Below are 72,089 nucleotides of genomic sequence, written 5' to 3'. Positions count from 1 at the left end.
CAGTGATGCGGAGAATTCTGGAAGCCAGTTTGAACATTTTCAATGGCAAGAGCCGCAGCGAAAGCCTTCTGGGTTTATTGTATGTTTAATGTGAGAAGGATCTGGGTTTGGTGTTCTGAGCGGGTGGCAGAGGTCCTCAGTATCCCTTCTATCCTGGTACTTACGGACCCAGTGTAATCGCTCTTGCCCTCAGTTGCCTTGGCCTCACCTTTTCCTTTCTGTTTTATAAGATTTTAAAGTTATACAAAATATAAACACTTAAAAGAACAAGATCTAGTTTTTATTCCTCAGAGGAGAGTGGTGAATGCCAGCATGAGTTTATTTTGGGGTTGTTACCATTCATATCACTTTTTTTTTTTTCCTCAGACAAGGGGGTCTATTGAGTCAAACTAATAACTAGGTTAGCATTTCCCTTCCTTGATCTGCCAATAAAACAAAAGAGGTGTGGGAAAAAATTCACACAACATTGTAGGTTTTTTAAGATAAGATCTTAGAGATCCTTATCCTTATAACTCAGGAGATGTTAGTGCCAGGAATATCTTCATTTATATTGCCCTTAGGCATACATTCCTATAATAGACAATTTCAGATTTTGGAAAAATTGTGCTTGTCCCAAAACATATGAAAGATAAATGAATCAGCCTGTGGTCTCACTCCTGGGGATTGGATTTGTCATAAGACAGGATTTATATTGCACCATCTTCAGCTTCAGTTACAGTTTACATCAGAAACATCAACATCCATGCCTAGCATATTTTGTGACATTTTCACTAACCTCCCAATTGAGACTAGGCTGAGTTGTCAACTGTCCATTTGGATGGCTTTTAAGGATTAGAAGATAATTTTTATCAACCTGCTTCCAAAGCACTTTAATGAGGACATGAAAGCCAAGCCCACCCAAGCCTTAGAGAACGGGACCTCTTGTGTCTCCCACAGGGCTGATATAGAGCTGAAAATTATAAGATGTCAATAAACGCCAAATTGAATTGAATCAAGATTGCCAAAGGAGATGAGGTATAAGAGAGAAGTCAAAGCAACAAATGAGAAGCAGCTTGTCACAGAAATAAAGACAGAAACCAAACTATTCTTTAAATAGGAGATACAGAGTATGCCAATCAAAAGTCTATCCTGAGCCCATTTGGACAAGTTATTTTCTTGCTGATCTCATTACCTCTCTCCCTGCCTATTGGTGCTGGTGACTTTGATGGACTACCTAACTCCAACCCATCCTTTAAGACCTGCCTGAAAATCACCTCCCCTGAGAAGGCTTTCTTGATCTCCCCAGACAACTCACAAAGTGAATTGCTTCCTTCCCTGTGGAGTTCGAACCCACCCAGCGCTTGTCCTTAACTTTGTTCCACCACTTATCTCCTTATATGTTTATGGTCTGTTTACATTATCTGTCTCTTCCCTCCTCCTTCCCTCCAAAACCAGACTGTAACCTTCTTGAAGATGTTACATTGTTTTTCCTGTTATCTCTATCATCTCTGTATCCAGTCCTGAACCCGTTCCCTCACCACAGGAAATGCTCAGTAAATGTTTAGTGAACAATGACCAGGGTAGCTTCCATTTGTGGTTTTCATTAGAAACATCAAAATGCAAAAGGAGCTTCTTGAAGGCCTGCTTGAACCCCAGGAAATTTACAGCTATTTCTCAACAGGCAAGAAGGAAAGCACGTTCGACACAGAAGCAGTGCCCTACATAAATAGCATTCCGACATAAATGTGTAAGCCACAGCCTCGTACCCTTCATGGTTTATATCCTTCTAGAACAAATGCAATCAACAGACATTTGTGATAGGCAAGTTCTTTCAAAAGATCCACCGTCCCTGCTTCACAACAGGAGCCCACGTGGAATTACTTTCTATTCCGCTTTCTCAAGGGCCCGCTCTAATCTGGTTTCAAAATAACCACTACAGAGAGGGTCCCATTAATTCCCTAAAATGGCTGTCTCCTGGATTAGTAGACTTCTAGGGATCTCTTGTACAAATAAACAGTTTGTGACACTGAACCAAGGCTGGACTGCTTTGGTATTTCTGTGTGCAGCTTAACTGAAACATAGCTGGACTCGGAACATGTTTATACAAACTAACTAATCCTTCTAGATCATCATGACCTGCAATTACCCTGCTATTCCCAGCATGTACTCAGCTTGTGCCAAATTAGGCAGTAGTTTCATAATGAAAGAAAGAGTTTCCATTAAAGAGACAGGTCGGACCCCTGCACTGCTTTCCTGTTCACTCTAGTGTCTCATGTCTCTGCATATCCAGCACTCCTAAGGAAACAACATTAAGGGCACCAACCTCCACAGGGCTGCTGTACAGAACGTGAAAGGAAGCTTCTCTGTGTTACCAGTTGGATCAGAGATCAAAACCCTGAGTTCGAGGCCTGCCTCACCGTCTGGTAGCAGCCATTTTGTTCAAATAGGACCTTATGGCCTAAGTGTTTCACTCCACTCATGATAACTCCACTTACTAAATAGTTCGCTTACATACATACTAATTCCTACGGGCTGGCAGAGTCAGACTTTGAGCTCACAGAATATCTTAAAATATTTTACATTTGGTATATGATGAAACCTCAACTATATTTTTCCTCAAATATCTCCTATAATTAGCCTGAAGATTCTAGGGGGATATTAATCCATGTGTTTCTAATTCATTTACACCCATACCATTAAAATCCTGGATTATAAGAGCTAGCTGATGTTCAAGAAACCAGTTAAACTTTTAAATAATCTTTGTAAAGTCTTTCTTCTTAACAACAGGAAGATGTGTTTGCCAAAAGAAAATGAACTGAAACACTAGAAAATCTGGGTTTGATTCAAAACTAACCCGGGAGGTTTAAAAGGGCTGTAAACTTGGTGAGTGAAACGAGTTTAGTTTCCATATACTACATATCCACATGCCGTGTTGATACTTGGTGTGCACATACTTAGCTCACACGTGCTGATGTGTAGTGTTAACATTTGGAAAGTCAGAGCCAGTTGGCAGGTTAGGTTGGAACAGGGTGCTAATGAGGTCAAGATTCCAGGCCCAGTCTTCCCGAGGATGGGGTGCCACTTCTCTTAAGCCAACCACTTGCCACTAATGAGCTCAGTGGCCTTGGGCTACTCTGATTCAATCTAATTTAACAAGTTTATTGAGGCCTACAAAGCGCTGACCCTGTACTTGGCACTGGGATACTCCCAGGGCTACCATGTAGTCCCTACGCTAAAAGAGCTCATGGGCTACCAGGTGAAACAAGTAAGTCAACGTACTGCGGCAGCAGTGTGATACCGGAAATAAGTAGGACTTAAAATCCTTGGAGGTCAAGGAAGCCTTCATGGAAAAGGCTTTCCCTTACCTTTAAAGCTCAGCACAAGCATTATACTTTTCTGTGCAGATTTCCTGAGGCAAACGTAGGTGCTCTTTTTTCTACAGTCCCAATGTCCTTGGAATAGACCTCTGTTAGGGACACTCAGGAATACTTGTTGAATAGATGGCGGAGATTACACAGGATTATAGACAGAATTTGAAAAAAAGAAGAGCATACCAGATAAAGGAATGGGGGCAGGGGGAGATTGGTAGGAAGAGTTGATGGATGGAAGAATAACAGGGAATGAGGTAGAAAAATAGGATGCTGCTCTTAAAAAGTTTGCATGCCCTACAGAGAAGCTTTGATTTCATTTTGTAGCCTTTGGGGACTTATTAAGGGTTTTAAGAAGAACTGGACTTGTGTTTTAGCAAGACCAATTTGTTAGGCTGCTTGGATGGAAAAGAAATGAGCCCAGAGGCACTGGGAGCAATTGGGAAACTATTGCTACTCTCTAGGCAGGAGCCAAGGATGGTCTGAACTTAAGCTGTAGTGGGGAGGATGATGAGGAGATGGTGGATCCCAGAGATGGCTAGAAGGCAAAATCAGTAAGACATGAAGAATGACTGGGTGTGGGGTCAGCAAAGGAAGGAGTCCTGCCTGATCCTAGCCTTCTCCTTGGGGAAATTTGATGGATAGTGGTGTCACCAGTTAGCATGAGCAATGTGGGAAGATGTCTAGGACTGAGTAGGGGAAAATGTAAGAAGTTCAGTTTCAGAAGTACTGAATTTCAGTTGTTTATAGATATTGGTAGGGAAAATGTCCTTTGTCCAATAAAAGATAAGCTATTTCTTCAGGAGCCTGGGGAATGGAGATATAGATATAAGACGAGATAAAGATGGAGATAGAGATGGAGACAGGTATTCAGGTAGAGCAGGTAGAGTGAGAAAATAGGAATGAAACAGAAAAACACTCAGGGATCCTAATATTTGAGAGATGGACAGAGAAGTTTAATTCAACAAGAATTCTGAGGAAGAATGTTCCAAGAGATAGAAGGTGAACCAAGAGTGGGTGGTGTCACGGAAGACAAAAGAGAAGAGAGGGAGTGGCTGGTCCTGTCAAATGCCCCAGAAAGATCAAGAAAGGAAGAAGCTGAGAAGAGTCCATGGACTTTGGCATCGGGAGATAATTAACCACTTTACTGAGAATGGGTGTCACAAGCAAAGACCTGTTTTCAGGCAAATGCGTGAATAGATGTGAGGTGTGAATGGTGCCTATTGATGAAAAGCTTGAGAACAAAAGAAAGGAGAGCACTGAGGTAAAAGCTAGGGGCAATGCTGGGAGGGCTCCCCTTCATGTGGTATGGGCCAGATTTAGAAATGTGAAAGGCTGAAGGTAAGAATGAAGGTAAGGTACAATGTCCCCAAGGAGGAGGGAACATGAACGAGGGGGGACTGGCCTAACCAGGGGGCCTAACACCTCAGCCACCATGAAAAATTCTTACTCAGCTTTTGGAGTATTTATGATGTTTTCATGGTGAAACCTTTTATTCCATTATTTATCTAAAAATGTTCCCATATCCCCACTTAAAAGCATCCTTAACCTTTGTTTTTAGATATGAGACCAACTCTTTATGAAATGACATTGGATTGGGAGGCATGGTTGTGGCATAGCGAGATGAGTTTGGTGGGTGGGGGGGGCAGATATAGGTTGGAGTCTCAGCTCTGCCGCTGACATCTTCCCTGGCCTCTTTGGACCTTGTTGCTTTACCTTTATCCAGCCTACTCAACAGTGGTCCTACAGGGTCAAATGAGACCAGCTCAGTGAAAGCTCTTGGTAAGCAAGTACAAGACAATGTTAGCAGTTGTATTCAGTTTCCTGACACACTACATCTGTCTTCCCCTGTGTGATTTCCAGGGCTCTCTTGTTTTAAATGAGGTAATATATGCATGTAAAGCCCTTAAAAGTTCCTTGGCATAGGTAAGGACACAACAAAAGTTAACGATTATCAAGCTCCTCCTCCACCTCCCTCTACTCCTCTGCCCCAGTGTGCCTCAACAAGCCATCCAGAGATGGTGAGGCTTCCTGTAGTGTCCACTTTACATCCTTCCAGGAGCTTCTCTCCATGCCCAAGATGAAGGCTCACAGGTATTGCATTACATTTCCTTAGACCCATCCCTTCTAAGAGGTATTACAATTAAACGTGTTTAGCTAATTCTCACTACGGCGGTGATGACTGATATTACTACTTTAAATGATTACTTCTAATAGTATTTATAGTTTAGTACAGTATAACTCTTTAGCCAAGGAATGAAACCTTAGTAATGGTGTAATATCGGGTAATATGTTAGGCAGGTCATCACACTGCAAGTTAAATGGAGTTCAGTCTTGGTATATTTTAGATAACAAACATTTTCTAAAGTAAATGAGAAGATGAGGCTGAATGTTACTTGAGGGTGTCCCATGTTAGAATTTGTATTATTCATATTCACATTTATAGTTTGTTTATACCACAGCCCTTTCTGAAAAAGACTTGAGTCACCTTACAGTAAAGTATGTATATCTAAAAAGTTTAATGAAATCAAAATATAAAATCAAAACTATACAGAGGAAAAACATAGAATGTTTTAAATACAGTAACTTTGTGTATGTGTATTTATTTATATATGTAAGTGCTACAAATTTGACTTTGGGCTTCTTGATTGCCTGGACATTAAAAGAAACAAAAACCAAAAATAAGATAATTCAATTCTGTAGTGGGAATTATAGCTGCTCACTCATGTGTACTCCTTTCTTAAAATGATATTTCACATTTTTCTTACAGCTAACCCAGCTATAAGAGTAACTTCTAGCCAATGGGCTATAAGTGGAATTGATATGTGTAATTCACAGTTTTAGTGCGATGGACATAAAGATGGGATACAGATGAAATGGCAGGAGTTGGGGCAGCTATTTAGAACTCAGAAAGGCTGCGTGTTCAGGATGGCAGAATCTCTGTACCTGGACTGCTGACGTTTAGGCTATTACTTTGCTGAAGTTACTGCAGTTTTGGATTTTTTTGTTTCATTAGTTTAGATTATATTTTACCAATACAAAAGTAGATATCTAGAAGTCGAATCCTGTAGTAAAAATAGAAACCCTGAAATAGATGACAGTGCCTTAATGGTCAGGCAACAGGCATTGAGGACAAAGATACTGAAATCTGTAAACCTGTTGACCATTGTTGTGTCATGGTAAACATTTGCTAAATCTACCATCAGTGATAGATTTGGCAACCTTAGCAAAGTCTTACAACAGACCTTAACTCAGGTGAGTGCTCATCAGCTTGCAAGCAGATCTCTGCTCAAGGCAGTTCTCTCTTACGTGCAGCCTGCAATCTAAATGGAATGAAAGTCTGGTAATTCAAAGGGCTGCAAATACAGCTGCTTTTGTACCACCAAATACATTCAAGCCTTCCTCAGAGCCTAATACAGAATGTTTCCTACTAGACGATGGGGCCACTCTCAAGGTAAAGATTGAGGCTGTTGCCTTGTCATTCAAGCCTGTTGCTTCAGATGGCCTCTGGGGAAGCTCCAGCAATATGGGAGGGAGAGGTATGTTGAACATGGAGACCAGGAAATGAAAGAACAGAATCTTCTGGCTTAAGAGGTATGGATAGATGAGATCTTTGGCAGTGGTTACTGGCATCTGGAACTGACAGGAAACAAGTAGACCGTAAGTCTACCAGGTTTTAAGGGAACTGTATTGCCAAAGAAACTACAAGACTGGCCTTCAAAAGCTATCTGAACCTTAAAGTAATCCTTAGTCTCCTAAACTTTCACCAGCAGACAATGAGCTATGCTCACTTCATATGTGGCCATGAAAGATAAAGACAAGAACATGTCCCAGTGAGCCAGGGAGGGCAATACACAGGGGAGTTGCTTCCAGCACTGGGGCTTCCAGCACAAGGGGCCCTTGCACTGCCAGGGCATGGAGTCTGCAATTCCTGTCCAGGGGTGTTTGACAGCTGCTATGGACTTGTGGCGGCTGTGTGTTTATCATTTTTCACTTTTCTAAATGGGAGTTGTTATTGTGGTTATCCACAATAAAATGGTCATAAAGCTCTGTTTACTGTGGTATTGGGATGGAAGGCAGGCCTGAAGGTAACTCGTCTCTTAATTTGTAGGTCACCAGACCATAGGAGTTAGAGCTAGACTTGATGGGGGGCATGGGAGAGACTGTAGGCTGTGCAGATTCTGGACTGTAACCTGATGGAGAATGTTGCATGTGCGAGAAGAACAACATGGACATCTGGGTGGCTGGAGGGGCAAATTCTGGCAGACTCTGTTTGTCTACCAATATCAATGCCTCCTTTCTCTCTTCTCATTTTCCCTCACAGCCAGGCATGGCCATGAGACTAATTTCTGTCCAGTGGGAGGTGAACACAAGTGGGCCAATTCTGGGTTCTCTTGTCCTTTGTCCCTTGGAGCAATCACTTTAAACCCAAAGAGGGAAGCTGTGTGCTGATGATGGCAGAGCCTCTTACCAGCTCTGGACCTCCTCTCTGTGGAGTTTTACACAAAATAATAATAAACCTCCTCCTGTATAAGCCACTGTTCTGAGATATTTTGGTTATAACAGCTAGGCTAACACACTCTACTTATTAAAAAGGAGAATGCCCACCAGTTTTGTAAGAAAAGTCTTTTTGTTGATCCTGGCTCTCAACCCAAAAAGAAATTTCTCAAGTGTAGCCTTACATTGAGTGTCTTGTAGACTCTATCCTTGACAACACTTTATAACAAACCAGAAGCAATTTGCACATGGCTATCCTCTGCTTGCTTACCTTTTTGAAGTGTTAAAGCCAAAAGCATAACTTTGGAGGGCAGCTCAGTGAAAGCAGTTCTCTAAGAGCTTCCACTAGAGTGATTCAAACATGGAGTCCCCCAGGAGAGGGGTGCAGAACAGACTTGATTCAATGATAGATCTTACCACCATTTTGGTGGCAGAATAATGAGTATTTTTCAACCTAAGTCATCTAAAACCACTTCAGGAAACTCTAGCAATGGCAACTGGGCTCTAGAGGGCATGTATTTATGTTACTTAGACGGTCTGTAGGGTAGGTGGGGGGTTGACATTCGATCAGGAAACTGGAGAAACATGGCCAATGTTCTCTAGTGTATTAAATTTTACTCTGTCCTCACTTGAGACGAAAGAGCTTCTGGCACATCAGAAGTCAGGAGTTTGCTCAGTATGGGCTCAAGCACAGGTACCAAAGCCATCTTCTGTTGCAGACTTCTCTCCACGCAGAAGCATCACACCACTCTGTGGGCCCACAAGCAACATAAGAAGGAGGCCCTATGCTTCTTCCATACTTTCAGAATAAATCTCAGTACCCAGAGCTGTGACACAAAAAGCAAAACATCTCACTTTTGAAGTACTGGTCTTTGATGCTTGGCTACCCAAAGAAACCTTCAAAAGCCAATCTTCTCTCACTGTCATGTGAAAGCAATTTTCCATCCTAGAATTCAGAGTACATTTTATAGTAAAATAACGTAAAACTTTTTATCCTTCTTCTTGATTATCTTAGAAAAGTATTGGCTTTTAAGCTGAATTATTTCAACATCAATTAAGAAAAATATACTAGAGGCTCTAGGTAGACATCTGCTCAGGGGCACAGATAAGCCTCTAGTTCTGTATCATAGCGAGATGCAGCTGATTCAGGCCTGGAATATTGTCAGAACAAATGTTACTAGGATGCCCACTTTACCCAGAAAGCATCTGCAATATCTGTGTGGATTTTCAATCAAATTGCTAAATAGTGACCTTCTGGGTATTTGAACACGTAGCCATGCTCTATGGCGTTATTTGGTTTTACACAAATACAGAGTATCTACCTCTGACACTGATTTTAGATTTGGTATACTATCAAGACACATTTTTAGTTGCACATTTAATGTCTGACCATTGGCTTCTTTGGGCCACCAGAAGCTTTGAGGAGAGAAACCTGATTCAAGGATTCATCTTAAAACCTTCTGGAGTGGCAGACTATATAAATTGGTTCCCAACCTAAATGATCCAAAACCTCTCCAGTAAATGCCAGCAGTGACGAAGAGGGTCTAGAGGGTGTGTACTTTGTGTTACTTTAGACGCCTTCAAAGTGGATGAGGGGTTGACATTCAATCGGGATACCAGAGAAATCTCATGATCATAACACCAAGGAGGCTCTTTGCTTCCTATTTGTTGCACAGGATAAGTGTATCTTAATGCTGTTCTCAAGTCACATTAACTGAAAAAAGCTAGATACAAAACTATACACATAGCATTTATGTGCATGTGCATGTGCATGTGTGTGTTTGTATTTGGAAGGTGAAATTGAGGGTAATTTTAATTTTCTTCCTAGTGAATGTTTGTATTTTTGAAAGAAGCACACTTTCCTGATATGTTCAGAAAAACACTTTAAGACATATCCCCCCTCCAATCTGCCAGAATTTTATAACAGAGGGATTGGGCTGACAACTAAACCCACTGGCTTGGCCAGTTTTAGTGCCTTTAAAAGTGTGACAATCAGACAGTAGGTGCTTTGTGATGTGAGGCAATAGAACACAAACAGCATCTTCCCATGACGCATTTTTGCCATCAGCCGCCCTCTCAAAAAAAACAAAAAACAAAAATAAATAAACCCAACTAAGGCTGAATCAATCAAGACTCAAGATCTAATTGCCAGTTAATAGGAAGTATAAGGATTAAAGAAACAAGTTGAAAGATATTACCGGGAAGCAATCTACCAAATCCAGAATATGGGATTATTCTACATGATAAAGAATGTGGTTTCTTCAACAGAAGAAAAAAATGACATTAAAAAGGAGAATAATGTTAGTTTATAAGGGATTTATGAGAGTTAATAATCAAATGCAATGTGGACCTTGTCTAGAACCTCATTCAAATAAACCAACTATAAAGAGACATTTTTGAAGAAATTGGGGAAATGTGAATATTGAGTGGAAATTGGATCTCTATTAAGAAATTAATATGAAATGTGGATTGAGAAAGAAAAAAAGTACAAGGAAAATAACTGTCAATCTACAATTGTATACCTAATTAAACTATCCTTCCACAGAAAGGGTGAAATAAAGATATTTTTGGTCACACAACCTTCCTATCCCCAACTGCATCATGGCATTAAGGTGAAGATTAAGAGTGTGAGAGAATTAAATATAGTTTCCTTTTACATTAATTGAAATGGTAATATAATTTGGCAGCTTCTGTCCTGATGTAATTCTTGCAGAGGGATTAAAATCTAAATACTACAGCAGTTATCACCAACTGCTGATGTAAACTACAGAATACACTGTCCTTGCAGTGATGACTAATGTCCAAAACACCAAAGGGAAACAGCATAGACAGACATGATAATAAAGTAATAAACAAAAGCTAAAAGCAGATTCATGTTATTTTCTTTAAGATGGAAGGAAATATAATTTTAGTAATATATCAATATAACTGAATTCCAATTGTTCCTCAATTAAGATTTTGGACTAAGAGATTCAAACTTGCCTCTGTTGGGACAATCCTAACTTGGAGCTCAGCCTTCCCCAACGTGTTGCCTGTTGAAAGGCAAAGATCCTTGGGAAGCAACTAGAAAGTTAGCTCCACAATGATAAAGATTATTGTGTTGTTCAATGATGCATCCCTAACATGGAGAGCAGAGACAGGCACATAGTAAGTGGTCAATATTTTGGGGTTGAATTTTTAAATGTGTACCACAGATAGGACATAGAAAAAGGGAGATCATGAAAGCCAGCATGGGGCTTCCAGCCATCAATTAGCAAAGAAGATATTGGAGGAGAAGCCACGGAGGGTCATTGTGTGTGTAAGCTTACTCTGAAGAGCTTTCAAGATTAAAAATACATGGGGATATGGTGGAGGGAAATGATATAAAAATAAGGGCTTTGTGTATTTGACTTGCTAGGTAGAGCCTCTAGGCTGCCATAACAGTATCTTATTCTCCCTTCCAGAGATGAGGTCAAGGACTATAGGAGAATGTACTTAGCTCACTCCATTTTCAGGATTTCTTTCTAAGAGAGTGAAGTTCATGGTCAGTGAGTACAGTGGTAAGACTCGTGTTTTGGTGGAAAAATGGAGATCCGGAGCAGTCAAAGTTGGATAATGAGTATATTGTATTTTAAGTGAATAACCCAAATAGGAACACCTGTCTCTGTGCTGCAGAAACCTATGTCTTAGGCTGCAGTGTACCCATGGTGGTAAAGGAAGGGCATATTTACATATGTGTTTTGATTAACATCATATACACATTCAACCTGCATCTGCAGACTCTTAGACCACATCTGTAGTCCATCCAAGTCTACTTACTTATACTGAGATCTGTAGATTTCATAGGGAAATCCACAGATAGGGTAGGTCTGTTCTTAAAGGGTTCCATCATACTCAACAAATTCAACTTGGGAAGCTTGGTATGAAAACTCCTAGGGGATAAGGAGAAAATCTGATTTGGGCATAAGTGAGCAGCCCAACAGTCCCATTGTTGGCTTATCCCTGATACTTCAGCAATTTTAAAGTTCTCCCAATTTGTGAATCATTTCAAAGATGTTGGAAAATAACCAGTATGGACTTGTTTAACATAAATACTCTCTTTCCTATTACTGTGAAGGATTTTGTATAAACATCATGGCCACAACAATGGCTGTAAATGCCATTAATTTTCATATGTATTTAATAGCTTAGCTTGTGCTAATTTAAAGGGGTAAAGGCCCTTTATAGCTTGGTACAATCCAACTAATCATTCTACCTTGATTCTCCCTAGCATGTGCCAAAAGGAGTTTTTATTTTAATGGGTGTGGGATGAAAAGATGAGGGAAGTGCCCTTCTGCAGTTCTTGGAATGTTTTTGTCATTAAGTTTCCATGAATGTCTTGATTGTACCATCGTGTTAATAGTCTGCTATGAATTAGGAGGAAATTTTATTTCATAACACTTGTCACCAAAGACAAGCACATCTCACCACCCATCCATAACATGTATAAACATATGAAAAATTAAATCCAGGTGTACAGTTAAACCTGAGATCCTAAAATGGAACAGGTTAGACTGGTAGAGGAAATTTTACAGGGCTTTGATATTCCTACTTTGCAAAGTGTAAATAAGAGTCTGTCACTTGACATTTCAGTAAAGAATGGATTATATATAAATTTACAAGTGTGGTCAAGCAATTTTTAATAACTAAGAATTAAGTTGGGTGAGAGGAAAACATATCCTATCGGGTATCAAGACATTACGAAGCTATGGTAATAAGATACATATAAGTGTTCAGGGACAAAATCGAATGAAGAGTTCAGAAGTATATGAAAAAATACATAGTTTGAGAATAATAGAGAAAATAAATGAGTCAGTTATGTAAGTTATGGCCCCAAGTGAAGTGGATTATCAAAAATCTAAAACTATTCATTAATATAGCTGTCCTCAATAATTCTTTACTGTATACTCAGGTGTTATGCAAGGATGAGCTTCCTGAAAATGTGTGTTTATTAGAAGCAATATTAAGAGCACCAATAACAGTAGCAGTGTATTGGGGGCCAATATAAATTCTTCTGATTAGTGACTTATACTTGGAGACTTAGAATCTTCTGAGTACCTCATGGCAATGAAAACCAATATCATTCAAGTTGTGACATTGTGAAGAACAAAAGGGGCATTATCAATAATTATGCTGAGAGAACACACATAATTCTGGACCATCCTGGGAAAATCAGGTTATGTAGTCCCCCCGATCCATGGCCATATAATGCCAGGGACTTCATATTAATTCCAAAGCCCTTGAGAGCACTATAATTTCCAAAGGTGCCCCAGGGATCCACACTTAACTTTGGGTGGAATCCATATATTCTGTTTTGGCCCAGAGAGTGTGGATTTATTTGTTCCAAAATCACATCAATCTTTTTCTTTTTTTTTTTTTCTCCATGCCCCACCATCTTTAAGTTCTTTCAGTTTGGCGTTCTGATCTATAGGAAGCAGAAACAGAATACATTTCTCAGGTAGGAGGATGAACTCTTGATCCACGTGTAGCCTTCCCAAAATGACTGGAGAGCCAAAATTTTCTGGTTAGCCTGGCCAACAAGGTAGTTTAAATTTTCTACATATGTTATGCCGTTTTATCATTTTTAGGCCCAAATGTTTCAAAGCTGGTAAGATGCCTAGAAGGATAACAAAGAAGAGAAGGTGGTGGGTGGGGAATTAACATTTCCTGAGCACCTAGAACATGCCAGGTCCTGGGTTTGATGCTTTATAAAGATTAGTTCATGTCAATCATCCCAGAAGCTCTATGAGATAGTTATTATATATTCATTTTTAAGATGGAAATATTAAGCCTCAAAGATGGTAGGTAATTTGCCTAAGATAACACAGCTAGTAAGAGCCAGCTAAAGGACCATTTGTCACCTTGTGCTTTCCCACTTTCACCTGAGTTTCTTCATTTCATTATTGGCTTCCTCCTACTCAGTGTTCCAAGGGATAACAATGAAACTGTTTTAATACACAACCATTGGAGGCACATTCAATGGAGAGGAAAATGCTACATCTCTTAGCACTGGGAAGGCAGAAACACCATCGTATGGTCATTTAACAGAAAGCAACTATTTAAAGAAAGACTCATAAAATTGAGCTTTATTTCCCAGACTACGACTGGACCTAAATGGGAGGTTCTATACCGGCTACAAACTTCTCTCCACTGTGGCTTCAGCATATGTTCTGAATTCTCAGAAATCATCATTTTTCTGTTCACTCTTTAGGGTTTCTGTCACCCTAGTGGTGAGTTCTGTGCTAGAAAACCAACACTCCCCTAGTGTCAGATGTGCTGTTTACATGTGACCACACTGGTCGCTTTGATTCTCAGTTTCCTGTGCATCTGGCTGAAGACTGGCCAGATGGAAAGTTGGGGGATGCAGTTGTGTACGGTGTCATAGCACACAGTGGTTACAGCATGTTGACTTACATCCCAAACCTTTAAACTGCATTCTAAAGATCATTTCACATTCTGTAACAACTCACCTATGTTGGATTCAGGGTGCCCCTGAGTCAGGCATATACATTCCTGTGCCTTTTTTTCTGATAGTTCATCGCCTCTGCTTCTGATAGTTGATCTCTACTTTTAGTCCACCTCTCTCCTCCTCTGTCTCTGTCTCTCAATGAGGCCAGATCTCATCAGAGGTATACTGAGCTAATACACATGTTTATGGTTAACATCTCTAGAAAATATGCTCATAGTTTATCCAAGTTTTTAGCACAATGCCTTCCCCAACAAACTGGAAAATTAAAAAGCAACTTGAGAAAAGCTTTTGAAAGACGTATAGGTTTGACTTTTTAGTGTGGGCATACTTATATTTAAATAACAGGATTATCCATTGTGCTCAGAAATTATAATAAACAGAACACTTGACAAACAAGGACGATGGAATTTTAGAATGGTATCATTGTTCATTAGAGAAAACAATGACCCTTATGATGCTGCGAGCGTAGAGAACTGCATTATCATTTATTCCAAACACAAGCACGAATATGGAACAGACGAACTAATGAGTTGAGATGTCATCCGAATTTCCATGGGTTATACTTACAGCTTAGAATTGTAGCTTTATTGAATGGTGCCAAAACATTCTTACTTTATAATAGCATTAGTGACATTTCACTTGGATAATCCTATTTGTTTTCATTCATTTTAATGAGGTATAGTTTGGGATGGTAATCTGCAGAGGAAAACTTGGGAACAGGTGACAGCATGATTTGAAATGCCTCTTGTATTGAAAGGTAGTTAAGAGCTGAATTAAATGCTTAGATGCACAGTGGTTATCCGGTACTATATATTTTACTCCAAAAACAGTGAGGCTAAAGTACCAATTTTAAGAACCTAGGACTTTATTACCTTTTAAAACTTTCCTGCATGGATGATTGGATAATAAGGACTAATTTGCTGCATTTTTGTGGCCTGTTTCCACATGTTTGCATTTCCCAATAATGCTTTCTTTATGGAAAAGAGTATGCTAGGCACAACACATTTTTTTTCCATGCAGTGATCATATGTCTATGATTCATTATATCCTTCAGTATATGCACACAGTCAATAGTGATGCAGATGGCCAACGGGTATGGATACCTGCCAGGCCTTTAGCTGTCCCGGCTTATAAAAGGGGTTTCTAACATTGAGAACTTCAATTATGTCACTTAAACCCATCAACCTTTTTCCCTTGCCTAATGCTATAAATCTTTCCAATCTCTTATTTCTATAACATCTGATGCCTGGAGTGAAAAGAACCCTTCTGACCATTTTAGTTTTCCACAGAAACTTAGAATGAGAAAATGGGGCCTCTGTACATCTTCCTTATCAATTAAAAGGAAAAGACTTTCCTCATCCCATCTCATGCAAAGGTTAATCAGCTAGTAAGTAGACTTCTCACATCTTTTGGGGCCCAGGATAAGAACTCATACTGAACGCTAGTCTTTTAGGCCCAGGGAATAAATAACAATAAGATATTCCTACCCAAAAGGCGCCATTCTCAGGTTGGCTCCAGGCACACCTTGCAAGATTCAGTCCAAGTCCAAGTGAGACAGCTGGGACATAAAGGAAAGGACTCCTATTTTATCAGTCCAGGACAAATTACACCAATGGAGAGAATTTGATACAAAGAACACAAAGAATTATTTACTAGGTATTAAATTACAGAACATGCACAAAAGAAACACTGAGTTATTACGGAAATGGAGTACAGTTCCACCAGTAGGGCTGGGGAACAAGAAGAGATGAGAATTATTAAAACCAGAAGCTTGGAGAGAGGACCCCAATGGATCCAACTCTCAAACGTCTGAGGAGGGAGCACTGCTGTAATGGTACTGGGTGTCAGACCCTAGAAAATGGGCCCTGTGGAGGGTAGATCCAGACCTCCCAGGAGGAGGGGGTAGCTGGCTGCTGCTGGTATATCTAAAGCCAGCAGCAGGGCCTGTGGGGTTGGCTCAGACCTCTAAAGGTGCTGCCAACTGAGACGAGACAGTGTCTCTGAGGGGGTGGCATGAGACAGGTTCTACAAGTTTTGGAAAAATTGCACACTGGTATCAACTCCTGCTATAGGAATGAACTGCCATGGCCTGAGTAAAGAAGTGCTGCTGGGTGATACTGGAGGGGAAAAAAACAGCCAGCAAATCTGAGCTCAGAGGTAGCAGGAAGGAAGACAAACTTTCTCCTTCTCTAGGCTTATAGTCTCCCTCTAGCCTCTCCTATAGGCAGAGCCTAATAGGGAACTAGCAGCAATAGAGAAGGACGTGTGTTTTACAGAGACCCAGCAACCCAAAGCAAAGTTTAGAAGGATGGGTTTGATGCCGGGAGGCAATAGCTTAATAATGAGAGACAGTAGCTTTATACATTAAAAAAAGTATATACTGACCAGGAGCAAGAAAACACCAAAACTTCTAAGTGGATTTCTTATGATTAATCTTACACTTGAATTTATATTTCCTCATTCCCCACCAGGTGAGCTCCTTTGGCTAAGAGCATTTATACATTTGGTAAAACTTGAGTCAAGATTTTTCTTTCTAACTTTGTTGTACTAGTGGAGTGGAATCAACTAGAGAAGTTCTTTTATAGAGGTTATCTAGATGACTTTTACTTCAGAGAGTTGTTTACCATTGTGAGGAAGGACATCTTTTAAGTCTATTTTAACTTAAGGAAGAAAAGGAAACCCTGCTTGGGAAATGATTTGCCATGAACAGAGGCAGCAGTAAAATCCCACCCTTCATGCCCTTGACTAAAATACCTGGTCATCCTTCCTGAGTGTGGAAGAGAACCTGCAAGGCACATGGGTGCTCCTTTCCAAATCTCTAGGCTTCCCTATTAGTCTTCCTGCCAAGTTTGAGTTGAGTTAGATAACAGAACAGGAATTCCCACTTGTTGGCCTTATTTTTTTAAGTTTTATTTTTTGAACATTGGAACCCAATCCATTACTCAATAGATTTTTCTTCTTAAGTATGTAAAGATTGTCAGTTACCTTCTAACAGGAAAGCAGAACAACATCTGGCTTTTGATGGTGATAGGGACTTCAGCTGCTAAAACGAATCTCTGATTCACATCAAAAACGACCAATCAGCTACCCCTTGGCTTAAAGAGTATGCCTGGCAAATCATGGGGGCTGACTTACGTAAGAGCCTCTCGCAGTAGAAAACATGAAGGCAATACAAAGTGGTATTATTTTCCAGTGATTCTCCTTGAGAAATTATTTTGCTATCTGGCAAGAGGAGAGATGTGCGAGTATTCCTAGAATCTACCTGTGTATTTATTGGCACTTCTACCGTGGAAGAAGGCTTCTTCGTGAAGGGCAGGTTTTGGTTTCTGGCCTGCAAGAGTGCTAGCAGAGGGCTCCTCAAAGGAACTAGAAAAGAATTACTTAGGTCTCATCTACAACATGAATCTGATTTTGAACCAAGTTCCTAAGAGGAAAATGGCAACAGGTGTTATAAATGATGCTCATTCAGTAAACTAATTGAAACAGAACACTGGGCAAGATTTGTTGCCATGGAAAATTTCAACCCGAGAATATCTGCAAATTAGAAAAATAACATCATCGAGTGTAAGAGTGACAATAATAAGGAGGCCAGGCCTGTGTTAACATGACAATAGGAGCACTATTTTATTTACTTTGGGATGGAGGAGTATTAGACATTGTTCATTTCAGCTCTCATAAAGCTAATTTCCTCCATAATAGAATTGGTACAAATTGCATATTTACTCTGGCATAGGCACTGGGCTCTCCCTTAAGTTTGAAGAGTTCAGATTACCAGTCACCCCCAAGAATAAACCTGGGACAAAGCTGCAGTTTCTAGCATTGAAACAGAGGTCCTCTATATTCCTGTTGTCAAGTAAAACCCCTGGAGAAGTCACAAAACACTCTAAGTCTTAGGTCACTCTTCAAGAATGGTGCAAGGTCACCCAGGTTTCATATTCAAAGAGCTACTAGTGGATCCCTCACCTAGCCTCAAGCCAGACAGAGAGGGGCTTTGTGAGACACTCTCCAGGAGTACAGAGGTGGTTTGAATGCTGTTAACAACCTGGACAGACCTAGCCAGACCAATACAGTCATAATCATTGAAGGTTCTGAGGGCCTGTCTGAGACCAAATGCATTAATAAACGAAGAAACCTGTAAGTAACCTTCCCACCAACACTAACCACACCAAAAGTGAGCCAAACCCAGGCTTCTCATAATTGGTTCTTGTTCCGACACAAGGGTGAGAAGAGCCATTTGCTGTGGCCAACGGTTACTGTCGCTCTCCTCTGTAGAAAGCCACTGTCTTCGAAGAGCTTACTAAGGGTCTCCACTAAAGAACAAAAAAACATGGGTAAGACTGGTTTCCTCTCAAGTTATGACTCAACTTTGGTCACCGCACTTCCACTTCGGCCTATTAACATTCAGTGGCCAGAATGTCACTCTTCTTAATTGGCTGCTCTAGCAAACAACAGCCTCGCTACCTCTCAGTCATATAGAAAGCCACAAGAATATTTCTTTTTGACTCTCTTCTCTCCACATCAGACCCACAAGTCAAGCTATTGCTGAAATCTATCTTCTCACAATCTACTAGAAAGTGGCCTGCCCTGACTTGCTTACCCTGCTAAAAAGAGAGGCAAGAAATAAACAGCTTAATGTGAATTGTATAAATAAAAGGCACTGGTAATTGAGCCTGCCCATGGCATACGGAAATGCAGGAAAGCATTCAGCTTCATCTTGGCCCAGGTGGTGAGAACAGTGCCTTCCTCCTCAGCACCAGGGAAAGCAATGTGAACCCAAGCAAAAGCATGTGGTGGGATCCTCATGACCACTCAGGGACTACTGGACTTGGGGAGAGGGTCAGAGAAGAAAAAAGCTATTGTTTTCTTTTTTTCATCTTTCTTGGAGATCAGAAGACAAAAGTAGGTTCTGAAGATCCACTCTTTGCAGATAATCTCTGTGCTCATGCACATGTTAAGACTTTCATAATGTTACTTGGCTTTGAAATTTTATTACTGCTATTATTGTTAATATTATTTATGATTCTATTACATCAAATACAAAATTAATACAGTAAGATTTACTGGGCCAAGTACTATAATAAGCATATTAAATATTTTCTTTGTTAAACTTCACAACTACCAGATGAATTAAATACTAATATTAACCCCAATTAAAATTTAAGAACTTGAGGCATGAAGAGGTAAACTTGTTGGAAACCATGTTGCTAAAGAATGGCAGGGCCAGGGTTCAGCCCTAGGTCCAGTGCCCCTCACTTTAGGTCAGTCTTCCCCCTCTTTAAAACAATCAACTGTTCGAATTCTCAGCAAACCCAAATGCTTAGCTTGAAGAGCCAAACAAGAGTAATTGTTACAAATGTCACTGTTTGGTTTCTCAGATGGTACAACTCAGGGTTATTAAATTTAATCCCTTGTCCTTTTGCTCCAGCAGCTTCTTTGCCCCTTGGGAAGTGTCCCTCCCATTTCTCACCCCATTTCTTCACAAGCTCTCACTCCAACACCATCCTCACCCAGTCTGGAATCTACTCAGCTTTAGGGATGTAACTCAACTTCCATCTCTTCCAAAAAGGCTTCTCCAACTACTGTAGCTCCCATCTCTGAATTCCTAGAAAAATTAATATTTATACTACTTGATATTTATGTTTTAGTTTTTACTGTTAGTTCCATTTCAGAATAATCCATCTTCAGGCGGAATTCATTCATTATTTATAATCATTGAAGACAAGGGCCGTGTATTAAAACATTTTTATATCTACACACACCAAGCTCAGGCACTCAATAAATGACCACCGAGAGCTGGATTAGAAAGCCCACTGCAGCCTGGAATTTGAAACAGGCTGGGTTGGTAGAAAAAGAAGCTACCTTGTCTTCCTAGACCTCTCAGTGAGTACAGTAGAACACATTTAAGAATAAAGTCTAAGGAGCCTTTCAGGGCAGAAAACAATTCTCTGACCCCTCAATTCCTGGCCTCCCATGTTCCAACTTCTCTCATATGCTCTGTTCAGACTCCTAAATTTTGAACTAAAAGTATGTAGAGTGTCAGACCCTGAAAAACAACACCAACTTTTACTTACCAGTTTCACTTAACTTCACACCTGTGGTTTTGAAGGTGTCAAATTTCCTCTGAAGTTTTTCTGCAAAGCTTTATTTTTCCCTCATTTTCCCACCCTGCCAGTCATCCCTGTCAACAGTGACAATCTCTTTGTCAAACAGAAGTCACCTGGACTATCAGTTTTCATTAGCATTGGGGTTGGGATAATCCTTGTTTCCTTCAAAACTGTTTTCCTTCTAGGAATTAGTGGTTCCTTTTTATTTTGGGTTTCTGAAACTTCTCTAACTAAAGCCCCCGGCCCAGATGATTTCTCACGGTTTTCTGAAAATCTTCAGCTAAAAAGATTTGGTAAAACTTCATATTCTATAATTTGAAATATGCAAAAATTTGGTATATTACTTTTTTTCTCTTCCAAACTATACATGGCATCCTGGAGACTTTAATATGCCCTAGAGAGTGGTATCTCCCCTGGAATAACTGTTCAAATTGCTTCTCATTTTCGATAAGATCTACTTCCTTACCCCTTCCATTTCCTATCCAGAGCCCATCCTTTGATGAATTGAGCTAAGTAAAAAACCTTTTGCCAACCTCAGAATCCTGTCACCTATTTTCATTCATATTGTTAAATTCACTAACCTAAAGGAAAGCCATAGATAGTAAATGTAACTCTGCAAAAGGGACCCCTTCATCCAGTTTGTGTGAGTGCTAATTTCAGGGACAAGTAAACAAATAACATCCAAACCTGTCTACCTCAGTTCTCCTACAACCATGTCTCCATTTTCAATGCACCAATTCTTTGTCCTCAAACTCAACGTTTTAAAGAGGTTTGAGTTTCAGGAAGGCGTAAGTAGCTCTTCATCGTCCCATGAAGTTGAAGTGAACCCTGAGCTTACTGCCTCCTAACACCTGCTCACTCTGCCTGGCACTGCTCACCCATTCCCTTTCTATTCCCATTTCCTACTCTTTCACTGAGAATGAGCTGTTGGGACAGAATTATCTCCACAAGAAGAGAAAGCACTAGGTAAGAAGTGACAATAATGGTACCACACGGTTAACTTAGGACAATCCAATGAAACTCTAAAAGCAGATCGCTCTTCCTTGGGGGTTCAGTCTTCACCTGACCAAAATGAACACGAAAGAACCAGGTGATTGGAGTAACCAGATGTGTGCACCAAGGTATTCTCATTGACCAAGTCCCTGGGGTATCCATGTTAAGTATAAAGACAGCAATTCATCTTAAAGCAAACTGTTAGAAGTATTATCTTTCTTATGCAAGCAAAAGTTCTGTCTTCCTTTCTAAAGCACAGTACAATCACTCCCAAGAATCAGACATGTTCAAATCCTGATTCAGTAAAACAGTAGCCATGAAATCTTGGGCAAATTATTTAGCCTCCCCAGATAGCAGTTTTCTCAAACATAAAACACAGATTTTGCCCCACCTATCCCATGGGGATGTTGTACAAATGGACTGAATTAACCTATAGAAATACTTTCTAAACTTTAAAGCTCTACATGTATATAAACTCTACATAATAGTATCATTCTATTTTTATTTTCCCATTAATAATTCTTGATTTCCTGCCATTTCTCAACTCCTTTCTCTAATATACCAATGATCCTTTTCTGGAATACTGAAAAATTTTTATTTGTAGTTTGAACTCCATTTCTAATCCCTTGCAAAACAAATCCCCCCAAAACCTAGCTCTTTCTTAAACTACTTCTGGATAAATATTCAGGCATTCTGGTCTTTCAGTTTTTTTTAAATAACTAAGGAGCTGGTTTTCTTGTGAGAATTTTTAAAAACATTCTGGGTCCATAAGAAAGAGGTTGAAATCTCTTTAAACCAGATTCAGAGAATATAGGGGCTCTCAGTAACAACTCATATTACATTGTTACAACAACATCTGCAGATCTCAAGAAACATTATAAACACTGTCACCTCAACTGTTGCTTCTATATGATTTTACCAATTTTTAGAGTTAAAATATTTAGGCTTAAGTAGTTGGCAAAAGCCATACATGAAATCCTACTATCACCTTCAAAGGCAAAAAATAAATGGAAAAATGATGATGCTTCGGCTAGAAGAGGAAGAAAGACTTTAACTTGGAAAAGGAAACTCAGAGGGACAGGACGCTGTTACTGAACTCATCACTCTCATCTGGTGACATCTGAAAAACTTAAAACTTTTACAGTATATTTTTCTCACCTTTTACTGGTATATCAGTTTAATTGAGCAACTCTTCTTGAATCAGCAAGAATATCATGTTGTCATCTCAAAATGATCATTAATTATCTCCTACAAATATTTAATACAATGATTGGACTAATGAGAGACTCACTTAAGCCTGAAATAGACAGTTTGTATGACTCAATGAAAGCATTTAATTTTTTAAAAAGAAAAAAAATCCAGATAACGTAACCAAAAGATTAATTGTTTCCTAAAACTCTTCAGTTGATGATTGTGGCATCATGTAGATACCATTTCATTTAGAACTGACCCCAGGATAAAACCATAATTCAACTCTAGCCTTAATATTTATTAGCAATGATGACTCACTGTTCCCTAGCTGATGTTAAACTTTTTAAAGGGGTGGAAACATTGTTAACCAGACCGTTAAAGAACTCACATAGAGGAGCTTTGGAATAGGCAAAGGTTCAGAAAGCGAGATGAATTTGTGGTACAATCACAAAATGCCAACTAAAAGCTTTTCTTGTAAATTGAATTGTCATTTTAAATGTAAAAGCATTGGGCTTTAATTAGGTATACAGAGCTGTCCTGAATATATGAGAATTTTAATGACAGTGTATTACCTAATAAGCCAACTACTCAAGTGAGATGTACAGGAATATCAATTCATTTTGTTATGACAGAGCACATCAAATATTATCCACAGGGAATTGTCTAGTCATGAGCAGAGAAAAGCAGGGAATTCTCATAAAACACAAATCAACAGGTAAAAACCATTTTTCTTTTTGTAAGACAAGGGAGAAACTACTCTGTAAAGTCTGGCAAGAAAAGAGAACTACTATAGGAGGAAACAGTGGTTTAAACGCTGAAATTATATAGGCAAACCCAAGAGATACTGCAGGTTCACTTCCAGACCACCACAATACAGTGGATATTGCAGTACAGTGAGTCAAACGAATTTTTTGTCTTCCCAGAACATGTAAAAGTTATGTTTACATTATACTGTAGTCTATTAAGTGTGCAATAGTGTATGTCTAAAAGATGTATATTGCTCAATTAAAAAATACTTTATTGCTAAAAATGCCAATCATCATCTTTGCTTTCAGCAAGTTGTAATCTTTTTGCTGATGAAGGGTCTTGACTTGATGTTGATGGCTGCTGACTATTCAGGGTGGTCATTGCTGAAGGTTGGGGTGGTTGTGGCAATTAAAAAAAATATATGACAACAATGAAGTTGCCACATTGATTGGCTCTTCCTTTCATGAATGATTTCTCTGTAGCAGGCAGTGTTGTTTGATAGCATTAACCCATAGTGGAACTTCTTTCAAAATTGGAGTCAAACCTCTCAAACCCTGCTGCTGCTTTATCAACTAAGTTTATGTGATATTCTAAGTACTTTGCTGTTATTTCAATAGTCTTTACAGCATCTTCACCAGGAGTAGATTGCACCTCAGGAAACCACTTTCTTTGCTCATCCATCAGAAGCAGCTCCTCATCTGCTCAAGTTTTCTCCTGAGATTGCAGCAATGCAGTCCCATCTGCAGGCACCACCTCTAATTCTAGATCTCTTGCTATTTCTACAACATCTGAAGTTACTTCCTTCACTGGAGTCTTGGACATCTCCAAGTCATCCGTGAGGGTTGGAATCAGCTTCTTCCATACTCTGTTAATGTTGATATTCTGACCTCTTCCCATGAGTCTCAAATGTAATGGCATTCAGAATGGTAAAAGTTCCTAGAAGGTTTTTCAATTTACTTTGCCCAGATCCATCAGAGGAATCACTCTCTATGGTAGCAATAGCCTTACAAAATGTATTTCTTAAATAATAAGACCTGAAAGACAAAATTACTTGATCCATGGGCTGCAGAATGGATGCTGTGTTTGTAGGCATGAAAACATTAACCCTGCTATATATCTCTATCAGAACTCTTAGGTGACTAGGTACATCGTCAATGAATGGTAATATTTTGAAAGGAATCTTTTTTTTTTTTTTTTTTTCTGAGCAGTAGGTCTCAATAGGGGCCTTAAAATATTCCATAAACCATGATGTAAACAGCTGCAATGTCACCTAAGCTTTGTTGTTCCATTTCTGAAGCATGGGTAGTATAAACTTAGCATAATTCTTAAGGCGTCTAGGAATTTTAGAATGGTAAGTGAGCATTAGCTTCAACTGAAATTCACCAGCTGCATTAGTCCCTAATAGGAGAGTCAGGCTGTCCTTTGAAGCTTTGGACTAGGCATTGACTTCTCCTCTCTAGTTATAAAAGTCCTAGATGGTATCTTATTCCAATATAAGGCTGTTTCATCTACATTGAAAATCTGCTGTTTAGTATAACCACCTTCATAAATTATCTTAGCTAGATCTTCTGGCTAACTTGCTGCAGCTTCTACATCAGAACCTGCTGCTTAACCTTGCACTTTCATGTTATGAAGATGGCTTCTTTCCCTAAACCTCATGAACCAACCTCTGCTAGCTTCAAACTTTTCTTCTGCAGCTTCCTCATCTCTCTCAGCCTTCATAGAATTGAAGAGAGTTAGGACTCTGCTCTGGATTAGGCTTTGGCATAAGGGAATGTTGTGGCTGGTTTGATCTTCTACCCAGATCACTAAAACTTTCTCCATATCAGCAATAAGGCCGTTTTACCTATTTGTGTGTTAACTGGAGTAGCATTTTTAATTTCCTTCAGGGACTTTTCCTTTGCATTCCTAATTTGGCTAAATGTTTGGCACAAGAGGTCTAGAAAATTTTGGCCTACCTCAGTTTTCAATATGCCTTCTTCACTAAGCTTAATCATTTCTAGCTTTTGATTTTAAGTGAGAGACTTTCTTTTGATCACTTAGAGGCCATTGTAGGGTAATTAATTGGTCTAATTTCAATATTGTTGTGTCTCATGGAATAGGGAGTGAGAGAAATGGGGGGATGGCCAGTGGGTGGGGCAGTCAGAACACACACATTTATGTTTGCCATCTTATATGGCCACAACTTGTGGCTCCCAGAAACAATTATAATAGTGACATCAAAAATCACTGACCCCAGATCACCATAACAAATTTAATACAAATGAAAAAGTTTGAAATATTGTGAGAATTACCAGAATGTGACACAGAGACACAAAGTTAGTAAACACTGTTGGAAAAATGGCACCAATAGACTTGCTCGATGGCACCAATAGCTTTGCCACAAACCTTCAATTTGTAAAAAACCACAGTATCTGTGAAGTACACTAAAGCAAAGCATAATAAAATGATGTATGCCTGTATGCTGATTGTACAAACCAGATTTCATCTCTCCTGGATTTCATGCATCTTGACCAAAGAAAAGAGAGGTCAATGATCCACTTTTAAAAGTAAAAATAAATGGGTGGAGTATACCTTTTATTGAAAGCATTCCTAAAGGCATGTGAATCATAGTTTATACATTTTAATTAGTTTGAATTAGAAAACATATCCTTCATGGCCAATTATTTCTGACTCAGTTGTTTACTTACTTACTATGAGAATGACCTGTGCAGTCTTGGTTGAGCCAAGATAGATATTCTGCAAAGCTCTGCCTTATAAATAAGCATTAGGGGCACCTCATGATGAAGTGTTCTTTCTGAGACAGCATAATGACATCTAGATATATAGTTCAATACAAATGAGGGCATTTTGAGTAATTATATATTACCTAAATGATCATTTAATACCTAGATAACTTAATTTTTTCTTCCTGTAAGCATTACTCATAAGGTGTTAATTCTCACATCATCTTCAAGAGAAAGGTCAGTATTATTAGTCATTGAGACTAAAGTTAACTTCACCAATTCACTCTTCAAAAATACAATGCTGAAAAAGTGAAGACACCAGAGGTCACAACAGTAGCAAGTAAGTCATTTAAGACTTCTTGGTTCTCCTTTATTTAGAGATGAGAAGGAAGAAAAAAAATGGAATAGGAAGAATCTGGAAAAGATGAAGGTCTATTTGAGACAAAACAGGATAAGAGAACATTGAAAAATGAAAATTAATAGATTTGCTTCAGTGGGAAGTAAAATCTATCAGTTCTGATGGTGTTAATCATTAACACCATCTAAAAGGATGGTTAATCTAAAAGGAAAACCTTTTAGAAGAATTCAGGATATTACTCCAACTCTAATTTCTCAAAACTAAAGAATTTTTCTTTTCTACTATTAGAAGCTTAAAATACCTGGATATGTGGGATTATTCATTTCAGAGGCTGTTCTTCCTAGAAGTCAAAACAAAGGATGAGCATCTCCACGGTGGGCTGGAACCTGCAGTGACTCGCATCCTTCTTTCCACATAGCCAAACCTGAGAATACAAAACATTCCCATCAGTATCAGAGGTTTCCCATGGCCCAGGTTGTCCACATGGGAGTGTGGGGAGAAAGGTTTAGTCTGGCTGGGATGAGTGGTAGCATTTAGGCCAGACAGATACAATGCCAGTGTTTACACAGGAAAAAATGAGAGAATGTAACACTCACTGCGTTCCCTTCATGACAGTCAACTGATCTAGGCTCTGAAGAGGCCCCATTCTGCCCCATACTAATGAGATCAGCCCATCACTTCAGAAATAGTCCCTCTCCTTTCAGTCACCACTGTGGGCATGCTCCCAAGACACCAGCATCAGAGCACAAGGTAGTTGATACATAAATGGTTCACCACACTCCCAAGCACAGGGGCTCAGAGGTGAGCCTTAGAGCCCTTCTGAGAGATGAGGCGCAGAGAGGGTAATAACTTGGTTGGGGTGGAGATTTTGTCTCTGAGATCACTTGAACACACCAACAGCAGCTTAACCTGATTGATTAATAATAAAAGCACCAAGAAAGAGTATCATGAGGCCAGCTTCCACTTGTGTTTTCTAGGACGTGCTTATTAAGTCTCATTATATACTTTTACCAATATAGGGATTACTGTATTTTTAAAAAATAGATATAATGCACATACCATAAAATGTACCCTTTAGAAGTGTGCAATTAAGCAGGTTTTAAAAGTTATGCAGCAACAACCATTATGTATTTCCACAACATTTTCATCAGCCCACAAAAAAACCTCACGCCCATTAGCAGTCACTCCCCTCAGTCCCTGGCAACCATTAATCAAATTTCTGTTACTATGGCTATGACTATCCTGGGGCTTTATATAAATAGATCACACAATATGTGGCATTTTGCAGCTTCTTTCACTTAGCATGTTTTCAAGGTTCACCTATATTGTAATATGTATCAGTAATTCATTCCTTTTTAATGCTAAATAATATTCCATAGTATGCAATTACCACATTTTGTTTATACATTCATCAGTTGTTGGACATTTGAGTTGTTTCCACTTTTTGGCTATTATGAATAATGTTATGAACATTGGTGTACAAGTTTTCATGTGAATATATGTTTTCAGTTTTCTTGGGTATATAGCTAAGAGTGGAATTGTTGGGTCCTATGGTAACTCTATGATTTAACTTTTTGAAGAAATGACAAAATCTTTACCTAAATAGCCACACAATTTTAATTTTCAGCAGCAGTATGTGAGGATTCTAATTTCTCCACATCTTCCCAACACTTGTTATTTTTCATTTCTTTGGTTATAGCTACTCTACTGAGTGTGAAGTGGTATCACATTGTGGTTTTGAATAGCATTTCCCTAATGACAAATGATGTTGAGTATTACTTTATGTGCTTATTTGGCATTTGTATTTTTTTAGGCATTCGTATTTTTTTTTTTGAGAAAGATTTATCCAGATACTTTGCCCAATTTTAAATTGGGTTATTTATTTTTAGTTATTGAATTTCAAGAGTTCTTTATATATCCTGAATAATAAACACTTGTCAGATATATGATTTTCAAATATTTTCTCCATCTCTATGGTCTGTCTTTACACTTTCTTGGTTGCATTCTTTGAAGCATAAAACTTGTTAGTTTTGATGATGTTCAATTTACCTATTCTCAGTTTGGTTGCTTGTGCTTTTGATGTTATATTTAAGAAACCACAGCCAAGGGGGGAAATTGGAGGGGGAGACAAACCATGAGAGACGATGGACTCTGAAAAACGAACTGAGGGTCCTAGAGGGGAGGGGGGTGGGATGATGGGTTAGCCTGGTGATGGGTATTAAAGAGGGCACGTTCTGCATGGAGCACTGTGTGTTATACGCAAACAATGAATCATGGAACAGTAAATCAAAAACTAATGATGTAATGTATAGTGATTAACATAACATTAAAAAAAAAAAAGAAACCACTGCCAAATCCAAGGTCATGAAGATTTACACCTATGTTTTCTTTAAGAATTTTAGCACTTACATTTAGGTATTTGATTTATTTTGAATTAATTATTGTATATGGTATGAGGTAGAGATCCAGTTTCATTCTTTTGCATGTGGGTATCCAATTGTCCAGCAACATTTGTAGAAAAGACTATTCTTCTCCCACTGAATGGTCTTGGCACCCTTGTTGAAGATCAATTGACCATAAATGTTTGGGCTTATTTCTGGAGTCTCAATTCTATTACATTGACCTATATATCTATCTTTATACTAGAAACACACTGTCTTGATTACTGTAGTTTTGTAATAGATTTAAAATGAGAAAGTGTGAATCCTTCAACTTTGTTTTTCTTTTTCAAGGTTGTTTTGGCTATTCTGAGTCCCTTGCATTTTCATATTAATTGTAGTATCAGAAATTTGTCAGTTTCTTCAAATAAGGCATTTTGATAGAGTTTTGATAGAGAATTTTGATAGAGATTGTGTTGAATCTGTAGATCAATTTGGAGAGCACTGACATCTTAACAATATTGTGTCTTCCAATCCATGAACATGGAATGTCTTTCCATTTACATAGGTCTTTTAAAATTTCTTTCAATGATATTTTATAGTTTTCAAATTATAAGTTTTGTGCTTCTTTTGTTAAATTTATCCCTAAGTATTTTATCTTTTTCATTGACTGCAAATGCAGCTATTTCCTTACTTATATCTTCAGTATATTCACTGCTACTGCATAGACATACAATCAATTTTTGAATATTGATCTTGTATCCTACAACCTTTCTAAATTAATTAATTAATTAGTGAATTTTTAAAACTTCCTATATACATGATCATGTTATCTACAAAAAGAAATAGTTTTACTGTTTTCCTAATCAGGATAGCTTTTATATCATTTTCTTGCCTAAATGCCCTGTCTAGAACCTTCAGTACAATGTTGAATACAAGGGGTGAGATTGGAAATCCTTCCCTTGGAAAAATACACAATCTTTCACCATCAAGTATAAAGTTATATGTGGGTTCTTCATAGATGTTATCAAGTTGAGGATGTTCTTTTCTATTATTAGTTGTTGAATTTTTTATCATAAGGGTATTGAATTTTGACAAGTTTTTTTTCTCATCTATTGAGATGATCATGTGGTTTTTGTCCTTTATTCTATTATATGATGTATTACATTAGTTGATTTTTGGATATTAAACCAATCTTGCATTCTTAGGATAAATCTCAATTGGTCATTGTATCAGTCTGCTTGTGCTGCCATAACAAAATACCATCAACTGGATGACTTAAACAACAGAAGTTTATTTTCTGGAAGTCCGAGCTCAGGATGCAATTATGGTCAGGTTTTGGTGACGTTTCTCTTCCTGGCTTGCAGATGACTACCTTCCCACCATGTCCTTACATGGAGAAAGAGAAAGTAACCCATCTCTTTCTTTTTGCATTTTACTGTAAACAGTCAGAAGGAATCAAGCCACTCCTTCAAAATTTTGCTTAGAAATCTCCTCAGCTAAATATCCAACTCCATCACTCTCAAGTTCTATCTTCCACAAAATACTAGAACACAGTTCAGCCAAGTTCTTTTCCATCTTATGGCAAAAAATCATCTTACCTCCAGTTTCCAAAAACATATTTCTCATTTCTAAGACCTCACCAGAATTGCCTGTAACATCCATATTTCTAGTATGTACCTCAAAACTTTGTCACTTTCTCCCCATTACCTAATTCCAAAGTCATTTCCACGTTTTCAGGTATTTGTCACTGCAGCACCTAACTCCTGGTACCAAAACTTGTCTTTGTTAGTCCAGGCTGCCATAACAAAATACCATAGACTTAATAGCTTCAACAACAGAAATTTATTTTTCATAGTTCTGGAGGCTGGAAGTCCAAGATAAGGGCTAGTGTTGAGAGGTGCCCAGGACAAAAAAAGACTCTGAATAAGGTCTAGGCTTCTATACAAGCTGTTCTTTTTTTTTTTTTTAAAGATTTTTTATTTATTTATTTGACAGAGAGAGAGAGAGAGACTACAAACAGGGGGAGTGTCAGGCAGAAGGAGAGGGAGAAGCAGGCTCCCCACTGAGCAGGGAGCCCGATGTGGGGCTTGATCCCAGGACCCTGAGATCATGACCTGAGCTGAAGGCAGATGCTTAACCAACTGAGCCACCCGCGCCCCTGTACAAGCTGTCCTGCCACTTAGGCCATATGATTCAGAAGGTCCAGTGCTACTTGAAAGTTCAGTGACAGATAGGGATGGTGTTTGGAGCCTTTGGCAGGTCATATGTGTAAACTGCAGTGCAAGCCTTTAGTATTTTTTACCAAAGCCTTACCATCCTCTTGGATAACTGCTCTCTTTTTAAGATGCAACTCTTGACCTGCTAGTTGGCCTTAGTAGAGACCTCATGTGGCCCAAGGTGCCTATGATGAACTGGGTGTTATCTGACCCACCAAGTCATAAAGTTGGGCATGTGCAGCAGAATTCCATCATCAAATGGAAATGGTATATACATTATCAGGCCTGAGCAGGCCTTGAAGGCACAAATAAGTTACATGAATAAGTGACCCAAATGCCCATGGTCCCCACTTCTGCTACATTGCCTTCTCCTTGCTTATTCCTATGTACTCATGGGGAATTCCCAATAATCAGTTGGCAGAGGAATAAAAGACTTGGGCCTGGTTTACAGATGTTCTTCACAATTCACAGGCATGATTCAAGAGCAGAGATCCATAGCTTTCTGCAAGGTCCCTGAAGGGCAGCAGTAAAAAGAAATCTTTCTAGGATAGAACTTCATCCAGCACACCCAATTACTCACTTTGCCTTGAAGGAAAAATGGCCACACGTGAAATTTTATATTGATTCATGGGTTGTGGTCAATGGTTTGGTTGGATGGTCAGGGACTTGGAAGGAACATGATTAGAAAAGCTGTGACAAGAAAATTTAGGGAGGACGTATGTGGATAGACCTCTCTGAACAGACAAAAACCATAAAGATTTTGTGTCTCATTTTGTCACTCACTGAAGAGTAACCTCAACAGAGGAGGAGGATTTTCATAATAAAATAATCAATAATTAAATAATCAAATTGAGAGATGACCCATTCTGTGGATATCAGTCAATCTCTTTCCCCAGCCACCTCTGTCATTGCTCAATGAGTTTATGAGCACCCCATGGTTGCTGGGGTGGAGGTTACACATGAGCTCAGCAACATGGGCTTTCACTTACCATGGCTAACTGGGCTATGTCAACTGCTGAGTGTCCTGAGTCCCTGCTATGGCACCACTGCCTGGGATGATTGGCCAACCATCCAGTGGGAGGTTGATTACATTGGGCCACTTCAATCAATGGAAGGGGCAACATTTTTTTCTTACTGGAAATAGATACTTACTCTGGATATGGATTTGCCTTCCCTGCTCACAGCGCTTCTGCCCAAACTACCAATTGGATATACAAAATGCCTTATCCACTGTCATAGTCTCCTACACAGTATTACTTCTGATAAAGGGACTCACTTTGCAGCAAATAAAGTACAGCAATGGGTCCATGCTCATGGAATTCACTAGTTTTAACATGTTTTTCACCATCCTGAAGTAGCTGGCTTGATAGAATGGTGGAATCGCCTTCTGACGACTCAGTTGCAGTGCCAGCTAGGTGGCTATACCTTGCACGGCTAAGGCAAAGTTCTGACCAGTATATGGTGTATATGGTGCTGTTTCACCCACACCAGACTTCATGGGTCCAGGAATCAAGGAGTGGAAATGGAGTAAGCGCCATTCACTATTAGCCCTAGTGATCCACTAGTAAGACTTTTCTTCCTGTTCCCATGAACTTATGCTCTGCTGGCCTAGAAATCTTAGTTCCAAAGATAAGAATGCTCCTACTAGGAGATGCAACAATGATTGCATTGAACTGAAAGTTAAGTCTGCTGCCTGGCCACTTTGCACTCCCCGTGCCTCTGGATCAACAAGCAAAGAAGGGAGTTACTGTGCTATCTAAAGTGATTGAGGTGCTCCTGGGTGGCTCTGTCTGTTAAGCATCTGCCTTCAACTCAGGTCATGATCCCAGGGTCCTGGGATCAAGCCCTGCCTTGGGCCGCCTGCTTAAGGGGGAACCTGCTTCTCCCTCTCCCTCTGCCACTCCCCCTGCTTGTGCTCGCTTGCTCTCTCTCTCTCTCTCTTTCTGCGTGTCAAATAAATAAATAAAATCTTTAAAAAAATAAAGTGATTGATATTGACTACCAAGGAGAAATTGGACTATTCATCCACCAAGGAGGGAAGGAAGGAACACAGGAGATCCCTTAGGATGTCTCTTAGTACTCCTATGCCCTGTGATTAAGGTCAGTGGAAAACTACAGCAACCCAAACCAGGCAGGACTACTAATGGCCCAAGATCTTTCAGGAGTAAAGGTTTGGGTGACCTCACCAGGTAAAGAATAACAACCAGTTGAGGTGCTTGCTGAAAGCAAAAGGAATACAGAATGAGTAGAGAAGAAGGTAGGTATAAATATCAGCTATGACCACATAACCAGTTATAGAAACAAGGATTGTAATTGTCATGAGTATTTCCTCATTTCTTATGAATGTGTGTGTGTGTGTATGTGCATGTGCGTATTCTTTCTTCTCTTCTTTCCTTATCATGTAACATAAGATGTATTGGCTGTATATCATAGTATTTAATTATTGTTAATTTTACACCATAGCATTTAAGTTATAGGATATCAAGGAGAGGTGTAAACATCACTCAAGGACTTTATCTCTTCTTCTGAGGAAGGGGTTATTATGTTTTCATTGTACACAGGACAACTGTATAATGTTAGGCAGAATTATGACCTTGTTATTATCTTTATTTGGAGATTAAATTTGGTTTAAGGTGATGTGTATGGGTACCAAGTTGACAGGGAGTAGACTTAGTGATGATTAATTTTGTGTGTCAGCTTGATGGAGCCACTGGGTGTCCAGATACATGGTCATTTTTCTGGGCATACTGTGAAGGTGTTTTTATATGAGATTAATATTTGAATGGTAGACTGAGTAAAACAGATTTCCCTCCCTAATGTTCATGGCCCTCATCGAATCAGTTGAAGGCCTGAATAGAACAAAAATCCTGACTCCCCCACAAATAAGTGGGAATTCCTCCTGCCTACTTGAGCTTGGACATCAGTCTTCTTTTGCATTCATTTTAAACTGAAATATCATCTCTTCTTGAGTCTTGAGCCTGCTGGCTTTTGGGCTAGAACTACACTATCAGCTCACCTGAGTCACCAGCTTGCTCACTGTATATATGCACAGAAAGGTGGGGAGGGAGGGAGTTTGGTTGTTTCTCTGTTAACCCTGACTAGACAAATACAATCATGATACAGAATCCTTTTTATATATTGCCAAATTCAATTTGCTAATATTTTGTTGAGAATTTTTGTATCTATATTTATAAGAGATATTAATCTGTAGCTTTCTTGTTATGATTTTGTCTGGTGTATAAACCTTATAAAATAAGCTGAGAAGTATTTCCTTATCTTCTATTTTTTTTTGGAAAAAATTTCAAAGAATTAGTATTAATTTTTAATTAATACTCTTTTGTTTGATAGTCTTTACCAGTGAAGCCATCTCCTCCTGGGCTTTCCTCTGTGGGATTTTTGTTTGTTTATTTGTTTCTGTTGTTACTAATACAATCTCTTCACTTGTCATAGGTCTATCTTGATTTTTTAGTTTTTCTTGAGTCAGTTTTGGTAGTTTTGTCTTTCTTGAAAGTTGCCTATTTTATCTAAGTAATTTGTTGGCATACAGTTGTTCACAGTATTTCCTTGTAATTCGTTTTATTTCTATAAGGTCAGTGGTGATGTCCCTTTTTTCATTTCTGATTTTAGTAATTTGAATCCTCTTTTTTCTTGGTTAAATTAGGTAGAGTTTTCAAAATGGATGAAAGACCTAAATGTGAGATAGGAATCCATCCAAATCCTAGAGGAAAACATAGGCAGCAGCCTCTTTGACGTTGGCCACAGCAAATTCTTGTGAGACACATCTTCAAAGGCAAGGGAAACAAAAGCATTAGTGAACTATTGAGACTTCATCAAGATAAAAACCTTTTGCACAGCCAAGGAAACAGTCAACAAAACTAAAAAGCAATCTGCAGAATGGGAGAAGATATTTGCAAATGTCTTATCAGATAAAGGGCTAGTACCCAAAATCTATAAAGAACTTATCAAACTCAACACCCAAAAAAACAAAAAATACAGTCAAGAAATGGGCAGAAGACATGAACAGAATTGCTGGAGAGGAGGTGGGTGTGGGGATGGGGTAACCGTGATGGGCATTAAGGAGGGCACTTGATGTAATGAGCACTGGGTGTTATATGCAACTGATGAATCACTAAACTCTACCTCTGAAACTAATAATACACTGTATGTTAATTAACTAAATTTAAATAAAAATCTAAACAATTAGGTAGAGTTTTGTCTATTTTGTTGATCATTTCAAAAAAAAAACCCAACTTTTGATTTTTTCTATTTTTTTAATCCTTCATTTCATTAACTGCTATTTCTTTTTGAACCAGTTTCAGTAATTTGTGTCTTTTTAGAAATTTGTTCATTTCATCTAGGCTATGTAATTTGTTGGCATAAAATTGTTTAAAGGGATGCCTGGGTGGCTCAATTGGTTAAACATCTGCCTTCGACCCAGGTCATGATCCTAGGGTTCAGGGATCGAGCCCTACATCGGGCTCCCTACTCGGCAGGGAGCCTGCTTCTCCCTCTCCCTCTGCCTGCCGCTCCCCCTGCTTGTGAGCGCACTCTTTCTCTCTTTCTCTGACAAATAAATAAATAAACAAATAAATAAATAAATAAATAAATAAATAAAATCTTTGAAAAATTGTTTATAGTATTGCCTTAGAATATATTTTATTTCATTATGTAGTAAGATCCTCTCTTTCAGTCCTGATTTTGGTCAATTGAGTCTCATCTCTTTTTTTTTCCTCAATCAATCAAGCTAAGGGCCTGCCAATTTTGCTGATCTTTTCAAAGAACCAATTTCAGGTTTCATTCATTTTTTTTCTACTGTTTTATTTTTCCTGCACCATATTTGAATTCAGTTAATGAAGTTCTTAATCTTTTGCTCTGTTTTGCTTTTCTCAGGAGTGGTAGGGAGGCTGTGAACATTACCCTATGGACTGCATCATTTGGGCTCTCTGTTACTCTGGGCTCCTGTCGGGTTCAGCATCAGAAGCTGTGGAGAAGAGGGAAAAGCTGGGGAGGATTCTTGCTCACTCACTTCTGCTTTGGAATCTTGGTTCTGGTAATTGTTGCACACCTCCGGTCAGGAGGTTCTTCTGTGGCTCCAGTTCACATTGGACTCCCAAGACACTGTTTTCTCTCTTCTTTATCTTCAGGCCTGGTGTTGGTAAATGCTGCCTATTTTTGCAAGTCTCTGGACCCTTCAACGTCCCTTGTTGCATCCTTTAATGTTGCCTACACTTGTGCCAAGTGTTATTAAATTCCCTTAAAAATCTCATCTAAAGGGGCGCCCTGGTGGCTCAGATGGTTAAGTATCTGCCTTCAGCTCAGGTCATGATCCAAGGGCCTGGGATTGAGCCCTGTACTGGGCTCCCTGCTCAGTGGGGAGCCTGCTTCTCCCTCTCCCTCTGCCATTCCCTCCACTTGTGCTCTCTGGCTCTCTATTTCTCTGTCAAATAAATAAATAAAGTCTTTTTTAAAAAAATCTCATCTAAGGGTACTTTCTATTTCTTTATGGGACTCTGACTGATACAGCCAACCCTCATTGGCTGGCAGTACATAGTATAATCTGCTACAGTATTTATCCTCTCAGCTAACAGTTTTGTTTGGAGAATTATGTATCTGTATCTGTGTCTAAATATCTATCTATATCTCATTCATCTATCTATCTATCTATCATCTAACAATAGTAATACATTATTTTTCAGGAAACATTTTAGAGAAAATAAGCTTATGCAAATCCACAATGCAATGCAACTTTAAAAGATATATGTAATTGTATGATTCTATTTATGTAGGTTATAAAAGAGGCAAAACTAATTTATGGAACTGGAACTTATAAAGTGACTATTTCTGGAGGAGAGAGGTGTAGGAATTGGGAGGAAAGATGAGGGGGTCATTTAAGATGCTGGTGATATTCCTTTTCTTGATCTTGGTGGTGCTCCCAGAGGTGAGTTCACTTTGTGATAATTATTGAGCTGGGTATTTAGTATTTGTATGGGTTTCTGCATGTGTATTATTCTCCCATTTTGAAAGAGCAAAAGTTACAAAAAAGCTAATATTTCCCATTGTATTAGACAAATGAAATTTGTTAGAAATCAGTACATTTGTTCATTACACCAAAATCAAATAAGCTGGCTTTTATGGAATAGTTGAAAGGTGTTTTCCAACCTCATTTTTGTACAAAGTTTAGACAAGCTTTTCAGTGTGTGCCAGAATAGTACAGATCAAAAATTTTTTTTTAAGATTTTATTTATTTATTCATGAGAGACAGAGAGAGAGAGAGGCAGAGGGAGAAGCAGGCTCCCAAAGAGCAGGGAGCCCAATGTGGGACTTGATTCCAGGACCCTGGGATCATGACCTGAGCCGAAGGCAGATGCTTAACCATCTGAGCCACCCAGGTGCCCCAGATCAAAAATTTAAAAACAAATTTGAGTCAGTTCTTTTTTATTATGCAAAAGACTCTTGTGACTCTTTAATTCATTTATTCTCTCATTCAATAACTATTTTTCTGAGTGTCTAGTATGGTCTATACTTTGTGCATAAGCAGGGAGGGTCAATAATGAAAAGAAAGATCCAGACCACAAAGCATTCATCTTTGAAACAAACCCAAGAAAATAAAATTCAACATGATTCTTCTTGTAAAAAGAAAAGAGACTCCGGGAGCCTGCAGGCCTTTGGAAGTACTCCACTCAACGAAGGGGAAGAATTTAGCAGCCACTCTGGAGGTAGGGGTGGGAAAGTGGGGATATGACAGGAATCATAAAATTCTGGAAAGCCACTCCTTTCTGGGAATTCTGGAAGGCCACCCTTTCTTGAAATCATTTATTTTTATAAAATACAGTTGCTAAACTCCCCCAAATGATTGGTCAAATGGTTTTTGTTATTGTTTTACAGAAATACTCATTTCATTTATTGTATTTTTTTAGTTCTACAATTTCTGTTGGATTTTTAAGTAGATTCTAGTTCTCAGCCAAAATTCTACATCTTGTAATTTAATTTCTTGCGTGTGTTTAACCATAGTTATTTAACATTTCAAGCCTGATAACCCCAATATTTCTATCTACTTTGAGTTTATTTCTATGGGCTAAGTTTGCTCTTTGTTTTTAGTTATTTGCTCATTTTTTCCTGACATGTCTGGTAATTTTATTAAAAATGGGTTTTGTATATGAAAAATTGAGACTCTGAATGATGTTGTCTTTCTCCAGAGTGAATTTAATATATTTTCCTGGCAGGCAGATCACCTTGCTGGGATTGAGACTAAGACTGCTTTATTTCTGGGTGGTTTTTTTTTTTTCTTACCTGGGTAGCCCTTTAAGAATCTCAGTGAAAGCCTGAGTATTTACCAGAACTCTTTCCCCCTTGGGGGAGAAAGGGAAGTTCTGAACTCCAACTGTTTTTTTCCCTAGTTCTTTGAGATGGCAAAAATCTCCGAGTGAACTATTAGCCTCTTAGAAGCCCCTTTCTGCCTGGAATCTTGGTCCCTCAGTTCCTCACGACTTTGATAGTCTTGAAAGCCAATTTTTCTCTTTCTAACCCACAGGGACTGCAGCAAGCTCTAGGCTGCTGCTTTCTGTTTATCCTCTATGTCTCAAGCCTCAGATCAGAGAGCTCCAAAATAGAACTACACATATATTGTCAACTGATTTTTGACAAAGGTGCAAATTCAATTCAGTGAAGAAAGAATATTTTCAACAAATGGTGTTAGAAAAATTGAATATCCCCATACAAAAACATGAACTTTGAGCCATACCTCAAAACAAACAACAAATAAAACCCAAAATGAAATCCAAAATGAATCATGGACTTATGTGTAAATCCTAAAACCATAAAACTTCTACAAGAAAACTTGAAAAAAAAATTGCAAGCTTGAATTAAGCAGAATTCTTACGTATGAAGCCATAAAAGAAAAAAATAGTAAATTGGAGTCCATTAAAATTAAGAAGTTCTATGCTTTGAAAGGCACTATTAAGAGAATAAAAATATATGCTACAGACTGGGAAAAAGTGTTTATAAATCAAATTAGCAAATGCCTGAGGGGGAAAGGATCTTGGCTTTAAAAGTGCTATTGTCTTGTAACAGATTCTTTTTAAATTTTTTCTCATTTTGTTTTTCAAATTTATTGAATAGTATTACTGATGTTCAATAAACTATTTGGAGTGTACAATTTGATAGGTTTTGACATATTTATAGACCTACGAAACCATCATTGCAACCAAGATAAAAGACATTTCCATCACCCTCAAGAATTTCTTCATTCTCCCCCTCCCCATTCCTCTTCCACCCTCTGTCCCCAAGCAATCACTGGTCTGCTGTCGCTATAGTTTATATTTTTCTAGAATTTTATAGAACTGGAAATATATAATATACTGTTTTGTGTCTGGCTTTTTTCACTGAGCATAATTATTTGAAATTCATCTATGCTGTTGTGTATATCACTAGTTCATTACTTCTTATTGATGAGTAGTATTCCATTGTATGGCTATAACACAACTTGTTTATCCACTCTTTGATGGACTTTTGGGTGGTTCCTGATTTTTGCTATTATAAATAAAGCTGTTACGAAGATTTCATTTGTGTGTGGACACATGCTTTCATTTCTGTTGGGTCAATAATACCTAGGAGAGAAATCGTTGAATGTATTACAGGTACATGTTTAACTTTTTAAGAAACTGTAAAATTGTTTTTCAGAGTGATTGTACTATTCTACATTTCCGCCAGCAATGTATGAGTTTCAGTTGCTCTACATCCTCACCAGAACTTGGATATAAACAGCCTTCTGAATTTTATTCACTCTAGTGGGTATCTACCATTATCCTATTGTAGTTTTTAGTTAGCATTTCCCCATTGATTAATGATGTTGAGTATCTTTTCATGTGCTTATTTCCTATCTGTATATCTTCTTTGATGAATTGTCTGTTCAAATCTTTTGCCCATTTAAAAAATTGGATTGTCTTCTTATTAAATTTTAAGAATTCATTGTATATTCTAGACACAGGTTTTGTCAGATATGTATTTTGCCAATATTTCCTTATAATCAGTGTCTTGTCGTTCTGTTTTTGTAACTGATTTTTTAAAAAATATTTTATTTATTTATTTGAGAGAGAGAGAGAGAGAGCATGAGCAGGGGTGGGGAGAGAGGGAGAAGCAGACTCCCTGCTCAGCAGGGAGCCTGATGTGGGGCTTGATCCCAGGACGCTGAGATCATGACCTGAGCTGAATGCAGATGCTTAACCAACTGAGCCACTTGTAACTGATTTCGAAGAGCAAATTTTAAAAAAAATTTAAGTTAAGTCTAATTTATATATTAGGTTTTTCTATTTCTTGCTTTCAGTGAAGTATTTAAGAAATCTTTGTCAACTTCAAAGTTACTGAGATTTTCTCCTGTTTTCTTACAGTTTTATAATGTTAGGTTTTACATTTAGAATTCATTTTGAGTTCTTTTTTTTTTTTTTTTTTAAGATTTTTATTTATTTGAGAGAGAGAATGAGATAGAGAGATCATGAGGGTCAGAGGGAGAAGCAGACTCCCTGCTGAGCAGGGAGCCCGATGCGGGGCTTGATCCCGGGACTCCAGGATCATGACCTGAGCCGAAGGCAGTCGCTTAACCAACTGAGCCACCCAGGCGCCCCCATTTTGAGTTCATTTTTATATATGGTATGACATAAGGGTAGAGTTCACTTTTTGCATATGACTAAGTGTTCCACCATCATTTGTTGAAAAGATTATTATTCTACATTGAACTGCCTTGGTATTTTTGTCAAAAATTAATTAATCATACATGTGTGTATTTCTTTCTAAACTCTCTATTCTTTCCCATTGATAAATATGACTCTTTTAAAGCCAATACCATATTATCCTGATTACGGTAGCTTTATAAGATCAAAATCAGCTGGTGTAAATCTGTCAATATTGGTCTTCTTTTTCAAAGTTGTTTTGGCAATTCTAAGTACTTTATGTTTCCATATAAATTTTAGAATAAACTCATAAATTAAAAAAACTTGTCAATTTCTACAAAGAAGTTTGATGGGACTTTGACTGGGGTTGCTTTGAATCCATTCACTAATTTGAAAAGAAATAACATCTTAGCAGTATTGATTTTTCCAATTCAAAAACACAACATATCTCTCTTATATTTAATTCTTCTTTAATTTTTCTCAGAATGTTCTGTAGTTTTCAAGTTGTACATACTTTTATCAAATTTATCCCTAAGTATTTTTAATAGTTTGATGCAATTGTATATGGTATTGCTTTTAAATTTTCAATTGCAGATTTTTCATTACTAGTATACATATTTATGTATATCTGTATATAAATATATTTACATATAACAATTTTTATTTCAATTTTAAATGAAATTTTAATTTAAAAAAGAACATTTTAAAATTTCAATTGCTGACCATTCATTGCTAGTATACAAATATAAAAGTATATATATTTGGATATTTGTATATAATTTGCACATATACATATATTTGCACATGTATATGTTGTATACAATATGTATTTGTATATGTATATATTGCATACACACATATCAATATTTCTAGATTGACCTCATGTGTTACAACCTTGAAAAACTTATTAGCTCTAGTAGCCTTTTTTTGTTAGATAATTTAGGATTTTCTGTATAAATGACCATGTCTTTCAAGCAGGGAATTTTGCTTCTCTCCTTCCAATCTGTATGCTTATTTTATTTCTTTTTTTGTCATAATGCAGCAAAAACACAAATTTTAAAGCCAAATTAAATATTATCAAAGAAAAGTATTGAAAAAATTAGTAAGGAAAAAGTAGCTATAAAGAAAAATCAATTATTGATAAAGGATATAAAAATATATTAATTGCAAAAAGTTCTTAATGGATTAGATATATAGTTGAGTGCTGCCGAAGTATGAGTTTGGGATCTGGAAAATCAAGATGAAGGACACACAGGACATCAGAGAAGAATAAAGAGATACAAGAACAAAGGAAAAATGGAGAAAAGAAGTTGAAGTATCAACATTCATAAAATTGAAATCCCAAAAGAAAAAAGTGAATAAAATATTTGAGGAAATAATGGTTCAAAATTCACTAAACTTAAAGAAAAATATAATACTTGAGATAACAAATTCTCATTGAATATCAACAAGTATGGAGAATTAAAAACCACACCTAAAAACACTAATAGTAACATCTAAGAACATCAAACAAAAAAATTCTAAAAGCTCCCAGAGAATAAAGGACATCACCTATCCAAGAAAGAAGAGTCAGATTAACATTAAAGTTCTCAAAAACATTCCTTGTTACAAGAATACAGCAGAGAAATATTTTCAGTGTTGAAGGAAAACAACTATAAAACTAGAATATAATAGTCAGATAAATTATTATTTACTTAGAGGAGCCAAATAAAGACTTTATTATAGTTATGAGACCCAAAATCATTTATCTCACAAAAACAGTCTGAAAACACATGTGGAAGAAATATTTCAAGGAAAAAAAAAGAATTAAAGGCAAAAGGAAATCATGTGATATGGGAAATAAGTGTGAGTAAACAACTTGTATCTCTATATGCAAGCACTAACACAGAGAGAGAGAAGGAGGGGAGAGGAGAAAGAAAACAAACAAGAAGAACAAGAACAAGAAGGAGAAGGAAAATAAATACATAATAATTAGAAGACAAATCTAAATATTTCCAAAATGATGGTTAGAAGACTGATTAGTGTACAGTAAAAAGAGGAAAATAAGAGAAAGAGGAAAAACAAAATTCAACAAAACTAAGAATTTAGGTAATAAAAACATGAAAAAAGGTAGCATAAGTCCTAATAAAACTATGATTGCAATAAATGTTAAGTGGCTTAAACTTTGCTAATCAAAAGACAAAGTATCTCAAATTGAATAAATAAATTAGAGTCAATAAAATTTCAACAATTATGTAGTGAAAAGAAAATGATACATGAAAGTGGAAAGTAAAGGGACAGGAAAAGATATATCTATTTTATACCCATCAAATTGGGACAAATGAAAAAGTCTGACAAAACCAAATGAAGGCAACAATGTAAAGCAATAAGAATTATGCACAAGGGTAAGAGTGTAGGTTAATATAAGTATTTTGGAGAGTAAATTTGCAATATCTTGTAAAGTTCCCAGGATCTAGCAATTCCACTGCTTAGTGATATTGGTCAAGGTAAATATTGCTAACTGCTTGTTATGGACTTGTGTGTCCCTCAAAATTCGTATGTTGAAGCCCTAAGTGTCAGTACCTCAGAATATGATTGTATTTGGAGAAAGGACCTTTAAGGAAGTAATTTAGCTTAACTGAGGCTGTACAGATGGCCTTAATTCAATCTGACTGATGTCCTTATAAGAAGAGGAAATTTGGACACACATACTGAGAAATCCCAGGGATACACATACTCAGAGGAAAGGCTATATAAGGACACAACAAGAAGATAACTATCTACAAGCCAAGAGAAAGAACTGAGGAGAAACCAAACTTGTGCCAACACCTTGATCTTGGACTTCTAGCCTCCCAAACTGTTGGAAAAAATTGCTGTTATTCAAGCCACCCAGTCTGTGGTATTTTGTTATGGCAGCCCTAGCAAACTAATATACTAGTATAAAAACAACCTCAAAATATTAGTAGCTAAACAGAAATTTTTTTCTGTGCTCACATAAGTCCCAATCTGGTATTAAGTGATGGCCTTCCATCTAGCAATTCCAGGTCTGAAGGTATTTCTATCTGGTAGCATATCCATCACCCAGGCTTAAGTTCTTCACTGCATCTGACCAGAGAGCAAGGGAAGGGAAAGGAGCACTGGAGGATCCCCTACGGGAAGCTTTCATGAGCCAGGACTGGAAAAATCATATATCACTTCTACACATTCTACTGGCCAGAAACCAGTCACATGGCACCCAGCTAACAACTGTAACAGACACTATGGAATGTATTCCAGCCACAGTGAATATAGAGGAAAAGGAAGCTGGAATTGTTTGGCACATAGCAGTCTCACCCACATAGATACATAACTTAGAGAAAATCTCACACATATGAACAAAGAGATGTAAAGGATGTTCAATACAGCATTGTCTGAAATCGCAAATGGCCAGAAAAACCTACACATCCAATAATACAAAACTGGATTAAAAACAGACTTCTTCAAAAACTTCAAAAGCATAAACAACAATGCAACAAGTTAATAAATTTAACTGCATTAAAACACCAATGACAAAATCAAAAGAAGAGTCATAGACTGGGAGAAGATATGTGCAAAATCTAAACTTAAGGATATATGTGATAACAAAAGAGTGTCCTATTAATTATTAAGCTAGGACAATGGGCATAAATCTGGCATATAGTCACCGCATCAAAAACCAACAAGGTATTAATCATTAGAACACCCATATAACCCCTGCAAATCAATAAGAAAATATAGGAAACCCAACAGGAAAGGTGTTGAGGGGGGAAGAACTGACAGTTCACAGAAAGAAAAACTGAGCATCTAGTGAGTATACAAAGAATTTTTCAGCTGAAATAGTAATAAGATAAGTGCAAAAGAAACAAATCCTTGCACCTATTGGATTGGCAAAAATCACAAAGTCAGGGGGCGCCTGGGTGGCTCAGTCCATTAAGAGTCTGCCTTTGGGAGAATTCGAGAGATAAGTGATACCACAAAGTGAAACAACATTAGAATAATTGGGATCACAGAAGAAGAAGAAAGAGAGAGAGGGGAAGAAGGTATATTGGAGCAAATTATAGCAGAGAACTTCCCTAATTTGGGGAAGGAAACAGGCATCAAAATCCAGGAGGCACAGAGAACCCCTCTCAAAATCAGTAAAAATAGGTCAACACCCCAACATCTAAATAGTAAAACTCACAAGTCTCAGAGACAAAGAGAAAATCCTGAAAGCAGCTCGGGACAAGAGGTCTGTAACCTACACAGTAGAAACATTAGATTGGCAGCAGACCTATCCACAGAGACCTGGCAGGCCAGAAAGGACTGGCAGGATATATTCAGAGCACTAAATGAGAAAAATATGCAGCCAATACTATATCCAGCTAGGCTGTCACTGAAATAGAAGGAGAGATAAAAAGCTTCCAGGACAAACAAAAACTAAAAGAATTTGCAAACACCAAACCAGCCCTACAAGAAATATTGAAAGGGGTCCTCTAAGCAAAGAGAGAGCCTAAAAGTAACATAGACCAGAAAGGAAGAGAGACAATATACAGTAACAGTCACCTGACAGGCAATACAATGGTACTAAATTCATATATTTCAATGGTTACCCTGAATGTAAATGGGCCAAATGCCCCAATCAAAAGACACAGGGTATCAGATTGGATTAAAAAACAAGACCCATAGATATGCTGTCTGCAAGAGACTCATTTTAGACCCAAAGACACCTCCAGATTTAAAGTGAGGGGGTGGAAAACCATTTACTATGCCAATGGACATCAAAAGAAAGCTGGGATAGCAATCCTTACATCAGACAAATTAGATTTTAAACCAAAGACTCTAATAAGAGATGAGGAAGGACACTATACTTAAAGGGTCTATCCAACAAGATCTGACAATTTTAAATATCTATGCCCCTAACATGGGAGCAGCCAATTATATAAGCCAATTAATAATAAAATCAAAGAAACACATCGACAATAATACGGTAATAGTAGGCAACTTTAACATCCCGCTCACTGAAATGGACAGATCATCTAAGCAAAAGATCAACAAGGAAATAAAGGCTTTAAATGACACACTGGACCAGATGGACTTCACAGATATATTCAGAACATTCCATCCCAAAGCAACAGAATACACATTCTTCTCTATGCACATGGAACATTCTCCAGAATAGATCACATCCTACGTCACAAATCAGGTCTCAACCGGTACCAAAAGATTGGGATCATTCCCTGCATATTTTCAGACCACAATGCTTTGAAACTAGAACTCAATCACAAGAGGAAAGTCAGAAAGAACTCAAATACGTGGAGGCTAAAGAGCATCCTACTAAAGAATGAATGGGTCAACCAGGAAATTAAAGAAGAATTAAAAAATTTCATGGAAACAAATGAAAATGACAACACAACTGTTCGAAATCTTTGGGATGCAGCAAAGGCATTCCTAAGAGGAAAGTATATAGCAATACAAGCCTTTCTCAAGAAACAAGAAAGGTCTCAGATACACAACCTAACCCTACACCTAAAGGAGCTGGAGAAAGAACAGCAAATAAAGCCTAAACCCAGCAGGAGAAGAGAAATAATAAAGATCAGAGCAGAAATCAATGAAATAGAAACCAAAAGAACAGTAGAACAGATCAACGAAACTAGGAGCTGGTGCTTTGAAAGAATTAATAAGATTGGTAAACCCCTGGCCAGACTTATCAAAAAGAAAAGAGAAAGGACCCAAATAAATAAAATCATAAATGAAAGAGGAGAGATCACAACCAACACCAAAGAAATATAAACAATTATAAGAACATATTATGAGCAACTATATGCCAGCAAATTAGATAGTCTGGAAGAAACGGATGCATTCCTAGAGACATATAAACTACCAAAACTGAACCAGGAAGAACAGAAAACCTGAACAGACCCATAACCACTAAGGAAATTGAAGCAGTAATCAAGAAACTCCCAACAAACAAGAGCCCAGGGCCAGATGGCTTCCCAGGGGAATTCTACCAAACATTTAAAGAATTAATACCTATTCTTCTGAAGCTGTTTCAAAGAATAGAAATGGAAGGAAAACTTCCAAACTCATTTTATGAGGCCAGCATTACCTTGATCCCAAAACCAAAGACCCCATCAAAAAGGAGAACTACAGACCAATATCCCTGATGAACATGGATGCAAAAATTCTCACCAAAATACTAGCCAATAGGGTCCAACAGTACATTAAAAGGATTATTCACCACGACCAAGTGGGATTTATTCCTGGGCTGCAAGGTTGGTTCAACATCTGCAAATCAATCAATGTGATACAATACATTAATAAAAGAAAGAACAAGAACCATATGATCCTCTCAATAGATGCAGAAAAAGCATTTGACAAAGTCTAGCATCCTTTCTTGATTAAAACTCTTCACAGTGTAGGGATAGAGGGTACATACCTCAATATCATAAAAGCCATCTATGAAAAACCCACAGCTAATATCATACTGAATGGGGAAAAACTGAGAGCTTTCCCCCTAAGGTCAGGAACATGGCAGGGATGTCCACTATCACCATTGCTATTCAACATAGTAATAGAAGTCCTAGCCTCAGCAGTCAGACAACAAAAAGAAATAAAAGGCATCCAAATCAGCAAAGAAGGGAGATTCTCACTTTCTGCAGATGATATGATACTTTATGTGGAAAACCCAAAAGACTCCACCCCCAAAACTGCTAGAACTCATACAGGAATTCAGCAAAGTGGCAGGATATAAAATCAATGGACAGAAATCAGTTGCATTTCTATATACCAACAACAAGACAGAAAAAAGAGAAATGAAGGAGTTGATCCCATTTACAACTGCACCCAAAACCATAAGATACCTAGGAATAAATCTAACTAAAGAGGCAAAGAATCTGTACTCAGAAAACTATAGAATACTCATGAAAGAAATTGAGGAAGACACAAAGAAATGGAAAAACATTCCATGCTCATGGATCAGAAGAACAAATATTGTGAAAATGTCTATGCCACCTACAGCAATCTACACGTTTAATGCAATCCTTATTAAAATACCATCGACTTTTTTCAAAGAAATGGAACAAATTATCCTAAAATCTGTATGGAACCAGAAAAGACCCTGAATAGCCAGAGGAATGTTGAAAAAGCAAAGCAAAGCTGGTGGCATCACAATTCCGGACTTCAAGCTCTATTACAAAGCTGTCATCATCAAGACAGTATGGTACTGGCACAAAAACAGACACATAGATCAATGGAACAGAATAGAGAGCCCAGAAATGGACCCTCAACTCTATGGTCAACTCATCTTTGACAAAGCAGGAAAGAAGTCCAATGGAAAAAAGACAGTCTCTTCAACAAATGGTATTGGGAAAATTGGACAGCCACATACAGAAGAATGAAACTGGACCATTTCCTTACACCACACACAAAAATAGACTCAAAATGGATGAAAGACCTAAATGTGAGACAGGAGTCCATCAAAATCCTTGAGGAGAACACAGGCAGCAACCTCTTCAACCTCAGCCGCAGCAACTTCTTCCTAGAAACATCGCCAAAGGCAAGGGAAGCAAGGGCAAAAATGAACTATGGGGACTTCATCAAGATAAAAAGCTTTTGCACAGCAAAAGGAAACAGTCAACAAAACCAAAAGACAACCGACAGAATGGGAGAAGATATTTGCAAATGACATATCAGATAAAGGGCTAGTATCCAAAATCTATAAAGAACTTATCAAACTCAACACCCAAAGAACAAATAATCCAATCAAGAAATGGGCAGAAGACATGAACAGACATTTCTCCAAAGAAGACATACAAATGGCCAACAGACACATGAAAAAGTGCTCAACGTCGCTGGGCATCAGGGAAATCCAAATCAAAACCTCAATGAGATACCACCTCACACCAGTCAGAATGGCTAAAATTAACAAGTCAGGAAACGACAGATGTTGGCGAGGATGCGGAGAAAGGGGAACCCTCCTACACTGTTGGTGGAAATGCAAGCTGGTGCAGCCACTCTGGAAAACGGTATGGAGGTTCCTCAAAAAGTTGAAAATAGAGCTACCCTATGACCCAGCAATTGCACTACTGGGTATTTACCCCAAAGATACAAATGTAGGGATCCAAAGGGGCGCAGGCACCCCAATGTTTATAGCAGCAATGTCCACAATAGCCAAACTATGGAAAGAGCCTAGATGTCCATCAACAGATGAATGGATAAAGAAGATGTGGTATACACACACACACACACACACACACACACACATACACACACAATGGAATATTATGCAGCCATCAAAAAATTGAAATCTTGCCATTTGCAACGACATGGATGGAACTAGAGGGTATTATGGTAAGCGAAATAAGTCAATCAGAGAAAGATAGGTATCATATGATCTCACTGATATGAGGAATTTGAGAAACAAGACAGAGGATCATAGCAGAAAGTAGGGAAAAGTGAATCAAGACAAAACCAGAGAGGGAGACAAACCATAAGAGGCTCTTAATCTCAGGGAAGAAACTGAGGGTTGCTGGAGGGGAGGGGTGTGGGAGGGATGGGGTGGCTGGATGATGGACATTGGGGAGGGTATGTGCTATGGTGAGCTCTGTGAATTGTGTAAGACTGATGAATCACAGACCTGCACCCCTGAAAAAAATAATACATTATATGTTAATAAAAAAATTAAAAAAAAAAAAAAAGTCTGCCTTTGGCTCAGTTCATGATCCCAGGGTCCTGGGATGGAGCCCGCATCGGGCTCCTTGCTCAGTGGCGAGTCTGCTTCTCCCTCTCCCTCTGCCCCTCTCCTGCTCATGCTCTCTCCCTTTCTCTCTCAAATAAGTAAATAAAATATTTAAGGAGAATCACAAAGTCAGATAACATCAAGTGTTCGTTAGGATATGCGGAAATGAGAGTCCTCATGCACTTTTGTGGGTATATAGGTTAGTAATGCTATTCTGAAGAGCAACAAGGCAGTGCTTTGCAAAGTATACATTTACTGCGTGACCCAACAATTCCACTTCTGGGTATATGCTGTAAGTGCACATATGTGAAGACAGTCACTACATTTAGGGTTGGAAGCAAACTGGATGTTTATTACTAAAAAAATGGAGATGCATATTGGAGAAATACCATGAAGTAGTTAGAAGCAATGAACTTTACTAGATGAATATATATAAAAACCTAAGGATGAATTTTAAAAGTAAATTAAAGAATGAAGCTAATAGTACAAAATCATTTATGCAAATTAAGCACACATGCATACACAAAATATCCTTAAAGTTTGCATGCACATCCAAGGGCATAAAGTACCCAAGGGTGGCTGCCTGTAAAGGGGGAAATAACAAAATGTCATAATTTGCAGAGGCCTTGACTGGACTGATGATGATCTTAACTGGTGAGGTAATTATAGCTTAGAAACTTGCACCTCAAACTCCTCCTCAAAAGACTGTAAATAAACGGGAGGGGGTTGGGGAGGCATGCAGGCAGGAGGACAGACAGTCAGACTGGGTAGAAGATGTGAAAAAAGTATAAAAGGAGTCTTTCAGATTTTAGTCAGCTCTTGTTAAATTGGGATGGTTTGAAAACTTAAGAACAAAACAAACAGAACATTATTCTATGACACCATTGGTTTTGCAGGGTGTGAGAAGCATTGTGGGGTTTTGGGTGAGCTTTCCTTTTTATTGAGAAACACATGGAGTGGTTTGAAATGCTAAGCATGGTTTGCCACAATGAATGCCCTATACTGTAATTAAACCATTGGATTAGAGGCCTGTTTGCCCTGTTTAATGTGCTTTGTGAAACTCAGTGTTTGCCTTTTGTTGTTGCCGAATCTCTCTGAAAGGCAACAGGCATTCGCTGTGTATTTTCCCGCACTACACTTGGGCAAACGTTGTATGCGCTGTTGGTTATAAAGCACCACCTGGCCATGCCTATTGGACTTCCGTTACAAGTGTTGGTAGGAGATGCTCAAGGAGACAAGAAGTATTTAGGGTCTGTGGTCCTCTGAGATACAAAATGATAAAGCAGACGCAGAAAGGAGTCAGCCTCTCAAATTAGGCCACAACCACAGTGAGCCACAGCGCGTCCACAGTCACCAAACACATAGCCCTTGACACGCTCCATTCTTTCTGTATCCTCCTAAAACCCAGGGCCACATTCCTTCCACAAAGTGTCCTATATGAATTCTGTTGAATGACGGCTAAACACACACGGATTTACACATACGGACACAAATGTGAACCTCAAGTGTGCACACACATAATGGTGTTCTTGGAGGTCTAAAATTCCTGAGGAGAATCAGTTAGAGATTTTTTTGGGCAGAAAACAGTCTGCGGAAGCGAGCAGCTGACAAACGCTTTGCACCGGTGATCGACGGCAGGGTGAAACCAAAGGAACTAATTTTAAAGGGCAATCACAACTAAAAAAAAAAAGAAAGAAAGAAAAGCAAACTCACGAGTGGTAAGAGAAAACGCACAACTGTCAGAACTAAATGATTTAAAATATCACAACAAGAAATGGTGGCTAGTGAAATGTTGCAATTAAGCAGCAGGACGTTCAACTGCTAGCTGTATTTTAAAATGCTTTCCTCCTGGCCCCATTCACACCTCTGCCTACTACGGTGTTCCTCTCTTCTCTCTTCTAGTAAAACTCCTCCAAAGAATTGTCCCTGCTCACTGTCTTGACATCCTCTATTACCATTCTCTCTTGAAATCGCTGGCTTCGAACTTCTGTTTTTCCCACTCCATGACATTGCTCTCAGCAAAATCATTCATGAGTTCTACGTTGCCACATTAAATCCTCAGCCCCACACCCTCTTCTCAACAGACTTCTCAACACCATTTGTTTGCTCATCTTCTTGAAACCACTTTTTAACTATTTTTTAAATGTCTACTTTCAAATACTTTTAGAATCCCACAGAAGTTGCAAAAATAGCTCATAGGGTTCCTGTGTACTGATCACCCAGCTTCCTCTAATAAAATGCTTTTCATAGCCATAGTGCAATTATGCTCAAAACTTTTAAGAACTGCTCCTGCCTTCTCTAAACTCTTTCCTCACTTGGTTTCCATTAGACCGTCCTCCCGGTTTTCCCTCTCTTCTTAATCTCTTCTGTGGCTTCTCCTCTTCTCCCTATTTCTAAACTTTGGCAGGTCCCAGGGTTCAATCCTTGTACCTCTTCTCTTTTTAATCTGAATTCACATCTTGTGTGAGCTTATCTAGTTCTATAGTTTTAGACAGTGTGTATATAAAGAAATTCCCAGATTATCTCCAGCCTTGCACTCTCCACTGAATGCCAGGCTTGCATATCAAACTGCCTACCCAGCCTCTCCACCTTGGCAGCTAATGGGTATCTCACTTTAATATGTCATAACTGAGCTCATTCAAGCCCTGTTATCCAGCACTTTTGCCCTCATTCTCCTTCTGAGTGAACAGTTCCATCAGTCAGCCATGCACTTAAGCTGAACACTGGAATTGTTCTGGACTCTTCTTTTTCTCTCATTTAACTACATTCAATCTAGCAGCAGATCTTATTGGCTCTAACTTCAAAATATGACCTCTGTCTCAACAGTGTTCAGTGCACCTCCTTTCTCTATCATCCTAGTCCAAACCCCCTTCATCTCTTTCCCAGATTCATGCAGTAGCCTCCTAACTGGTCTCCAGGTTCCTACCCATGTTCCCCGAAGCTTATTCTCCACATGGCAGTCAGAGATTCTTTTAAAATGCAAATTATATCATATCACTCTTCTACTCCAAACCTTTCAGTATTTTTCCATAGATATAAATCCATTACTTCCATAAAATAAGGTCCATGGCACTTGTCATGGCCTTTTATATGATCCACACCAACTTTTCCCACCAACTCTCCAACTGCATTTGCTTTCTCAGCTTGTGCAGCCTCCTGGCTATTCTCAGGATACCTAGGCATATTCGCACTTGTGGGCATTTGCTCTTAGGCTTCTCTCTGCCAAGGTCACATTTTTCCAGCTATTCCCTTTTAAGATTCTGTTCATTCCCTCAGAGGAACCTTCTCTGACCACTTTATCTGAGGCAGAACCCTGCCCTCCTTGCGCTTAGCTCTATCCCTATCCAGGCTTGTTGTTCTTAATGAGAATCTGATATCTGGCTGGCTGGCTGGCTAGTTGTCTGTCTTTCTGTCTATCTCCCATACTAGAATATTAATTCCAGGAGAACCAGGACTTTATCTGATATTGGTTCACTACTGATTCTCTGAATGACATATAGTAGGTACTTAATAAATACTTGTTGAATAAATAAATAAGCAGAGGAGCAGTAAAGGGCTATATATAGAAATGCTCTCAGAGAACATGAAATACTGAAATTGACAGTGATAAAATTTGAAATCCAGGTTAAAAATGTAAGATTTTTATGAAGACAAGTTGAAATTTTCGTCTCTTATAATGAAATGACTTTGTCTTTGGCCATCTCAGCCTCATTGTTTTGCAAATGCCATTAATTATAAATACCCTGAATAATCCATGGATAATTGTATGTATGTCAATGTCAAATATTTCAGATGTAGAATCATTTTAATTGGTTTACCTCAAATGGCTTCCAGGCAACTTGAAGTGATACATGAGGTCCACCAATTCCCCACTCTGTAAAACTAAGGAAACATGGTCAATGGTTTAATCTCTGTCTACAATATCTCCCTCTTGGGACACTGCTCTAAGAATAAATAGAGTCACTTGAGCAATAAAGGTGTGAGAGTTTTAAATTACATCCTTGGTTAGTTTAATAGCATTATAAATATTTTCTTCTTTTATCTTTAAAGATTGTCCACATGAATTACTTGTATAGATTCCATTTTTATCTGTATTTCTCATTCTCCCTGAGGCAGTGTTCTATCCCCATATAATTCTTAAAGATAAAAACCAATGACACATATATCAAAAACCAAAATATAATCTCCCTATCCTTTCTCACTTTCATTTTGTAAATCAGCATATTATACTACAACCTCTGAGAATGCATGATCTAAATCATAATGATATTTTGGGGGCAAAAATGGGCTGAGTTCCCTATATCAATATTCTGTGCAGGAGATAACAGATTAATAACATTTACAAATACTGAAGGAAAGAAAATTTAGTCCTACTATCTCACAGCCAAAAAGTATAAAGGATAAAAGCAAATAGCTTTCAACTGGCAAGAACTCAAGGACTATATTCCCCATCAGCCCTTTTTGAGGATATAATAGAAATAAACTATTGCCAACAAAAGGATGACCAGGAAAACTATGACTGTTGGACAGGACACAAACATTTAGTATATTTGACTGATATAAAATAGAACATAAATGTTTTGACAAAATAGAAATAATACCAAAAAATTGTGAGAAGAAAAGGAAAAGAGGGAAATTGTTATAAAGGTAATCAGTGGAAAAGAAAAAAAACCAAACCCTCCCAAAAAACTGTACATACATACATAAATAAATAAACTACATAGTTAATTTTTAATTTAAAAAATAAAAAGCATAAAATATTATGCCAGAACTACGGCCAAATTTGTCCATCATAATGGTAACTACAAATGGTCTTAATACACCTATTGTATTAGTTAGGGTCTAAGCTGGTACATCAAAGAAAATCCCAAATACAGTGGATAAAATACAGTAAAATTTTCTCTTTCTTGTAAAACTGTCTGGAAATGAACACTTCAGGATTGCAGGAAAATTTTATTCCATAAGGTCATCCAGGGACTCAAGTTCTGTCTACTTATGGCCTGGACATTTGTAGTATTGATGTCCTTACCAGTATTATCTATGCTGGCTCATTAGCCCCACAACCTAGGAAGGCCTGAGCAAGTGGTTTTTTATTTCAAAATAAAGTTGCACAATTTCCTTCTACCCATATACTTAGTCACATGGTCAAGTGTAATTGCAAGGGAAACTGTAAGATAGTGCTAGAATTTCATTCTGGTATTTCCTAGAAAATTTATGTTTTTCTGAATCCCAATCCCAAAATACTTTGTCAAGAAATTAGGAAAAAGGGGGGGAATGCAAATGTTCTTGCAGGAATCAAAGTCTTACAATCAAAATAGAGACATTACTGATTTGAAAGAACACACTCACATCAAATTGAAAGCAAGGACAAAAAATACTTACTTATGGAGTTGAAGGTTTAGGTGGACATTTCTAGGGAACCAGGACAGGAGTGCATAGGAGAGAAGCTGTCACAATCTAATTATGCAGGTTTTTGTTTTTTTGGGTTTTTTTTGTTTTTTTTTTTAAAGCTATTGCTGTGTTTGGAAAGAAGAGCTCCAGAGAGAGACAGAGATGTAGAATACTCTGGATATCTACAGAGGGCTCCTCTTAAGTCTTCATCTGGGTAATGTTTAGAACATGTATGTGAGGGAACTATTTAAGGCTGGAGAAAGAATCTCCCAAGAAGATTGGAGGGAACATTCCTTGGGGCTCACACAAGACCAAGAATAGTTTCTGTTCCCATTATCCAGAATGGAAAACCTCATAATTCAAGGGGCATCAGGTGACTACTCAGAAGACTATTGCCTTAGTATTAGAGAAAAATTAGCCCCAAGATAAATGGTGCTCTGGTCTGACCTAACAAAGCTTAAAAGCAAAATCTCCAAAATATTCACAGTGTTTCCAGGTAACTGTGTCCCAGAAGAAAACTCAAGAATTAAAAAAAGTAAAAAAAAAAAAAAGAAAGCTCAAGAATATTTATATGCATATAAAAATATCAAGCACATAACAAAATTAATTTCATAATGTTTAACACCCAATTGGTAATTGCAAGGCATACAAAGAAGCAGGAAAATATGATTCATAATGAGGAGAAAAGTAAATCAATTGAAACTGAGCCAGAAATTATACAGGTAATAAAGTTAGTAGACAAGGAGATTAAAACAGTTATTATAAATTACTCATTTTGTTCAAGAAGCTAGAGAAAACTTCGAGAATGTTAAGTAAAAACATGGAAGACACAGAAGAGACCAAATAAAGTTCTAGTAATGGATAATACATTTATTTCTGAGATGAAATATAAACTGGATAGAATTAATAACAGTTTAGACACTGCAGAAAGATTAGTGAACTTGAAGATATAACAATAGAAATTATTCAAAATGAAATACAGAAAGAAAAACTTTGAAAAAATATAACTGACAGAGCCTCTTTCAAATATACATACAATTGGGATCCCAAATGGAAATAAGCAGGAGGGTAGAAAATGAACTTTAAATAAATAATGATTGAAATTTTCAGAATTTGATGAAATGATAACTCTACAGATCAAAGAATCCTGACATGTAAGAAACATAAATAAAGCACAAAGTGTATCATAATCAAATTGCTTAAAACCAGTGATAAAGAGAAAATTTTAAAAGCAGTCTTTTTTTGATAAGCAGTCTTATGGTAAGAAATAATGCAAGCCAGAAGATATTAGAGCAATACCTCTACAGTACTGAATGAAAAAAAAAAAAAAGGCAACGTGGAATTCTAAACCCAGAATTTTTTTCAAAATCACATGCATAAAAAAGACATTTCAGGCATACAGAAGCGAAAGAATTAATAACCAGCAGACATGTACTACAAGAAATGTTATCAGAAAGTCATTCAGGCAGTAGGAAAAGATTAAAGACAGAAATCTAAGTCTACCCAAAAGAATGGTGAGTATTGGAAGTGGTATTCATGTGGCTAAACATAAAAGACTTATTCATTATTTAAATACCTTTGAAAAAGAACTGTTTAAAGTAAAATACCATTGTAGTGGGGTTTATCACATAACATATTCTAAATGTTTCTGCACCTAAAATCGTTTGAAATATATGAAGCAAAAACTGATAGGACTTCAATAAGAAATAGAGAAATCTACAATTACAGCCAGACCTGACCCCTCTCAATAATCAGTAGGATGAATTGGCAGGCAATCAGAAATAATACAGAAGATTTAAACAACATCAACCAAATTGACCTGATTGACATTTGTAGAACACTTTACCCACCAACAGCAGAATACACATTATTTTAAAAGGGCAAGCAGAATAGTTAAGATAAATCATATTCTGGGCTGTAAAACAAATTTAGCTAAATTTAAAAGAATTCAAATGCTACATATTATGTTCTCTGAACATTATGAGATTGGATTAGAAATCAATAAAAGAAAGATATCTGAAATATTCTCAAATATTTATAATCTAAATAATACAACCATGCAAGTGTATTGACTACTCAAAATTAATTGAATAATAAATTTTTAAAAAATCAGTTGGTGTCAATTTGCTTGCACAGGTGACAAATAGCCATTGAGGTGATTTCAAAGAGACATTCCCAAAATATTCTGAGCTTTATTTGAATAGATATATGTTCTCTCAAGAGTACTACCATGAAGGATAATAGTTATTTGGGTGTAGAAGTTTTGGGGGGTTTTAAATTTATTTTTTTTTTTTTTTAAGATTTTATTCATTTGTCAGAGAGAGAGAGAGAGAGAGTGCACAAGCAGGGGGAGCAGCAAGCAGAGGAAGAAATAGGCTCTCTGCTGAGCAAGGAGCCTGATGCAGGACTCAGTCCCAGGATCCTGGGATCATGGCCTGAGCCAAAGGCAGACACTTAATTGACTGAGCCACCCAGGCATCCTGAGGCAGATAGAAGTTTTGTTAGTTTGCTAGAAAATCAAGTTTATTCCGATACAGCTACCTAGTATACAAAATTCTCAAAATTATTGGAAAGACAAAATTAATACTCTAGCAACAGACTTGCCACCAGAGCTGTTATTCTTTGCTTCTCTGTCAGGGAAGGAAAATAGATTCTTACATTTATCCTTACTTTTGCTTAATTGTTCAAGTATTCAACAAGGACTTACAGAGCACCCAGTATATGCCAGGTACCATTTTAATAGAGTAAAACACTGTTCTTGTTTTCACAGAGATTACATTCTAGTGGGGTGAGTGGGAGGGATATACAATAAACAAATAAATAAAAATATGTCAGGTGAGAAATGATATGTAACAAATTGCACTAGGTAGCTAGAGATACTGATGGGAAAGACCAGATGGAAGAAGAATGTTTCCTGACACAAGGAAATATTTTATTTTTTTGAATTTTTTAAATTTAGGGTTAATTTTAGTTGTCTTTGAATAAAGTCATCATTTAATTAAACTTTCTAGACTTTTCCAGACTTTTTTGTGGAAGCACACAAGGGTAGAACACCAACAAGGCAAAAATTCAAGCATTTTAAAATGGCAGGTACCAAGGAAAAGTCTCTAAAACAGCAGTATAAAAGATGGAGGAAGCTGAGTTGGCTTCAAAGTCAGCAAATGACCAATAACTTGGTCTCTGAGACTGTTCTTGTTACAAGGAAGCTTATGACAAAAATCAATCAATCTCACTTAACAAGTTATTAAATATTACTAAGATTCCTTGGAAGTCTCTTTAAAGAACCCTTCTAAAATTAGTCATCCAAACAAGTTTCCTTCTGATTTATAATAGTCAAAATAAGACAATACATAAAATGATGAGAATTTTGCATAGTAGAGTACAGCACTATATCTTATTGAACATGATCAGTATAATTCACTTCTCTGATAAAGAGGGGTCTGAACATGGACAGTTTAGAAAGTCTCTCGATGTGATCTTATTAGCATCCTACCAAAGGACCACAGACACTCATTTGAGAATTAATAACCTACTAAATTGTCACCACAGGCAGAATGAGGTTTAATCCAGTGCAAAGAGGCTGAGTATATGCTGTGTCCTCATTCCAGAGTAGCCATTATTTGGAAGGAGAATCAGTTTGGGGTCAGATGTGATGAAAAATTAACATGCTGTGTGGGAGTTTGACTTTTATAATTACTTGAAAACACTTTTTACTGATGATCAAACATCATAATTCTGTAACTGTGTCTTTACTTGATATGGTTCCATTTTTCCTGTTTCCTTCAAATCTTTTGAAAAATCTTGCCTTTTTCCTTGGTTAGTACAGGGTATCAAATACCCTATTCTGCAAAGGTCAGATGCTAGAAGAATCAGGAATGGCTAGGAGTGTGTGTGCGCGTGCGTGTGTGTGCATGCAATGCATGTGCACATGCATTTTTTTGTGACTTTATTTATTTTTGTTATTATGTTCAATTAGCCAGAATATAGTACATCATTAGTTTTTGATGTAGTGTTCAACAATTCATTAGTTGCATATAACAACCCGTGCTCATCATAGCATGTGCCCTCCTTAATACCCATCACCCAGTTACCCCATCCCCCCACCCCCTCCCTCTGTAACCCTCAGTTTGGTTCCCAGAGTCCAGAGTCTCTCATGGTTTGTCTCTCTCTCTGATTTCTTCCCAGTTTTCCCTCTCTTCCCCCATGATCCTCCACACTATTCCTTATGTTCTACATATGAGTGATATCATATGATAATTGTCTTTCTCTGCTTATTTCACTTAGCATAATCCCCTCCAGTTCCATCCATGTCAATGCAAATGGTGGGTATTCATCCTTTCTGATGGCTGAGTAATATTCCATTGTATATATGAACCACATTTTCTTTATCCATTCATCTGACATGCATTTAACTTAAGATTTCCATTTTTATAAACTCCACCACTACTACCAGCCACCACACCACACACACACACACACACACACACACACACACACACACACACACACTCCTGCCCTCCAACACATTCTAGTCTTTGAATTGAATAAGTAGCCTGGTGTCTGTATAACTGACCTTAAAGATATCCTTCCCAGACCAGTTGCCCCAGTTCATATTCCAATGATTCCATAATATTAAAGTCTAATTCAAAATGGCATGAATAGCCCACAGACTATTTCTGGATGGATGGCACATGCACTAGACAGTTTTCAGCTAGTGGTCTGCACTGCAGCCATATGAAACCTACATGAGTTGTCTAGGTGGGTATGTAACAATGACAGAGAATTGGTCCTAAATGGATTTGCCATCTTCAGATGAGAACTTTTGAAATGGTACAGTACTCTTGGATATTAGATTCTTCTTCCAATTTTCTTCTTTCTTGGTGAAAAGACGTGCACAATAAATCTTATCCTTCAAAATTCTAGAATAATTTTGAGGTCCTTAAAACTTACCATAAATGTTCAATATAATATTATACTATAAATATGCTTCTTGGGAAAAAGTGAACTTTTCGTTTTCATCATGATAGAAATCTAGGAGCTTTTACATCATGTGGCAAAATGAAAGATCCAAAAAGTGTGAGAATCACTGGATGAAGCTGTGGAATTTTCTGAATGGTTAGAAGACTTCTTTTCTGGATTTACTCTTAAATTAAAATGAAGTATTTTTCTTTTTTTCCCCCACCACAATAAAAGTGGCAAAAACTTGCCACCAAAGCTAAGACCTTTGCCTCGCTCTCTGGGGAACTGGTGGTTCTAGCCATAGGATTGAATTTGTATCCTAAGAAATAGAGAATGTGTTGGACAAAAAACAGAGACTGAATCAGTCACCAGTGCATTTCATTTACTCTGACCCAGTGCCTATGTTCCTTGTCTCCATATGCTGCTTTGTTTTGACTCTGGCAAGAACAACATATTTCATAAAGGGGCCAAAATTACAAGAAAGGGTCAGCTTGGAATCTGAGAGTTTCTTGCAGCACAGGAAAACACTCTGCCAGCACGCCACAGGTGTCTGTCACAGCAGCACAAAGGAAAATATGGCCTTGCAAAGGGTGTGGGAGGGAAGAAACAAAGAGATACAGTTGTTATGTTCAAGACAAAAACCCCAACATTTTGTTCCTTGAAAGATGACTATGACTTATTCAAACCTAAAATCCGTATAGCGCTGAAAAATCTTTCCATGCAATATCTTGGTGAAAGTCACTGGGGTGGACCACTGAAAATCAGAACCAGCTCCCTGGTACTCTAATGTTCTTCTTACTTCTTTAAAGTTCTGGGCACCTTATCTTGAATGGGTGAGTAGCAGATACACCATCTGATTTTAACCACAGAAACCTCTGTCACAGTAACATAAAAGGGCAATGAAAAGGGCTATGAAATCAAAGTGCACTCATGACTTTGATGTGGGCAGGGTTGCCTGGTGCCTGAGAGTGCCAACTGCATGGTACATTTCACCACCTGTGACCATCAGTAGCCACTGATCCTTATCTATCCAGGTTGATTCACTTGCAGGTGCAAGGTATTTAAGTCCAACTTAAAATGTGTACATTCACCTATGCTGTGCCTGAACATCACCCCAGAATGACCCCAAAATAAATAATTCAAGAAATTTGAACACTTGTACCTCACTTAGCCTAATATAGTCAATTCAAGCTATAAATTTGCCTGATGTTTTCTTTCCATACAGGATAGAACACCTTGTCTTTAAATGTCAGCCCAATAGGATCATTGGCTGACTGGTTTCCAGATTTGCATGGTGTCAATATAACGATCCCAATACAACTGTCTGACATCATCAACTGAAGCTACTATGGAACTTTCAGGGGTATACTTCTTACCCTAGGTCAGATGAAAGTTTAAAGAACATTTAGTTCTGTCACACAAACTAGAAGGCAGAAAAAGCTCAATGGGTTGACATTACAATTCAAACCAAAATCTGCTATTGAAATTCACCTTATTAAAATCAGAGTTTTGGGGCACCTGGGTGGCTCAGTCGTTAAGCGCCTGCCTTCGGCTCAGGTCATGATCCCAGCGTCCTGGGATGGAGCCCCGCATCGGACTCCCTGCTCAGCAGGAAGCCTGCTTCTCCCTCTTCCACTCCCCCTGCTGTGTTCCTCTCTCACTGTGTCTCTCTCTGTCAAATAAATAAATAAAATCTTTAAAAAAAAAAATAAAATAAAATAAAATAAAATAAAATCAGAGTTTTGATCAAAGTCAACATCTATTAAAGTAATATTTTTTCTGAGACTATAAATAAAACTACTTTTTAGCTATTCTATGACAGTTCCTCATGGATATGTAGGCAGATTGAGCCTGTCTGAAGATCTCTGTACAGTCTGAGTGTAGAAAAAGAGCAAGGAGAGATGGTTAGTGCTAAAAAGGGTAAGAAGACTGAGCCTTAGTCAGGATGCATGATTTATGTCACTCGGAGATAGAGTGGCCAGGCTGAACCGATGCCAGGTCACCTCTCTCCGGAGGATGCTCTCCTTACATATTTCTATAATTTAAATTGCCTTCTCTTTATATACACTCTCCTTATCTCCTGCTTAGTGCAAATTAGAAAGTTTTTTGGATTGTTATTTGTTTTAGGAAAGATACCACACTTGTGGAATCCAAAATCAAAATGGAGAGTCTAAAGAAGGATTTTAGTCTAAGGTTGATTTCATGAATCAGTTTATGTATAAAGTTGTACCGAGCTAAAGAGATTAGCTTACATTTATTATACACTTACCAATTATTCTCTACTGCAAATGATAAAATTCTTTAAGAGGCTGCAGGACACTGTAAAGAAAGGAGTGTGGGATTTGGAATGAGACCTATTTAGGATCACAGGAGACCTCCTTAGACCTACCTTGGCTCTAACAATTATTAGCTGTGTGACGATAAGTAAGATCATTAGTCACTCTGAATCTTGGTGCCTTCATCTGTAGAATGAAGATAATAAACTGTCTTACTGGATCATTGTGACTATTAAGGGTGTAATACAAATAAGCAAAGCTCCCAGCCTGTGTCTGCCATAGAAGGGCTCAACAAATGTCTCTTTTCTTTTACTGCTTTTTACTTTTCCTCTCTGCTGATTATATAAAGCCATAGTCCTTTCAGAACTTTTCACAAAGCTACAGTTGATGTGACGTATATAAATTACCCCTAGGAAAACCATCATGACCCAAAGGTCTCTTGACCTCCAGGTGATGATAGGGGCTCTAATACCCCAGCTGATCACAAAGAAACCCATTTATTTCTTCCATGAAGCCTTCCCTTGATTACAGCTGCTGCTGACCCATGACAACTAAATCTTGCACCTCAGAGCTTAACACTTCATCCTATGCTCTCAGGCATTTTGGGTGACCAACCCAGGCTTCCAAATACAATGGAAACTTCTTAATGTTAAGGTATAATTTCTTCTTGTTTCAGCCTTGAGGGTAAACGGATATTAATGGATCTATCTGCCTAAGAAGTTCTGGACTAAACAGCCATTTTAAGAACCCCAATGCTAACAAAAACAGTAATGTGGAGTGTTCCCATGAACCCTGAAAACTAACAAATTCCATTTGTAATCTCAAACAATTAGATACATTCTCGAATTAAGTACAATTTAGTTCAATATAATTCAAATTCTTGAAGACCTGAGTTAAATGCAATTCCTGAAAAGCTTTTCTGAGAATATATTTGAAGTAAAGTGTATAGTGTTAATTTTCATAGGGTTGATAAAAACTAAATGGATATTTTCATATTTTTATATGAGAGGCAATAAAATGGACCTTCCCTGGGAATTAAAGTTCTTAGGGAACCCATTTATATCTGATTCATTTTAAAACTACTTATAAGGCTATAGAGAACAAACAGATGGTTACCAGAGCGGGGGTGATGGGGGATGGGTGAAATGGGTGATGGGGATTAAGAGTATGTTTATCATGATGAGCACTGAGTAATATATAAAATTGCTGCATCACTATATAGTACCCTTGAAACCAATTTAACGCTGTATGTTAACTACACTGGAATTAAAATTTAAAAACAAACATAGAAAAAAATTTTAGAAAAAGGAAAAAACTACTTGTAAGGTATATTTTAAGAACTACGTAGTGTAGTGTATTCTCTATTTAACTTTTCTAATGTAAAAACACTGAGTTTCTTGGGAAAATAGTTTGAAAATAAAGATAATTTAGTAATATTATAACAATTCCAGACTTTCTATAACCCGAAGTTATATATTGTCAGAGGCAGAGATGGTTGTGTGGTTTTGCACAATGGATCCCTTTTTTCCTGTGAGAGGGGAGGAACAACTTCCCTATGGAAAACTAATATAAGAAATCAAAAACGGAAGCTTATTTGTGAGGGTTGTGGTTGGAAAACTGGTTACTATTCACTTTTTGAGGTTTTTGAAAAGTCCCTTATACTCCTTATTTCCACAAAGGATGAAAAATAGACATCATGTGATTGGGATGTACACAATTGTATAATATTTTTCCAGTTAGCAAATATTAATCTGACTAGACATCACCGACTCCTGGATTGTAATGTATGTACACACACACACAGGTATATATACACATATATATTTGATTTGTTTGTGTATTTATGCACGGTTCAACTGGCACTTTTCTCTTTAACATATTTTAATATGTTATTCAGTTATTTCTTAGTTACTTAAATGGATATTGTTGACCAATTTCCTCAGTGAAATCATTGCCTAACAATGTACAGGAACAAAAACTGCAACAGGATTTGTTTCTTGAAGTCACACAAGCAAAAGTGGGTATTTTTCAATGATTCAAATTGTACTAAGAAGCATCATCTTAGCTGGAATTGATGGATTGGATTGGAAATGACCCCAGGGAGCACCCAGAGGGCCAATCATAGCAGATGGGCCGATGATTGGGCTTCCTTAGGAATCCTATGCTTAATTAGAATCTTTCCCAAACTATTAGAATGGGGAGAGGGCACGTGTAACTCACCCATCTGTGTGGCTCCAGGTACCACGTGCACCCAACATAATGAGAACAGCTCCGTTTCAGAGACCCTTGTGGAGTTTCCACCCAGCTGTCTGGGAATTAGCATCCCGGGGCTCCCTTCTTCACACTTGTCAGACCGTCAAGGGAAAACTTACCACCCTCATACAAAAGGACTATTGAGGGGGCCATGACTCAACTGGAAAACATACATGGCACTTTCTCAACTTGTTTCTTTCCATTGCTGCAAAATAGCATGTCTTTTCATTTGGATTTCCACTCAACAAAAGAAGGGCAACACTTCGACAAGCATTTACAAGTGGGCCTTAAGGCAGGGCGGGGTCTAGTTCATTAGGAACTAAATTGCTAGTAAACACCTTGATGGGCAGATCCGGTTCATAACAGTCTGGCCCAGTTATTTCATGCCTATTTTATACCTCACCGAACTCCTGAGCCCCTTGAAACCATGAAGGCCTGTGGGGAGGATAGGGGGCGAGTAGGGGGCCCTACTCTATTTACAGTGAGACATCTCCTCGGCCATTTCTTTGGGCATTTCAGGATGATTGCTCAATAGAAACAACTCCTTTGCCGCATGTCACATGTAACACGTACTTGTATCTTAGTAAGTCAGTGGAGTTGATTCAAAGAGCTGTGTGTAAACAATAGCCCCCACCCAAAAAAATGCCCCTGGCAGATTGCAAAGGGAAATTCTGTTTCCAGTTTATTCTTTTATTGCACTCTGTGAAGTACATGAAGGGATTCTGAAACCCTCTTCTCTCTCTCTTCTCCCTGTCTCTCTCCAGCTAATGCTGTTTTCCAGTCTCTGAGCTGCCAATGTACCATGAGAAATCCACTCCCTGACATGACAGAAAAGCTAGCGGTACAGCAGAAACGGTCCGGTCTGTTGCAATAAATTACAGGTTTCCTTTTCATGTTCAGCACAAGAGGAGGCCCTCCTGCAATTAGCTACAGCTGGTTAAAGAAAGAAACCATGCATCTGTGGACAGACCAGACTGAGAACCAACTCTTATTTTTTGGCATATATCACTACAGGAACAGAAAAGAGACCTGAGTTTTGTTCCTGAGCATAAGCCATTTTTAAAACTTGTACTTCCCCCTTCTGAATCACTAAGACAGCGCACCATTTGGGGAAACAAATCTACAGTCACGTTTTTTCCGTTAAGCTCACTGGTTATGACAAATAGCTGAGTGCTTTCCACTTGATTCTTGTCTTTTAGGCCTAGCGAGATCTTTCTTCAGTGGATCTTAACCTGATGGCGACTCTTAATTATACAATCGCCACTGCCTGATTGGAAATTTATATCGGTATGCTAGAGTCCTTCTACCATAATGATTTAATGTTTTATATCTTTCTGCTATTGTTGAGTGATAATTTTCATGATACACTTTGTGGTTTATTGCAGAAAAACTAAACATGCAGGAACTCTAGAACTATTCTAAGTGCACATACATGGGGTACTAGAACACAAATATATTAACAATATATTTATGTCACTCTCATATAAAAGATGTAAAAATATTTTAGTGCATATACCAAGTGAATAGTTTGTCCTCTAAGAAACAACCTATGAAAACACTGGCTATTATCAGTTCAAGGAAGGCATTGATATGTCCACATGATGCATGTACATTCTAATGATCCATTTCCTCATCACCCATGTCAGACCCTAGCTATATTTTTCCTGAAAATAAAGTCAGTCCTAGGAAGTCTGGGATTTCCTTCCCAGACCTCTTGACTTCAAGATAATGCAATTTTTAAAAATTATTTCAATATTTGAAAATTCTGTGTTCTTACCAATCCTGGTTGAGGAAATTTACTTTATAAATGAAAGAGGATAAAAGTCAAGAAATCAAGAGTGATCATAAGATTAAAATGGTCCATATTTATCTTCTGGAACATTTGGGGAACCCTACAAAGTTATCAACTATTCATTCATTTGGACGCATTCAAACCTTAGGAACGTAAGAAGAGATTTTGTCTTGGTGTCAGTTTCTTTGTTTAGCACAGAAAAGAGAAATAATAATGGAAATCAGATGTAATTACTGACTCCCCCCTTCAAAATCGGCTCTGTTTGTTTTACAGAAAAGCAGTAAAGCTACTGATGTTTAAAAGGGGAAAAAAGAGGGGAAAAAAAATAGCTTGACAGTCCAGCTAAAGATCACAGGGCATTTGTTGAGATGTCTCCAAAGCATTTGCCTGAAGATTTATTTTGAAAGTTGCGCTTAAAAGTAAAAAGTTGTTTGCCAGTTTCCCTCCCCTGTGTTGCAACCAACTTCACTGTGCCATTAGAACAAAGAAAACAACGATACCCCTATTTTTGTTCATTAGGTTTAAGAAAGACATACAGAGCAAATGGCCTTTAAACAGCAAATCAATATGACATGTTTGCAAGAAAGGAGAAGAACCAGAGTGTGTGCCCGAACAACAAATTTGTATCATCTCGAAACCTGCAATTTACTTGGAAATGTGCAGTTTCCTTGTACTGGACTCCCAGACTCCTTGTGTAATGAACAACTTATGTGTGAATGGAAACAGGTTGCGGGGGGGGGGGGCGGGAATTATGAGCTATGAAGGCAAACATTTGCAATATTGTGAGAATAAACAATATTTTTTGGTAGTTTGAACCTTTTCAAACTAGTCCTTTTTTTCCCCTCTAGAGAGACAAATTTTGCTCCTGAAGGAAAGGGCTAGAGAGACTCCCAAGTACCAAAAATTTATATTCAAATGGCATCTAAAAATCATCTTCCAAATAAAAGCAAAATCATTGTCAAGCAAAAAAAGGAAAAACTGAAGTGTATACCATTATAAAAACCTACTGGGAATCATGGCTATTGAACTTTGAGAAGAAATAACCAATGCATTATGTCTGGAGACATTTCAAACTGAAGAGGACAAAACACTAAAATCGCTATTAATGCCTACAAAATAGCATTGGTAAGATAAGAGACCTATCCTGCTCTTTATTTTGGAGTCTAAAAACAATAAATATTCTCTACTGGCCATTTTCTAGCAACATTTCCTCAAAGAGAGCTGACAAATTATGAAATTGTTAAATAAATATTGCCTGGCAGTCATACCAAATACAAAGAAAGGAAATTTCCTGAATGCACATCTTTTATTTATACCTGGAGAAAAACAGCACAGAGCTTCTTGGTAATATTATTTTAATTCTTTCAAAGGCAAATATAAATTACAGAAGAAAACCCTTCAACTCAGAATTTCAAATTACCCCTCAACAGATGATGCAAACTGATAGTTTTGACAAGATGATTATTTCCTTTTAAAGAATCCCTAAGGAGGATATTGAGTGGCAGGTGAGGATCAAAGAGTCACATCTTACCAAAGTCCGGCTACGAGTCTTTCATGCATGAGCATTAAATTTGTTTTTACAACGAAATGCATTGAGGGCTTACTATTGGCAGCCACTCTTCTGGCCTAGTAAACAAGACACACAGATACGCCTACTCTGGTGAAGTTTATAACTTAGCTGGGCAGATAGAAGATAAACAACAAATAAAAATAAATCATACAGTATGCTGGTGGGTGATGTGGTATGAAAAAAGAAAATGTCAAGGAGGATACAGAGATTGGGGAATATGTTGGCAGTACATTTAAGTAGGGGGATCAGGAAGAGTCTCCTTGACAAAGTGACATTTGAGTCCAGACCTGAAGGAGGTGATTAGATATGTGGATAATGCAGTTTCTCAACCTCAGTATCAGTGACATTATGGGCTAGTAACTTGTGCTGAGAGCTATCCAGTGCACCGTAGGAAGGTTCACGGCCGCCCTGGCCTCTACCCACTGGATGCCGGAGCACACACCCCAAGCCTAGCTGTAACAACAAAAAGTGCCTCCAGACATTGTCAAAAGTCCCCTGGAGGGAAAAAAAAGAGTGGGGTGAAGGAGGTTAGTTGGGGCTGAGGTCAGAGAGATGACAGGAATGATCCTTTGGGGCTTCATAGGCCAGTGCAGATCCTTTCTTCGTCTTTAACTCTGAGTAAAATGAGAAGCCACTCAAGGGTTTTAGAAGGATCGCTCTCCTGTGTGGAGAAGGCGAGTGAGTGGGAAGGGTAGAAGCAGCGAGGTCAATGAGGAGGCAATAGAGATGTGGTGCCGTCTACCAAGGTAGTACGAAATGATCAGATATGGGATATAATATTTTTAGAGTAGTGAATAAGATTTCCTATCATATGAAAGAAGTGTTTGAGAAAAAAGGAGCTAAAGATCCCCAAGCCACTGGAAGGATGAAGGTGCCATCAGCTGAGATGGGGATTGCAGTAGAGAGGGCAGGATTGGGAGGGTGGATCAGGGAATGCATTTAAAATCATTGCTTGGCCAATAAGAGGCAGGAGAAAATTTGTTTTTACATGGGTCATGATGTTTTAAATCAAAGCAGTGACAAAATTTTCACACGTGAATGTAATATTGGGTGGGAAGAAAGAACAAAATCTTTATCTTAACATAGAATCTGTTTAAATGCTTCTCTTTAGTGCTATAGGATTTTTCATAATAGGATTTTTTCCTAATACAAGAATCGCCACCTAGCCTTGCAGAGGGTACGTAGCATTTCTTGGATTGAGTACATTCAAGGGATAGCTCAATAATGCTACAAGCTATCTTTCTTTTTTTTTCCCTCAAGGGAAACTATAATTATTCTAAAATAGAGTTACTACTGTCAAATAAGTGTTATTACCAGTGGACACCCAGAATACTGGAACTGTGTTTCTTTAGGACTTTGTTCTTACTTCTGTCACAGCAGTGACCATGTTGCATTGCTATCTGTCTGCTTGGTGTCACCCCCACTGGACCTTGAGCTGTGAGCTGGAGTTTACCTACCTCTGTATTCCCAGTGCCTGTCACCTAATGGACACTCAGTAAATATCAGCTATATGAGTGAATGAATAAAAGGATGATTACAAAGGAGCCAAACTTTGCGGTATACATTTACAGCATTAGGTGCACAAACCAGTCTTACCGAGGCAGAAACCATGTGTCAGCTCCCCCTGCCTCTCCTCTCCTTTCCTTCCCTCTCCTCTTGCTTGGTGTGATGGAAGGAGGCAGACTTGAAAATCAGTCAGACCTGAGTTGGCGTCCCACTTCTCCCACTGACTAGTTATGGGAATTTGGACAAATTACCACATGACAGGTCAGATTCCTTGGTAAACAGACTCGTCCCTGCATAGACATCCAACAAAGCGACAGCTGTGTGTCCAGAATTTTACAATCAGAAAATCCAAAAATCCAAAAATGGCTCTTTTAATTTCCACATACATGTATATTGTTTTAGCTTCAGTGACAAAATTTGCAGTGGGGCGGGGGGTGGAAGTTTCTCAAAATGTCTTCATCTTGCCCTGAGACTGGCACTCTTCAGGTCCAGTGAATAGAACAGGCCTGTCCTTGCCTTCATGGTGCTTTCTGCCCAGCAGGAAGCAGGCTTTAAACAAATAATTCCATAGATAGTTATTAATTTGTGGTTGTGTTAAGTGTGGAAGGAAAAGAATGACATATTGTACAAGAGGAATCCAGATAAATTGGGGGTGGGGAGGTAGGAGGCTTTTCTATGGAAGTCACATTTTAGTATATGTGCTGCCGAAGAGAGCACTGGAAGTCACATTTAAGCTATGAACTGAACCTTGAGTTGGAGTTGGGGGTGGTATGCAGACTCAGCAAGGAATAAACTGGAGAACGAGGGAGATGGGCGGGGGAGCTGGGAAAGAAGAGTGCTCCAAGCTTAAGGCACTTAAGGATCCAGAAAGGGTCTGGGCTTCAGCAATTCTTCATCAATAAAATGAATATAATCCCCATAGAAGGTACCCGGTTTATGTTTGATGGATGAATGAGTTTTTGGAACCCCTCCTTTGTTAGCTACACTTCATACTTCCTACACATACTCTCACCGATCCCCTAACATGCCAAAGTGAACTACCTGGCAAGCTGCAAGCGCCCAAGGAGCTCGGGTTCTAGTCTGCCAGTGTTCACATGGCCGCTTTGTCTTCCATCTAAGCTCTTCTGAATCACTCTTCAAACCACAAGGCACTTGACAGCATTTGTGTTGTAAATAAGATTCTACCTTTCACCTGCCCATTGGCCCTAGCTGATCCACATTTGCTGGTGTGTGTTGCACCTCTGTGACTGGTGAGGTCACCAATCCGTTGGCTGGTATAGCCACTGTTGTCCTTATGAAATTACAGCTGGTGTCTGCTTTTCTTTTGCTTTTAATAAAGCCTACAGCCTAGAGGTCTTTTTCAAAGCTTCACATTTTTTTTCCCCTGGCTTGAAGGAAACTAAATGAAAGGGGTACTTCCCTTTTATTTAAAGAATCATTAGAGATAAGTGGACTCAACCAAATGAGGAAAATAAAACCTGAAGACCTGTTCCAGCAGTCACGTCTTCATTCCCCGGTGCTTTCATGAGAACCCCTGTGGCTCACGTATTTATGGTAACTCTATCATAAAACGTGATCTTTATTACAACTAGACATATCAAGTTTCAGCTCAGGGGCAAGTTTACTTCCACACCCCCCTCCCCCGAACTCCATTTGCAAACTGGTCCTTTTGGAAAACCATTCAAATATTAAAACAACTGGGACAAAATGGGCAGCTTGCATCCATTCTTCTATTGTAGTCACTTCAGTACTGCTAAGAAAAAAAAAAAAAGAAAGTCTGGCAGAGAATTTGCTCAACTCATCACAAGTTTCTCTCATCACTTCTATAATTTTGAAAATGAAGTTGCCAAGATATTTAAAGGTTTATGAATTGTTTGAATTCTTACAAGTTTCACACATTCTCTTCATGTCATCAGAAAGACTTCACACATCCCTATTACTATGGATGACCAACTAATCGTGCACATTCGTAAGCTGTCAGTTTTTCTACATGTCTAAAATTTCTTAAATCTAATTTAATCAATCCAATCTCCGGCGGGGGCAGGGGCGGGAGGGAGTAGCATTTTATATTGAAGGGCAAACAAATTAAATAGCAAATCTGGAAAATGCGGCAGCCAGAGCATATTGTTCATTCAACCCATACCGACTGAGTGTAAACAATGTGCATGCCTCTAGAGAAGAATACAAAAAATAAATAAATAAATAAATAAATAAATAAATAAATAAATAAATAACATATTATTCCTACTTTCGGGAACTTATAATTTAACTGAAGAGATAGCTTGTACAATGCTACATAGCATCATGACACTTAATTTTGTCTGCTGAGGATGACCAGTTAGCAGAGGCACGTGTTTTTCTGCTCCTGCCCATCATAACACATAAGGTGCACTGAGATGGTTGTCCTGTTGCCAGCTTCCCAGCTAGCCCGATTGGTATGATACCTCTCAGCTTTGGAGATCATTCAGACTTACTTGCCTTGCATGTTTCAACAGCTCTGGCCATGAGGTGCTGCTGATAATGAGCAGATTCCAGCCCCTCCTTCTCCTCCTCATCAAGTAACCTTTATAGAACACCACAAGGAGCAGTAATAGAGGCTATCCAGACTCAAAGGGGCTGAAGGAGTAAATGAAAAGCCCCAGATCAGTCATCTAAAGGTGTTTCATGTCAGTGACTATGCTCAGGAAGTGGAAGCACAAGTAGGCGTCCGAGATATTTCGAAACCCTCTGGGGAAACAGCAAGGTGTTATGGCCTGATCTCAACCCTAAAAGAACCCTTGCTGCTTTCAAATTCTATGCTTCTATTCTATCTCAACATACCCCTAAAATCCTACCCACAACAAACATTTTCACCCAGCCTAGAAACTGATTCCTGCCAGTTAGATCCTCTTATTATGTAATAGCATCTACTTCACCT

Source organism: Halichoerus grypus, chromosome 9 (genome assembly GCF_964656455.1).
Source record: "Halichoerus grypus chromosome 9, mHalGry1.hap1.1, whole genome shotgun sequence".
Taxonomy (NCBI): Eukaryota; Metazoa; Chordata; class Mammalia; order Carnivora; family Phocidae; genus Halichoerus; species Halichoerus grypus.
Note: the sequence above shows the minus strand (reverse complement) of the source record.